The 64,446-nt window shown below is 36.8% G+C and overlaps 3 protein-coding genes and 3 pseudogenes across 3 annotated transcripts; 3 read left to right on the top strand and 3 right to left on the bottom strand.

Moving 5' to 3' along the window:
* Positions 1–1,447: 1,447 nt before the first annotated feature.
* Positions 1,448–3,912, bottom strand: LOC120280965 (annotated as a pseudogene).
* A 14,079-nt stretch (positions 3,913–17,991) lies between these two features.
* On the top strand, positions 17,992–22,901 carry LOC120281192 (la protein 1-like). Its single transcript, XM_039288082.1, is given in 10 exon segments — positions 17,992–18,108; positions 18,212–18,236; positions 18,239–18,289; positions 18,374–18,523; positions 19,495–19,637; positions 20,905–21,053; positions 21,366–21,449; positions 21,544–21,916; positions 22,545–22,549; positions 22,730–22,901. Coding segments are annotated over 10 exon segments (1,203 nt in total). The 5' UTR covers positions 17,992–18,057.
* A 2,539-nt stretch (positions 22,902–25,440) lies between these two features.
* Positions 25,441–26,441, bottom strand: LOC120280697 (auxin-responsive protein IAA7-like). The gene is made up of 4 exons (XM_039287624.1): positions 26,238–26,441; positions 26,033–26,165; positions 25,888–25,951; positions 25,441–25,798 (listed from the first exon to the last, which is right to left on the bottom strand). The coding sequence occupies exons 1-4, from the start codon at positions 26,338–26,340 to the stop codon at positions 25,748–25,750; spliced, it is 351 nt and encodes a 116-aa protein (XP_039143558.1). The 5' UTR covers positions 26,341–26,441; the 3' UTR covers positions 25,441–25,747.
* Positions 26,442–28,217: 1,776 nt separating this feature from the next.
* On the top strand, positions 28,218–29,602 carry LOC120281193 (annotated as a pseudogene).
* Positions 29,603–32,114: 2,512 nt separating this feature from the next.
* Positions 32,115–37,426, bottom strand: LOC120279934 (la protein 1-like). Its single transcript, XM_039286611.1, has 10 exons — positions 37,285–37,426; positions 37,103–37,181; positions 36,866–37,015; positions 35,770–35,912; positions 34,364–34,512; positions 33,971–34,054; positions 33,507–33,876; positions 33,064–33,208; positions 32,596–32,674; positions 32,115–32,431 (listed from the first exon to the last, which is right to left on the bottom strand). Exons 1-10 carry the CDS (start codon positions 37,333–37,335, stop codon positions 32,335–32,337), a joined length of 1,347 nt encoding a protein of 448 aa, XP_039142545.1. The 5' UTR covers positions 37,336–37,426; the 3' UTR covers positions 32,115–32,334.
* Positions 37,427–58,535: 21,109 nt separating this feature from the next.
* On the top strand, positions 58,536–61,020 carry LOC120281194 (annotated as a pseudogene).
* The last annotated feature ends 3,426 nt before the right edge of the window (positions 61,021–64,446 follow it).

The raw sequence follows: 64,446 nt of genomic DNA on the forward strand, positions 1-64,446 counted from the left end.
CAGTTACGTATTGCTCAATTTTGAGGATTAAACCACCAGTGCTGATGATCAAAACATCAAAATCCACAAAAACCGAAAGCATATGTATAGCATAGATGCATCTCAACAAGAAAACACAATGAGAAAAGAAAAGGTGTGAGAGATACGAAGAGGATCACAGAGGCGGCCTTGATGGAGATCAAGGGTTTCAAATTTCATCGGAGATCGCGAAATGGAGACGAAGAACGAGAAAAAGGAAGCAGTAATGGCCATGGGATTCTCGGGAATTTGCACCTTGCAAGCTCACTACTTGGTTTGGCACCTCACCGGTGACGGGTTGACGGCATTTATCAAGTTATCAAAGATTCAGGCTAGGGTTGAAAGATGGGCATGAATCGGGCTAGGATGGGGTCCTAGGGATGATGGGGCGGCTCACAGTCACAGTGAGTCACGGGCTCAGTTCTCTTTGTCAATCGTGAGAATGAGAGAAAATTTTTTTTGTTAAAAAATATTAATATTTTAACTTTACAAAGATATAATGGTAATTATATAATAAATATTATATTATATATATATATATATATATATATGTCACTACTCGATTAGGTTCACGAGCACTCGAGCCAAGTATCTAAATACTCGAACTCGGCTCGCTCGACTACTTGAGCTACTCGAACTCGAGCTCGGCTCGACCATGACCGAATCGAGTTCGAGTTTTCATCGAGTCGAGCCCGAGTAGCTTGCGATTAGAGGTGTATCATTTACACCCATACTCATAACCGGGCCCGCTACAGTGCCGGCCGGTTATGGGTTTCTGGCCCAGCCCGTCGGGTATATTGAATCGGCGGGCTCCCACGGGCCGGTTTCAGGCCGGGCCAAAAGTCGACCCATGCCCCCCTCTATGCACAGCTAGAAAATTTACATGAACTATACTAAGCTAATAAATCTCCCTTACCATATAATTTTAGCAGGTGAAGGGATATGACTTCTTCCATAAGGGACCCATTTAAATAGTATTGTGAATAATGCCTACCCACCCATTACCGTGTGACAATTCACTGTGCTACGCAATAGTTGTCCGAATCTAGTGTTAATCTTCATAATTAATGACTAATATCATTTGCTTCGGAGACGTAGCCTTGATATACAAAAGAAATGCCACCAAGTCTGGCTCTTATCATCTGTAGGATATATGAACCCTTTCTCTATGATATCAAATTGAAATTTCATGCATATAGTTTAGTTTAGCACCCTGTGACATGAAACTGGAAATCATTATCCGGAGGTATTGATTTTTCAATTGCATGTGAAAGACTGTTATTATAGCACAATACTCTCCAAGCAAGTGGTAACCAAGAGAAATAAAAGATAAACAACAGTAAAATAACATCAATTCTGCAGTAAAATGATCCACATAGTTCACACCAAAGCACGCCAAAAAATACTAAACAAATACACCAGTATAAATCTAGAGCTTATCTTCGTATTCGGAGAGCATTGTGATCTCGCCTTTCAAGCCTTTTCGTTTCCGAATTTTGCTCACAAGCTGCCTAGATTAAGAACCAGGCCTATTGGGTCAGGGTACATAATGTCTTAATGATCAAACACAGCCTGGGGTAATGCCTGCTTATATGTTGCAGCCCTCAATGTGCTTGCAGATGACTCAATAACTGATAAGTAAGCCTTGATATTGTAAAGAGGTGTGCCTGGTCTCTAATTCTTCTTTGGTTAAGGACACTATAAATTCCACCAAGTGCTTGCTTAGGTGCCTGAATTTCAACCAAATAAACAAGTTCTAAAAGTCTCGGCTTCGCTGTTAATTGAGGCGCATATATTGCTCATCTCAATGTTGCCATAATCTGGCCAGCACCCCGGTGAATTGCATCAGCATGCAACACTACATCACATACATCAAACATATCGCCCGCATATGTTCCTCCACCAATGCACCTGCTTTAGACGCCCATTGAAATTCTCGATGACAGAATCTTTGATTTCATTGAGGTACTGAGCTCCTTTAAACCTATCAACAACCATGTTTGGGCCTGTGGTTTCATGTCCAAAGCACCATATTTTCAGACCAAGTTCCTTGTCCAATCCAAACTCTTCATATATAATCTTCGAATGTGCTTTTGGATCATCTCTTGAGCCGATATGTCCCTCGTCGATTGCCTTGGCAAGTTCTTGTTCCATAGGCTTTTTAAGTACAGTTTCGCAGAATGAGACCAATGGATCGGAGACTATGATTTCTGCACTTGCCATGAAATCATTCTGCAAATCTTTCAAGCAAATTTCAAGGTGAAGCTCACCTGCTCCGGCAATGACATGCTCACCAGTTTCCTCCATCATGCAAACCGCCATCGGGTCTGATTTAGCTATTCACTTTAAGCCTTCAACAAGCTTTGGGAGATCAGAAGCAACTTTACATTGTACTGCTACTCCAACAACTGGAGAAATAAAAAACTACATTGCTTTTATGGGATGTGCATCAAGTTCATTGTCATTAGTCAAAGTTGCATTCTTAATAATGAAGTGATCAAAGCCAACCATGGCCACTGTGTTTCCACAAGGAACATCCTCAACAGACTCCTGCTTCTTGCCCATCCAAATTACAGTTCTCCGCACACTCTTCACATATAAGTCTTTCTTTTGGCCTGGAACAAAATTTGGTCCCATGATTCTAACTTTCAATCCTGTCGACACATTCCCTGAAAAAACACAACCAAATGCAAAGAACCTTCCTTTATCTGATGTCGGAATCATCTTCAGTATATACAATATAAGAGGACCTTCAAAGTCATAGTTCCTGATGGCATTTGCATATATGTCATCCAGCGGTCCTTCATATAAGTTATGGACCCAATACTTCTGAGCCTTAGAAGATGATGGCAGATGGAATATCAGCATTTCAAGAAGTGCATTACTAGCAGGCAACCAAGTTTGCATTACTCTCTTCATCATTGCCTTCCCTACCAACTCTTTCTCTTCAGATTTCCAGGTAACCCCAAGTTTCTGCAGCATTAGCCACAATTTGTCCTTCTGATCATTCATGCAAAGGCTGATTATTTGCTTGATAGGTTCATAGCAAAGTCAAACAAATCCATGTTTGCATGTCGGTGACCCTGAGCTCTTACTAGTCCACTTTTTGGTGGCATGATCAGAATAGTTTTCATCCCAAAGCCTCTCCATCATCTTACTCTCATCAACTCCAAATTTAGAAGAACACATCTCGGTAAAGTCAGTTAAGGTAAATGCCCAGCCATGCAATCCAGCAGAGAATGCAACAATATCTTTCTCAGGATAAACCTGGACATCACCAAGAAGAGCATACTCATATGTTGCCATAATAACATTTGCATTCTAAATTACCCGCCGAAAAGCCTGATATGCTTCTTCTCCTTCAACTTGAAGCTTTAGAAAACATCTGTCCATTTTATTGACAGTTAAAACAGGCTTGACTCTTTCCACCAATCTCATCAACATGCCCTGGTGAATCAATGAGGTTGATGATATACTCATTCCCTGACTTATTACCCTTGAAGTTCTTCAGAGATTTATCATTCATTTTATAGTACAAAGAAATCCCTGTCGACTCAATTGTGATACCCTGTTCTGCTTTATCTTGCCGGGTATCTGTCATTCTGACATCCCTGGCAACTTCCTCTGAGATAATTCCATCGGCCGCAACATCCAATGTACGTGTGCATGCAAATATTATTAGAAACTTTAATGGAAGCTTAAGTTTCATGTGCCACAACATCTTTAAAGAACAAAACAATATGTTTCACAGTAAATTTCAAATTGAAGTTTGAACAACCTAGTCATTTTTTATTCTTACCATGATCAATCAACATGAGCAATGACAGACACGTTCTGAATATTGTGTTTCAGATCCATGATTTGACATAGCTGCTCCACCATAAACTTCAACATCTTGGCTGGTTCATGTGATTGAAAGAACTAATGGCAAGGTCCACCATATCTTCCTCTGAAGATCAATAGGAACAAGTTGAAATTCAGAGCAATAATAAAGAAATATTACAACTTCAGAATTTTTTTTAAATTAAAACAATAATTGAAGTTCATAGAGGATGGACACAACTTCGAAATTCAAGAGATAGTTCATAACCCCAATATAAACATTATAACAGGGGCGACTCAAGGATAAAGCCAATCAAGCAACTGCTTTAGGCCCCTGCATCATCTAAGTTTAAATCAATATAGTTTTTAAAATCTTATCACAATTTGGTCACTTGAGCATACGACGCTAATGTTGATCACATGTGGTAAATATCAGGTTAGATGCCAGAGCAAAGATACACCACGTAGTATGCTACATATGATCGTCGTTAACGCCGTATGTTTTAATAACCAAATCATAACAAAAAAATATAGATAATGGACCAAATCGTAACCTTTTAAAGCTAGGTGCTTGAAATAAAAATACACAAGAAGATAGAGAACCATTTAGGTTGTTTACTTTTTAAATTGTAATGCATTATTTATACTCCATGTCAAAATGTTCAATACACTCTTGTTTATATTCATTATCATCCATCTTGTGAATCTAAAACATATACTTAAGTACATACTTTTAATATGTAACTTTTTTTTCTTTTGATAATGTGGGCAAGTCAGCATCTTTATACATCTGTATACATCCATTAAATACTTAACTATATTTTGAGGAGTTAAACTTTTAATCTCCCTCATGAAAATTAAACTCGTTAGTCTCGTTAGCCAGTAGTCGTTACTCCCGAGTTATTGCACTGGTAGTTAATGTAGCATACTATATCACAAGTGTGCTTTTTTTTATTGTTGATTAATAATATGACAAATTACCTATTCCAATCCATGATGTATTATATTAACAAATATTTTTTTAAAAATAGAGGCTACCTTATAAATGGCCATGTTGCCATGTTAGCCGCATGAAATACCACATATACCAAAATTAATAATAATAATTAAAAAAACATGTTTTATGTATACTGCCCCATAATAAACAATTTTATTTAAACAAAATCATTGCATTAAGATTTAAAAATAAAAATAAAAATTGATTATCCTTTTTAAATACAGTTAAACATATGAATGAATGGCACATTTATATATTAAAGTTGTTAAGTGCGTTATAGTTAAATAAATTTTTTTTTTGCCCTATCATATACAAGTGCTTTCTTCACTATCTAATGCGTGAAAATTAAAAAAAAAATCCTAAAAATTCAAATTAAATCCATCTTAGCTTGTATCTTTATTTAAAAAAACAACAAAAATCAATCCAAACCGTCCAAAATCATAGCATGCCCAAATTTAATTATTTACTAAATTTTTTTTTTAAAAATACTGATTTAAAGTAGAGAGCAAATAACAGATAATTTTTTTTTAAAAAAAGTTAAATAAACCACTTCAATTAAAATAAGAAAGAAAATAACATGTCGTCACTAGTGATGAAGCAACAATAGAAGAGCAACAAAAAGCAGGAAAGAACAGACCACAGGAAGTGGAAATAAAAGACCAAACACATAGAACAAACAACTGGGAGGACAATGAAGGCCTCTTCAAACATCCTGAATCACCATCTCCAACTAGCCTGTGTTCTGCTCATGCATCACCTTAAAAGGCAGAGCACCTCCTGACTCCTCCACACAAGGACCTAAGAACTCCAGACTGCACTGTATGGCAGAAGATGCATCCTCAAGCTTCCCTCTAGTTCCATCAGCTACTGAAGAGAACCAAGATAAGAGCATGTGGTCAATTTTTAACATTATAGCATAGGCAGACATGATATTAGCATTAAAAATGCAATCATTTCTAGCAATGCAAATGGACCACACAATTACTTTCACAGCAAGATCCCCCACAATCCTACATGCTAGTCTCACTGCCGCTCGCCAGACTCCCCAAGCAGTATGTCTATCTCCAGGGGCATCCGAGAGATGGAACAGACGAACAAAATAATCCCAAACTTGCCTAGCGAAAGAGCACTGAAAGAAGAGATGATCCACCTACTGAATCGCTGAGTGGCACATGACACAAGTCGCAGTGGGAAGTCGATTACATCTTCTTCGTTCAAGGTTTTCCAGAGAGAGGATCTTATTCTTCCACACAAGCCAGTTGAAAATAGTTATCTTCTTCGGGTACGTGTTGTGCCAAAAGAACCCCACCACTGGGCAGTGCAACCCACCATCATTTAGGAAGCTATAAAAGGATTTGACCGTAAAGGCACCATTACCTACAAGCCTCAACCATTTTTTTTATCTCCAATGTCCCTCTCATGTGCCCTCGCCCGATCTCTATAAGAAATAACATCCTCAACCTCTGATAGCGGGGGCCTCAGTTAGCATAAACTCCAAATCGTGGACCGTACCATTAGGATAACGAGTCCTTCTGAACTCTTCTGGCCAGAGAAACATAGGTGCCCGCCTATTTAACCATCGGTCTTTCCAAAAGAGAGTCTCCGTCCCCGAATTAATAACATGTGAGACACATCCTCTTAACGCCAGTAGACAGTTAGTAACCCCTTTCCAAAAACAAAAAAAAGAGATTCTACCCGAATGCTTAGGGAACATGTTCCAACTAGGTACCCCATAATTAAATTGAACTACATCCGCACCACTCCAAGAGGGTTCATTGATGAATTTCCAATACCATTTACCTAGTAAAGCTTGGTTGAAATTGTGAAGATCCAAAATACCCCAACAACCATGTTCACGCGACCGACAAAGTTTTTTCCAGCAGACTAGACAACATCTAGGGTTATCAATGTACGGTCCTGACCACGAAAAATCTCTTTGGATCCTGTTGATCTCTTTGATAACCCAACATGGTAAATGAAACAAGGGCATCCAGTATGTTGGTAACGCAGAGAGAACAGAGTTCACCAGAGTAAGTCGACCCCCTAATGATAAGTGTTGCACTTTCCATGAGGATAACCTTTTTCTAATCTTTTAGATGAGCCCTCCCAATCTTGCCTTCTTGGCCTTCTCTCGGCAATTGGGATACCAAGGTACGTAACTAGAAGCAAGCCCCTCTCACAACTTAGTGTCTCTGCAGCGGTTGGGTTAGGTAACACCCCCAAGCTAGAAGTGTATAAACAAATTTTTGAGAAGTTAGTCGCTAAACCCGACATGCCTTCGAACACATATAAGACGAGTTTCACAATACCCAGATCTTCGAGCCCTCCCATAGTCAAAACCAACAGATCCTCTACGTAGTGCATATTGCATCTGCTACAAAACTTCCCAAGAGGCACACTAATCAGGATTTGAGCCCGCATCTCATTAGAGAACATCGTGCACAGCACGTCCGTAACAAGGACAAACAACAAGGGGTAAAGCGAATCACCTTGACGTAACCCCCTTTGATAATGAACATACCTATTGGTAGAACCATTAATATGGATGCCTTTGAAGAAGACAAGATACAACTGATCCAACCAATCCATCGATCCCCAAAACCCTTGGTTTTTAGAAGGTTGAAAAGGAAATCCCAATCAACCAAATCAAAAGCCTTAGAGAAATCAACTTTCAGATTGTGCACAGGTAACCTGCGCTTGTGAACACTAAAAATCAATTCTTCGACAGTTGCAACGTTATCCAGAATACAACGTCCTTTTTGGAAAGCAGACTGTTCACTGTAGATGAGGGAATTCATGACCTGACTCAACCCCGTCGCCAAAAGCTTAGAGATAATTGTCATAGAGGAATTAATCAGACTGATGGGCCTATAATCCCCCAGGTGCACCGGTGTTTCACTTTAGGAATAAGGGTGATACTAGCCCAGTTGACTTTTTCTAAATTGCCCATTTGCCAAAAGAAATCATCACATAGCAAAAGAAAGTAAGATTTAGTTGTATCCCAGAACTGTTTGAAGAATTGCATCGGGAATCCAACCGACACTGAGGCTTTGTCTCCACCTAAGTCAAACATGGCACTTTTAACTTCCTCTAAGGGGGCGTTCATTTCACCGTAAGTGGGCTGAAGTAGGGGGAAGTGGACTGACTTCCCCACTTTTTATGTTCTTTTCTTCTGAAGTGGGTTTTAACACAAACCCACTTCAGTATATTTTACACTGAAGTGGGGGAAGTAAGCCTCTTATAAAAGCCCACTTCCACCCACTTCCAAAACCTCTCTTGAAGTCATGAAGTGAACCTCTCTCTCCTCCTCTACCATTGTCAGGCCGCATCTTCTCTTTGGTCGGAAAACTTCGCCGGCGGTCAGATCTACACACCGGCACCGGCAATGGCACCGGCAGCGGCAGACGGCTAGATCTCTCCTCTGGCATCGGCAACGGCTAGATCTGAGCTCCGGCAACTTCTTCCCTCCGGCACGGGCAGCAGCTGATCTCTCCTCCGACGATCACACTATTGATCAGGTGTGTTATTCTTCCTTGTTTTTACTAGAACATGCTCGGTGGCCTGATCTTGTCGCCATCACCCCCTTTCTTCATAGCCACGATGGTTCCTGGAAGCTTCTCAGCATTTAGACTTTGATTTTTGAGATTCAACTTGTTTTGTTGTTAGCCAATTTAATTTTAAAAAAAAGTTATGTATTTTAATTAATGTGATCAAAGTGCCACTTTTCCTGAAAGTTTCTTAGCATTTAGACTTTGATTTCTGAGATTTAACTTGTTTTGTTGCAACAGCTGTGATGCAGCTTCTTTAGCCAATTTAATTAAAAAAGAAAAAAAGTTATGTGTTTTAATTAATGTGATCAAAGTGTCACTTTGAGACGCCAAGATGAAAAATATGCCAAAATGGTGTGATATGTTATAATTGGTTTACTTGGTTGTCTAGTTTTTTTCAAAGTGAGGGTCGGCTAGTTTTTTTCTCATTATTTGAATTTTTATAATTGGTTTACTTGGTTGTTGTGAAATGATTACATAGTCCTATATTTTTTGTTATTGGTATTATTTTGTATTCTATCAGATAATTTTGAATCTCTATTTTCATCAATTGCTCCTCATTAGTAAACTTGATGAGTGTTTGACTATTGCTTGCTCAACTCTCATAATGTTTGCATGTAATGCAGTTTTAGTTATGTTCACTTGTTATTTATATTATGGAATTGTCGAAAATGCCTTTAAATTGCCCATTGTTAAGGTTGGTGTTATTTTTATGCACTAAAAATCATATTGTAGAATGATTTTGATTCTTAGGAGGTTGATATCTATCCTAGAAATTGAGTTGTTTTTTGCTTTTCCTATGCCTGGAAGTCCCACTAAAGCTTTAGTTTTCCCTCTCTTACCAAATTTCTGTTACAATTTCATGCCTACACATGGTATTTGTGTGGAAAGATTTACTTATCCAGTCTATGATATGCTAGTTTTTAGTTAATCAAATGCAATTTCTAGTTTGAAGGATGGAATGATCATAGGTGATGGGTGGACCAACAATGCTTTGCCATGATGATTTATATCTGTTGAACAAATGGAATATGCCTATAAGAATGCTTGAGTAAAAATTGAAGAAGTTATTATGGAAGAAGCATTTGAAACGTTATAGATTCAATACTGTATTTCCATGGAAGAAGCATTTGAAACGTTATCATTCTGTAAGATTTTTGTTCTAAATATATTTTTTTCATGTTAATGCTTAATTTTAAATTAATTTGTTGTTCTAAATATATTTTTTGCATGTTAATGTTCAAAATATATGTTTTCTTAAATGGGTCCCTGTTTGGGCTATGGTCTTTGCCCACATTTTATGTTCTGCCTTGGCTGAAACCAATTTGTTTTATGCTTCTATTACTTGCCTAATTTTAGTCATGAAAATTTTCATGTTGATAAATATTGATGAAATATTGATGAATTGACTATATATTAATTTTAATATAATGTATATCATTCTGGATTGAATTAACTGTATATTAAATTCACAATAATTAAATTCACTTTTTAGATGAATCCAATTACTTGATGGAATGTTGTATATCATTTTGTATGCACAAGTATATCCATCTCTTTATTTTTAATTAGTTTTTAATAAATATACTGTAGGTGATGCTGTGGGTTATTATTTTTTAGTGGCACTTTTTAATAAATATGAAACTTATGGTTATATATAAAAATCTTTTTATGTCAATATAGGTTTATAATGGCCAATGACAATCTATCCAAATTAATCCACATTGACATCCCTGTGTTGGTAACCATGGCCGTCATTTTAGTAATGTTGTCTAACCGACAAAGACGACAGATGCCACCTCGAGAACCTTCCTTCGTAAGAGATATTCATCGAAACGCACACATGGCCCGAATATTAGATGGAGGCATGCATAATTGTGTTGGATATATACGAATGTCTAAGGATACTTTCCTCAGACTTTGCACTATATTAAGGAAGCATGGTCACTTGAGGGATACCATCCACGTCGCGGTAGAGGAACAAGTGGCATTTTGTTAACACATAGTCGGGCACCATGCAAAAAACAGGGCAATTAAAATTGATTTTATTAGATCAGGTACGACGGTGAGCAGATATTTTAATGATGTCCTCCAAGCTATTTGCAGCATCCGACATTTGTTTGTGAAACAACCGGGGGCATCAATACACCCTGATATAGAATTCAACCCCAATTTTTATCCCTTTTTCAAGGTGTGATGTATTTCTTTCCCATTAAATTCAAATTAGAAATTATTTTATCCGGTCATCCTAATTAACTTTTAGCTCTCAGGATTGCATTGGATTTGTTGATGGCACTCATATAGATGCAAGGGTAAGTGTAGATCTCATGAGTAAATTTTGGGGTCGCAAGGGCATCACACAAAACGTTCTTGCCGCATGTGATTTGGATCTAAAATTTACCTACGTTCTTACCGGTTGGGAAGGTTCGGCAAATGACTACTTAGTTTTGAAAGATGCATTATCACGACCACCACCATATGGATTGCATATACCTCCAGGTTTAATTGTACAACACATGTTATATTTTTCATATATTCTTTCATAAAATGAACTCAATATCTTTACTATTTAATGCTAGGAAACATGGTTTCATATCTTCTTACCGAAAAGTAAGGTACCATTTACAAGAACAAGCAGGCCGTAGACCCCAAAATGCGAAGGAATTATTCAATCTTCGGCATTCTCAAATTAGAACAAGAATAGAGAGAGCATTTGGGATTTTAAAGAATCGATTTAGGATTTTAGACTCAAGGTCATTCTATCCTTTCAAAACGCAAGTGGACATTGTTCTTCGTTGTTGTGTGCTACATAATTTTGTAAGGGAGGTTGATCCAGATGACATTGTGGCACAAGAACACATACGAGATGAAGATGAAATACTCATAAATGAGAGGCCTAACATCTTAGGTGAACGATGTCAGCGACAAGCTCAATGGATGGAACTCCGTGAGAAAATTAAAGATGTCATGTGGCATGACTATATATCAAGTGGTCGTGTCTTCGGGGAACCATTATGAAAACTCTTATTTTAATGTATCTTTAACATTTGTTTTGTTTCGTGTTGTAGTAAATTTTTGGTGGTAGTGAAACTTTTATGTTCGTATTAAATGGTTTGCTTATTCATTATTTGGTGGATGGATTTTTTCCTCAATTTGGAAATAATGTATATTTTCATTATTGTTGTAGAATGAACAATACTGAAGGTGCACAGAGTGAGAAGCGAAAAGGAACGCCAAACAAAAGATGGACAAAAGAAATGGATAATGTCTTGATACCATTACTTGCAGACTTGGCAAGAAGTGGCTTAAAAGTTGACAAATCCTTCAAACGGCAGGCATTTGTATAAGCAGCTAATGTTGTGAATAGTAGGTTCCCTGCCGTTTGTATGGATGCCAATAATGTGGAGAATCAAATGCGAACTTTAAAACAAAAATATCAAGACATTAAAAAGCTTATGAACCTCAGTGGTGTTGGATGGAATGATACATAGAAGAAGTTGGTGCTAGAAGATGAGACCTATCGTACATATGTGGAGGTATGCTTGTTTTGTTTATTTATTACGTTTGACATGATTAATAATACTATTATTTACTTCATTATCTTTGAATTTTCACAGGGACAACCAAAAGCTAAGGAGTATTTAAACAAACCTATACCCTTTTTTTATGAGCTACATTTGGTTGCTGGAGATGATCACGCTACTGGTGATTATACACGGACCATCTTTGACCAATTTAGTGGTACACCGGGTGAGGATGAGAGTGCACCTCCACTTAATACACCATTAGATGGTGAACCTATAGAAATAGAAAATCAAAGACACGAAGCCCTAAGGTCTTCTATGAATAGGACCACTGCTAGGGCTACCCGTAGAACAAGGACCAATGGTGAAAATGGTTTAGGAGAAATCATTAGAGAAAAGATAGGTGAGTTGGCATCATCAATAGATAGGAATAGAAAAAGGACATGGAAAGAAAAACTTGCCGATGTGTTGTGGGACATGGAAGGTTATAGTGATGATGACATGGAAATGGTCTACAATAAGTTAATTAACAACAAAAAAGAGGCCGAGAACTTCTACTTGAGGAAGCCATCTCTCCAAAAAAGATGGGTAGATAATTTTATTGCTTACATGAGAAACTCTAGCCCTTGAGGAGATCATCACATGCACTAGGTATGTATTTTTGGTTTCTAGTCATACAACAAAACTTGTTTTATTTAAAACCTAAATACTTAATGAGTTCTTTATTGTCTTTGTCATGAATGCATAGGTTGTTCTTTGGAGTGGTGGATGGCATAAGTTGTTCTTTGAAGTGGTGGATGGCAAATTGTTTTGTCGAAGGATGTGAATCTTGAATGAGACAATTAATATTTTGGTTTATATTTGTAAGAATATTGTATGGATTTTATGTTTGACATGCATTGTTATATATATATTTTTTTTGTATGGATTTGGATTATGTACTTGTGAGCTCAAAATATTTCATGTGGTGTTGGTTGCATGTGTTTTTGTATACAATCATGCTTATATTATATTTGTTTTTTGCTTGGTTGTCAAATTTCATAAGTTGTTTTAGGATTGTTTTCTTCATTATCAATATTTTTATGTTTGAGATTTTCATTACTTGGTTAAGCATTATAAATTATTATTTGTGATATGGTATATGTAGGTAGAAATGCATTCTTTGTGGCAACAAAAGAAGTTGATGAAGTCTTGCAAGGAGAAGGGGATTGTGATCATTGTGTACTCTTCAAGAATATGGGGATGTTTGGGGAAACAAAGATTATTTAAAAAAAATAAATTCATATTAAAGTAAATAAAAATTAAAATATTTACACAAGAGAGAACATTATTAAAATTTAATAAATAATGTTTAACATCAAAATATATGAACGTATATAATTATTTGAACTTGTGGGTTTAAAAATTAAAATAAAATATAAAATATAAAACATAAAATTCATTTAAATTTAAAAATATTTGATTTTGTAAAAATATAAAGTTTTAGTGATTTTAATTATAAATGTATTATAATTTTTTTTTTTTTTATACACTTTCCTCACTTTCGTTGAAATGAACATGTTGTGGAAGTAATTGGGGAAGTGACATCATTTACACCGAAATGAACATAGGAAGTGAGAAACTTGGCACTTTCTGCAAAATGAGCACAGGAAGTGGTGGAAGTCATATCACTTCCACCACTTCAGGGAAATGACACTTTCCCTACTTCCCCCACTTCCGCCCAGTTCCCCTGAAAATGAACGCCCTCTAAGGTGAAAGGTCTCTCCAAGATTGTTAGGTCCACCGGCATTTTGTTTTCAAATAGTTTCTGCAAGTCTACTCTGAGTCTACTAGGACGCCTTGATCCAAATTGCTGATTAAAACGTTCAGTGAAAACTTTACCAATGTCACGTGGTTCGATGATAGTGCCTCCCTCCTAATCAATATAAGGAATGAAATTACGATTCTTGCGCCCATTGGCCACCGTATTGAAGAACTTGGTATTTTCATTCCCTTCTTTTAACCATTGAATCCTCGATCTCTGTTTCCGGTAGAGTTCTTCTTCTTTATGTATATCCTTCAATTTGTCAAACAATTCCTGCATCTTCTGCGACTCCACTAAGGTTAGCCGCCTTGATTCCTTGACAATGTCTAAAGCCTCGACATCTTGCGGTAAGGCCAGTGTTTTTAATTTAATCGATCCAAAGCTGAACTTAGCCCACTGTCTTAACTGCGTTCTCACCCCCGCCTCCTTTTTGAAAAGATAAAGGCGCCACAACTAATAGGCTTTAACCCCGTCCACCATTAATGAACAAGATCCTGAAACCCTTAAGCAGTGGACCAAACCAGTTCATAACAGAAAGGCCTCGGGTTAGACATATGCCGACCAACTTCCAGTCAAATCGGCACATGGTCAAACCCAAGCCTAGGAAAACTCATCTGTACCACTCTCGGGAAGTAGGCCAACCATTCATTGTTAACCAAGAAACGATCCTATTTGACCCAAATTGGATCGGCTTGACCATTAGTCCATGTAAATCTCCTACCCACTACAGGGGGCTCAAGTAAGCCTAAATCCTGCATGAAGGCATTGACTCAGCGGATGTCAGACAAATTAAGGTTACTAGAGGGTTTATCCTTCATTGCAAAGATAGCAATGAAGTCCCCACATATAACCCACGGTATTGGAGTTGCACCCTTGCAATTTCTCAACTCTTCCCAGAAGACCTGCTTACGTGCTCGCTCATTAGGACCATACACTATTGTGTAAAGCCACCTGAGGTTATTTTTCTTGCAAAAGAATTCCACTATAATACTGAACTCCCTCGCCTGTGTCAACCTCTCAGAGAGGAGCACACTGTTCCATCCTACAGCGATACCGCCCGCAGATCTATTTGCTGGCACAAAGATGAACTGGTCCAGACGAGAACCACCAACTTCCCTCCAAGTTGTTGACATGAACTTCTCCAGCTTTGTTTCTTGTAAACAACAAACATCGGCGAAGTGCAAATACAAAAAATCCTTAACTAAAAATCATTTAGCTGGCCTACCCAACCCCCTAACTTTCCAATTGATTAAATGCATGGGAAACTAACTAGATCCTATGGGCCTCCGAGGAGGGCACCACCAGCTCTTTGGAGGTAGCAGAGCGAGACTTTTCTAGCATTCGAATATGGTTAATGCAATCATTCACATAATCAAAAAAGGAAATGCCACAAGCATCACAATAACTAGCAATTTAAGCATCAGTCCAATCTAAAATAAATAACAGTTTGGAGCTCGTACCTGTAGCATAGTCGCTCATAGTCCATTTCTTTTTGGTAGACTTCGGTGGCTCTGCCAAGTACCCTGCCTCCTCATTTAATCGCGTTAAAGGTTTTTTCTGTCGTTCACTTTTTCTGGTCCCTATGGACTGCCCAACTACCTGTGAATCAGTTTCTCCATGCATATCTAGCAACAACTCTCTAAGATTCTGTTCAAATTCTGACATTGAGTCATCAGACTCGACATCATCGGGACATCAAAGGATCAGTAATCAGTATCTTCTCCCCTGAGTAACCCATCTGTGTTTGGCGACAAATGATCAGAAGATCGGTTATTATTACCTTCTCCCCTAGTAACCCATATGTGCTGATGATGCCAGCAACAATATCGGGGACATTAGAGGGGACAGATTTGGGAACCAAGGCCCACACCCCTCCCAAGAATTGCCAAATAAATCCAGTTGGGGGTTCCAAGGCATGTACGACAGACATGTCTAGAAAATTCATCCCCTCTAGGGAGGGTGAAAATGACAGTAATCTGTCTCCCTGATGAGCTGAAATCACTGTAGAATCAGTTGTTCCCGCCACTAGGTTCAATCCTATGCCAAGGTCCCTCACTGATCCCTCCACCAAGAAGCAATCCAATGAGGGCCCAATAGAAGAAAAAGGGTCCAACTGATAACTCACATCACTTATTAATAAAGGATTCCCTAAGTCTTAGTCAAAAGAAGGCTGATTAATTTCGCCTAATAGAGAGTTTAGCCCAACAGCCTGAGCAATAGGGTCCACCAGGTTCAAATTAACATCACAACCTTCCTTAACGTGTGCCAGCACCCCTTTATCCATATCAACAAAAGGAACCTTAACCTGATCTCGCGAAGCACTAGAATTCACGTGCACATCCTTATCTTGATCCAGCGACCTCAGAACCTTAACCTAATCCCGTAAAGCACCAGAATCTTCTCCCAGGAGCGAAACCTTAAAATGATCTCTCGTCTCCTTAACGTGTTCCAAAGCAACCTCAAACTTCCCCAACCTACCATCTGTCTTTCCCTTAACGTGGTCTGGTGCCCTCAGTGGACGAGTGTGCCAACGTTCAACACGTCGCCCGTTCTTACTCCCTGCACATCCAGACTGGCACCTTTCAGGAGACCAAGCCACGGATGGCCCAACGGTCCTCTCTGGCGCATTGAAAGGACCACCGGTTTGAAGAGATGGAACCTGCCCGTGGCGACGGAGGGGGGGGACTCTCTTGGGCGCCACTGTGGGAGCATGGTTTGACCATCGCCGTCCGCTCCTTCAAAACAAAAACGGAAGCACCTCGTTCCTTCTCTTAAACTCGCTTGATCCTAGGGTGGGAGCTAAGCTCCACCACTGTCTTCTTTTTAGAATTAGTTGCCATCTCCGACTCCTGTAGAAGCTCTTTCCTAGTCCGTAACTCTGCCATCAGCCTTGCAGCTGCTCCAACGACCTTGTCCACTAATGCAAATCGACCCAATTCCTGGCAATAGACCGAGAGTGTCCCTTTATCCCTCGTGAATAACACCAAGTATTTGTGCATTCCCAGACTGGGTTCTAAATCTAGAGAAAGCGAAACCCCAGCCCTACGTCGCACCAATGCCGAGATGAATTGTTTGTGGGGAAGCTCCTCTTGTGAGAGCACGACTAGCTCACCCATAGGTCGACTCACCTCCGCGATGATGCTCCAAGACCAAGCATGCAAAGGTAAGTTCCAAATTATCATCCATTGACCATCCCCCAAAGCTCAACCTATAGTCCCCAACTCCGCAGACCAAGGAGCCAGTTTAAGAACACAAGGACTGTCCTTGGTCTCCCCCTTGAAGGAGCCCAGCTTACAAAGCTCTTTAACTTCATCCCTGTTGGCGAGGGGGACAAGTAAATCACAGTCGTTAAGAGGGGTTATGGGTCCGGCTAGATCTCGGTTGATGATAGATGGAATGACAGTGAGAAATACTAGCTTCATTGATGAATCCCTCTTCCAATGTCAATACCACCACCCTCGCGAACTCTTCTCTCAACTCTGCTGACTCTGGAGTCAATGATAGCGAGAGAGAGAGAGAGAGAGAGAGAGAGAGAGAGAGAGAGAGGCCCTGTTGAGATTGAGACTCTTCAGGACATCTTGCACCTGCACCATCTCCTGAGCCTCAGGTTGCACCAACGACGCCATTGGTCCCCCTCGCTTAGTACGAACATGCAACTGCTTCTTGTGTGGGCTCCTCCTCGTCTCCACCGAACACCGAGCGCCCATGTGACCCACACAAGCGCATCTTAAACAGACAATTTGGTGACGATACTCCGATATCTTGTGTGAACTCTTGAAGCAGTGACTATAAGGAAAAATCTTTCGGAAAACGCGGTTGCTTAGCCCTTGAAAGTTTGATCTGCTCCGATAAGCTGCTAAGAGTCCTACTCGCCACCCGATTCGCTGAAGGGAAATCACACGAGAAGGAAGAGCTGCCCACTTGAGCATATGTCATCCCCTCCTTCTTCCACAACTCACTACCTGACGATGTAGCTGGCAGCGAGGAAGAGGCCTTACTTGACTTACCACTGTCCCTGTCGCCAGAAACCCCCTAAAAGTTCCTCAAAAGGTTCATCCTAAACTCTAGAGCTTTTTAAATAACAAATGTTAGTTCTATTGTAAAATATGTCTCATATAAATTTTATTGTTCAAAATTTAAAATATGTTGGTATTAAAAAATTTTTAAAATGTAAGAGTGAATTTATAACACAATTCTCACACCTTGTCCAAAAAACCAAAAAATAAAAAAGGGGAAAGAAAACACTGTCCAAGTTGTGATATAAAACCCCTCCGAGAGCTCGCATCAAACCCTAAACCCCGCGTATTTTTGCCTCTCTTCATCCCCTTAATCCGAGCCCCAACAATGGCGGCAGCTTCTCTTGACGCACAGAAGGCCAAGGAAGTTCTACGCCAGGTGAAAAAGCTTCGAACTTTATGCTTTCTAATCTCTATCTATGTCCCGAAAGATATGTTTTTCCGTTCTTTTTGATAATTTTTGTTTTTTCGTTTCATTGTAGGTGGAGTTCTATTTCAGTGATAGCAATCTCCGCGGGACAACTTCTTGAAGAAGGCCGTGCAGGAGAGTGAGGATGGATGTATCCTTCACCCATTTGTGGAAATTTTTTTATTCTATTTTTTGTGATTTTTTTGTGAAGCAATGATCCTTGACTGGATTTTAGTGGTGAGCTTGGCCTTGATCTGCTCGTTTGCACGGATGAGGAATCACCTTGGCTTGGGGAATGTAAAGCCGGAGGAGGTGCCGGAGGAGACTGTGCAAGCCGTTGCTGAGACTTTGAGGAAGTCTGTTGCTTTGAAAGTATCGGAGGATGGTGAGTGTCTAATTATGTTAATTTCAGGCGCTTGTGGTTGTTTTTTTTTTGTTTTTATGTAATTGTAGCAGCAAGTGTGTTATTTTAAGATTGATGGTTTTCAGATTGGCGGAAGAACAACTTGTATGTTGTTTAGTATTTAATTATATGCTGCTGAAGTGTAGTTGCTACAATTTATGTGGTTCTTAGTGGCTGGTGCAATGTTAGGAATAAAACTTGGAGGCAGTCCAATTAGTAGGCGTTGAAAAACAGTGTCTTTATTCATGAATTTTAATCAGAAAGTGCTCTTGTTGAGGTTGATGAAGTATTAACCATAAGGAGCAGGGATTAATTCATGTAGTGAAAATATTTGCTTGATGGTTTTCAGGGCAGGTTTTGCTTGAAGATCTACATCAATAATATCATATGATATTAAAACAATAAGGGCAAAGGAGCCTGGGCATTGAGTTTTTACCTTAAAGATAGTAGATACCCAACCTAATAGTGGCCAACATATTTTGGTTACTGTTGAGAAATCAAAGATATGAACAACTTCTTGTCGATAGATATCACCCGCTCTTCTTGGATCCGAGGGGGAAATGTTCTAATGTTACTTGGTTCTACTTCTGTCTTGGAAAAGCAAAATTAGATGTGCATCTTAGTTGAGCATTGTTATAGCTCCTGTTTTCTAGGTTTGTTGGTCTGATATTATGCCATGTTAGTTTAAGGTGATGATAGCTTTTGTTCTTCTGTCACTTCATATGTGATTGGAAAATAATGGTTGTCAACATGCCTATTTCTATTTGGTGATTAATGAAAGTTGTGGTTGTGAAAAATAACGTGCTTTCCACTTTATTCTATATATGTGTACATATATATATATATATATATATATATATATATATATATATATTGTTATTTGCATGGTCAACGCCTTACCTTGTGACTGAGATACATGCATGTCCTTATAATCATTTTATAACATGTAACAGGGAAGAAGATAGGCAGAAGTACTGAATTGTTGAAGCCAGAAGAGGTCATAGAGCAAGTAGATTCTAGAACAATTGCTGTATCCCCTTTACCTTATGATGTTAAGCTTGAAGATGTTGAGGCTTTCTTTGGAAAACTAGCAAAGGTATTTGATGCTTTTCTCTAAGTGTGCAACTATCACAACAGGATAATAGTGGGAATATGATATTGCTCCTGTACTTAATTTTGATAGCTTGCACTGCAATACTTTTATTGAATTCCTTGTCTCATAAACTGCACCTTGTTTTGACCTTTGCTTTCGGTCGGAGTTGAATTGTGTTTAAATGGGTTTGCAATTCAATTCCAGTATATAGAGTGAGTTTGCAAGTTTCACTACTTCAAAAATAAGTCATTCTTGAATTTGGTAGATGTGATTTATCAATGACTTAATTTTCAAGACAATGCTTTATGGGGACTGTTATCCGTGAGAGTTTCTATGGTATATGTAATCCCTTATTCTTTCTCTTATATTGTTGTCTTTTGACCTTGGGCGATTGATTCTTGGTTTTTATCTTCCAATGTGGGATGGTTATTTTTTATTTGGTATGAATTTAAGTGGGATGGTGATTATTATATCAATAAAAGGATTTTTTTTTTAGAATTTACTAAAAAAGTTAATTGTTTATTGAAGTAATTATTTTTTTGTGAAGTTATCCAACGAGTGTTGTAGATTCAACATGTGGAAGGGTTATCTGAGGACTCATTGTAACACTAGGATGTTTACAAAGTAGGAACTATTGTATCATTTGAAACATCATGACTAGCTTAAAATTCTTGGAAGCTTTTAGTTTGTATCTAAATATAATTTTACTTTAAAAGTTAAAATATTTTTAGGATATCTAATATAGGAATTAAGCAAACAAGGGATCTAGATTTGCACTTGGACTCTTCAATGATTAACTGAAGTTGTGGTTTATTTGACAATTTTTTTGAAATCATCAGCATGGTTAAAAACTTCTATTGAAATGATTAAGTGATGAAGGAATGTGCCAATTCATGTACTTTCTGTTGACTCTTCTTCTTCTTCTTTTTTTTCTGTCAATTTTGCTTTGTTCAAAAAAATTAAACTTCATTTATGGTATTTTTGCTGAGGATCATGGATTAAAATCTAAACTTCTAACATTAATGGAAGTCTGAATTTCACCAATGTTTATGTTACATGAATTATGAAACTAAAAGTTGTTATAGCGTCGATTCCTGTATCTTATGGTTCCCATGTTGGTTCTTTTTGAGGAATATATTATCTGAGTAGCTTAGATGATGACAGGGTTTGTGGCTTTTTCAGTATTCAATGATGTAAGCTGGTTTTAGTTGTGTATGTTTTGCTTGTCATAGATATTTTATGTATGTTTTTTTGTTTGGTGCTCATACAGATAAACAGTGTCAGGCTGCCTCGTCATGTCTCTGAAAAAAAGCATTTCTGTGGCACTGCTTTGGTTGAATTTTCTGTGGAAGAAGATGCCAAGAAGGTTTTAGAGGACAACTTAGTTTATGCTGGCATAGAGCTAGAGATAAAACCCAAGTAAGTTTCCCTTGTAAATGAAGTTACAACTTTTGGTTTTCTCTTACAGCATGATGTGATGCATGTATGTTGGATGATGAATTAACATGTCTTTCATTATTTGACTATTTACTTTAATCTCTAATGCCTTCTTACCTCTTCTGTTGATAATTAATTGATTGTGTACTATATTATCTTTACAAAATGACAGACCTCATAGAGTGCTTTTCCTCATTTCCCCTTTGTAAATAAATAAATAAATTGTCAGCTTAAGGACATTTCTTTTTTTTCAACTACTTTTTACAACTAATTTTATGTTTTCACATGATTCAGAAAGGAATTTGATGCTGTAAGGGAAAAGCAGCAAGAGGAATATGAACAATCAAGGTCTCTTAAGAAGGATGGTTCAGATGGAAGGTAAGTCTGAAATTCTATGTTATATTTTGCCCTTCTCTGTTTTTTTGGCAAAGCAAACTTACATGCTTCTCATGGGGTGATTTTGTGTTGGCAGCTATCCTAAAGGTTTAATTGTTGCATTTAAGTTGAAGAGTATTCCTGGTGAAGGTTCTACTGAAGAAAATTGTCAGGAGAAGGCTAATGAAAGTGTAGAGGTCCCTGAAAGAGAAACTGAGAATGTCACTGCAAGTGCAACAGCTGAGGGTGAACCGATGGCATCTCACTCTTTGGAAGATGCTGAAAAAAATGTAGAAAAAGATGGTAACTTACAGGATTCTGAAAATAAGGCAACAAATGACGCTTCTATGGAAAATGAAGATGAGGTTGGAAAGGAAGAGGACAAGAAGAATTCAACAACTGTTAACAAGGAGAATATTGTGACACGTGAGGATTTAAAGAAATCTTTAATAGATTTGGAACTGTCAAAGGTATTCTTGATTTTATCTTCTTTTCATCATTATCTTTTTGTTGTCTTGAAAAACTACATTCTTTTTATGGTTATGCATGTAAATTGGATCACATTGCTTGTGAATGACTTTTTGGCTGGGACTGCCTCATCATACATAATGATAGTAAAAAGTAAGGGAAAAACAAAAAGAAAGAACAGGATTCTTGGTTATTCAATAAAAGATCTGTTTATTATGGGAACTGTGGACTTTTTTTTTTATGCTATGTTATATCCATTGGATCCACTGATATCCATGATTTTTTGGTTGAAGTTTGTGGACTTCAGAATGGGGGAAGAATCAGGATATATCCGTTTTTGAGATTCTGACTCAGCTGCTAAAAGCCCGTACATACAGTACTAGTTGAAATGACGACTGTGAAGAGTGCACCGTTACTTGAGCACTTACTGGTATGCTCCCTAATATGCTATTAGTAACTTGTATTTATTGTTTGGGATTTATATAAATGTTACCCCTTTCATTTGTGTATTTTTAGGGAGTAGAATAATGATCTTAATAGCATTGTTTTGCAATGACAATTCATATGTAAAATATAAGAATTCTTAATTCTGGTATTGCAAGAGTTTACTGTATGTTGCCCCATATATAGGTAAAGTAAGGCCTTAGAAGAACTCAATTGAAGCCTTGAAACTATCACAGCTCAAATGGATTCGACACATTTGTTCTTTGTACTCTACGAGGGCGGATCTTAAAAACTAGTAGAGAGCTTTAAATGAGTGGTTTTGTGGACCTTATTAGGAGTAAATAAACTTTGCTGAATAATTTGTGCTTCAGGTGGGAGGCTGAGGAATACTGGGACTTGCTCGAAATCAGGAAGAGGTTTAGGGAAACAAAAGGCGGCAGGGAAGGTGTGACTATTACTTCTCGAGCAGTTCCATTTTATTTGACTTTCATGTTTCAACAATCTCAATCAAGGCTAATGCTGAACTCTACCATGTTCAGTTGAGAAAGTAATTATCTGTGATCCAAGAACTTTTTCTTAACTCAAAGCTTTGTTTGCCACAGAGGTGAGGAAATAAAGGAGGTCGACCATTCGATGGCAAGCGCAATAGGCGCATGCTGGATTCACCTGCTTCAAGGCCAAGTAAGGGTTCCTAAAGTCTAAGTCATGATACAACTTTCTGAACTGTGTTTTCCTCCCTGCATGGTGCACCACAAATGTTTTTGGCATTTGTAGTCTGTGTTTGATGCTTGGCAGTGAAATCGCCCTGATTTTTGGATTTAGACAATTTACATGGGCAATTTGATCTTTCTCTTGTTACAGGACAGGGGTTATGTTATATAATTAATTATGCTAAAGCCCTCTCACTGTCAGCTTTTGAGTATGAAAATTTAAGAGTGTTTTCTCATGCTACATATATTTTTTGCATAAATTTATGTTCTATATGAAAATTGTAGAGCTTCTAATATTGACTTCTATATTTGTAGATAATTATCGTGTAGTTAACTTATGTAGAGTGTTTTGAGAATGCTTGCTTGCTTGTATAATTTTTCAGTTTTTGCTGAGTTGGATTCAGTTGAAATACTAAGAATACATCAGTAAAATCCTACTTTCACAGGGTATGGTAAATACTTTTGCTTACAGTTTTAATTTTGTTTGAGTATATGTGCATGATGTTATTGGATAGCCCAAATGCATTTTTTTTTTTTATTTTCTCAAAATTTAATTAGGTATTAAATTTATTTTTCATTTTAATCATATTAACTGATTTTTTAAAAGAAGTAGAAAATAAAAGGGAATATGACTAGTGTTTTCTTTTCTTGATGTTTTCTTATAGAATAGGAAAAGTTTGGTATGCATTTGGTACCCAAAAATAGATACAATTTGGAATCTTTCTTGGTTTGTTTTTTCTCAATGGAATAACTAATCTCTTGGCATCATATGTTTGTCTCTAACCAATTCCTTTTGTTTCTGGTCAAATTTGATCTAGAGAATTTCATATTTCTACCACACAAAAAGTGTCTTTTATTTTTTGGTAGAATTTTTCCATTTATGGCTGAAAATATTTTTTCCTTCTTTTGGCTGGTTGAAAACTTGAAACTCACCCATGGTTGGACCTTGGAGGGTAAAAACCAATAATTTCTAAATTTTTAAAAAAATATATATATAAATTTAGAATTATTTTGATCATTGTTGTCCTTAGATTTCTTTTGCATCTTTATTATTGTTAAGTGAAATGACTCGCAAAACTTTGAAAATAATTTATATAAAAAAGGCTATCAAATTTTTACCATAGTATTGATTTAATTACATATTTTTGAGTAAAAGTTTTCAAATATAATTATAAAAAGAGCAAGATTTTATAGGTTTAGCCTAAAATATGAGAGGAGGCAGTGTTAGAGCCAAAGCAGAAGCTGAAGGCACTAAAACCCACAAAGCTCTGCAAATATTCTTTTGCGTCTTATGATGAAACACTCTCATTCTTTAATCTTTAAAACTTTTTCTGAGTTACATAAAACGCGTCCTTTCTTTTTGCATTTAAATTCATTTACATTTCCATTCATGAAACAAGCTCCTTTTCTTTTCTTTTTAATAAAAACTAACATTATTAGATACAAATCAAACATATTTGGATTTAACTCAATTTAAACGTTTAAGGTGATAGAATGAGAAACTCAATTTTATATACTTAGATTCATGATTTTTAAATTAACCGTATGGCTATATAATGACAATAATAATACACTTTTTAATACGTAATAATCTATGGCAAGTAAACCAAGTGAGCTTTGTTAGAGAAATTGAGATTTTATATATTTAAATCTATATATATTTTTAAATTAACCAATGTATAAGACTATTAGTTATTATTAATTACTCCCTAACAATAAAAACTTTATTTGAAGCAGTGAAAAAAACAGGCATTCATGCACATAAATGGATTAGATGAAAGAAACCACATTTACCTCATAAAATTCTCAAGTATGCCCCTCACTTTGTATTGCAGGCTTGCAGCTTATATAATCTCTGATTTATGAACTTATTTTAAATATTTTTGTAATATAAAGAAATCATTTCTAATTTAGTAGTATAAAGCTATATTTGATAGATTAAGAAGTACATGCCAACATTCTCTCTTTATTTTTATTTTTATTTTTATTTTTTAAACACTCTTAAATCATGTCGGATACTCAGACTTTTTGGGCCCAAAGTTTGGTAAACTGAAACATCAACTGGTTATGTTTGGCTGCCTGCTTCTTTTCACAAACTATGACCATCTAACCATCTTTTGAAAATTTTTATTTCATTCCATTAAACTTAAAGCCCAATTTCTAAACCATGATGTTAGCATGCACTTAGAGATTCTCTTTCAGTATGTTCTCAAAGTGTAAATCACTAATAAAAAGGATAAAGCATCACATGCACATATATTAATATATATATATATATGAGAGAGAGAGAGAGTGAAGAATAGACATGATATATATAAATTATGATAAAGAGTGAGACACTGAAACATTCTTTATGGCTGAAAGATTCTCAATGAAGAACCATCTCACATGCACAAACAGGATTGATCACTTAAAAAAGTACAAATTTATGCTTCTTTAGAGACATAAAACAAATCAAAAGGGATCTGATGCTGGATAATGCTTGCTAGAATCCTGGATTTGAACATTAATCTATTTGCTTGCAAATTTACATGCTGATCTGATGTTCCCTTCCCTCACTAACAACCCCTCAGAAACAAGATAAAGAGATCAAGATTTTAAACTCACAACAACAAAGTGTTAATAAACAACAACCACAACAATAACAACAGCAGCAGCAGCAGCAGCAGAGTGTTCTTCTCATCTTGTGCAGCTTTCAGGTGCTGTTCTTTTCCTGCTCATAACTCCCAACTGAAACAAATAGTATGAACATAATCAATCTAACAACCAAAAACTTTCTTTTAATAATTCCAAGTGTAACTATATGTCTTAGTTCTTACTGATAATCCAGATAGATCAGATGTCTTTAGAACTCTCAACCGTTTTGCTGTTGATACAAACATGCTGCATTTTTCCAAAGAATATATATATCAGATTTATTTCCATATTAATCATGTAATGTTTTCCTAGTTTTTTTAAGCTTACTTCCATGGAACATCATCACCAACAAGCATCCTATCTCCTTCAGTGTCTTCATAAACTAGTGTGTATTCACCACTCCCATCTAATAAACCAGTTAGCACTAGTTTCTCTTCCACTGTTTTCAGATCTCTTTGTGCTGAATGAAAAGAAGTTATTAGTATTCAAGTAAATTTATCAAAGAAAATTTACAATGAATATGAATTTATACCAGAAAGAAGACCTCTGAAAAGGTTGTCTACAGCTAAAGAGAGTTCTTCATAGTTATCATAAGCATTCAAGTCCACTTTTCTTCCAATTGGAATTCCATCCATGTTGATCTTCACAAACAAGCCTTTATTGCTGTTTTCAATCTTGTTTACATCCTCGGTTCCGTCGTTTTGTTGTTCGATAGATGGTTTTGAGGTGCTAGCAAGTTTTTCAGGAAAAAGACCGGATTGGAGTCAGCCTACTATCGGAACATTACCTAGTTCTACAATTCCACAAAAAAGCATAAAATAGAATATCATAATACAGTCTAAATACTAGAAATATATAGTCTGTTTATCTTGTGTTCATGTTTTAATACTAAAAACACAGCAAGTAACACTACAAGATCATATGAGACAGTAAACAGTAAACAGTAAAACATACTGGCTTTTTGAAAATCATGAGTTCTTTCTTTGAGACTCTTGAAAAGTAGTACCTAGTCTGTAGAACTGTTTGCATTCCAGAAAACGACAGATAGAAAAAGTAGAGCTTCTTCTCTTGTTTCTGCTGCTGCTGCTGCTGCTGCTGCTGCTGCTGCTGTTCTTCCTTTCCATTTAATAATCCTGAAAATTTAGAAACAAAATAACAATGAATACTTGTTATATATATAATAAAACATGGTGATTTTCTTTTGTTCTAACCTTCTGGTTTTTGATTGAACTATAGTCATGAATCTTCCTGCAGTTCCAGCACAAGAGTTTGGCATGATCATTATGTTGTTGTTGTAGTAGGGTGTGAGTTAAGTGAGGCAGAGAGTTAGAGCAGAGCTGCTTCTTCCAGCCTCCAGGAAGGCCAAGCCAGAGCTCTGGCCTCTTCTCAGCTTCATCACCAAGTCCATTCACTCTCACCTCTAGTAACTATCCACTCCTCTCTTTTTGAGTATCAAATCCAGAAGCTTAGGCTTCAACTCTTCTTCCATCTCTCTTTGGGCTCAAAACAATGCTAACAAGCTGAGCGAGGCTTTCAAATAGAGACAGATAGAGGATGAGAAGGAATCAAAAACAAAAAGCAAGAGAGGACAATAACAATAACAACAACATAGCAATAATAATATATAATAATAATAAATAATAAATGAGTAAGATCATAAGACCCTTTTGGGACAAAGAAGTCTGGAGAGAGAGAGAGAAAATGAGAACCTTTTAACTTTTGCTTGAACCAAGGCTGGGACGAAGTCATCCAAAAATAGCAAGAACAACAACAACAACAGCAACAGCAAAACAGTGACAGAGACAAAGCAAAAAGATCAGTTCCTTTTGAGTTCCTCAGAAGGCATGAAATCCACTGCTTTGCTCTCCTGTGACTCAAGTCCAAAAGTCCCAAAGTCAAATGGTTTCTGTTTCCCTCGTGCTCTATTTCCCTGATACAACCTCTGTTTGTGAATTATGTATTTTATGAGTCACTTAAAAAGGGAGAAGGAGAGAAAGGACATGGGATGGGAGAGAAAAGAGGAGAGATTCAAGGCAGAGCAAAAGGGAAATAGAGGCATTAGGCACGCAAAGGATTTGTGATGAAATGGAGGAGGCGTGCAAAGAGAGCAGAGTAAACGAAGAAACAGAGTAGAGAGAGACAGATACAGAGACAGAGAGGGGTTGGTTGAGAAAGAGATGGAGTTCTTCCCAGCCTTTGGACAAAGTTAAAGGTTACTACTTTCTCTCTTTTTTTCAGACTTCTTTTGTCTCAAAAGTCTTGTGATCTTATCATTTATTATTTATTATTATTATTATTATTATTATTGCTGTTGTTATAGCATGATTGTCGGCTGCTACTCTTGCTTGTTTTTGAGTCTCCTCATCTCATCTGTCTCCTATTTAAAAGCCCTGCGAGCTTCATTGCTTGTTGTTTTGAGCCTCAAAGAAAGATGGAAGAAGAGTTGAAGCCCTCAAGCTTGGACTTTGATACCAAAAGAGAGGAGTGAGATAGTTACACTAGAGTGTGTGAGATGAATGGACTCAGTGACATTGGGAAGTTGAGGAAGAGGCTGGAGGCTCAGGCTTGAGCCTCCTTGAGGTGAAGATAGCAGCCTCTGCTCCTAACTGCTGCCCACTTTCAACTCCACCCAATAACAACAACAACATCATACTTGCCAAACTCTTGTGCTGGAACTGCAGGAAGATTCATGACTATAGTTCGATCAAAACCAGCAGAGTTCAGGAACAAAACAGAAATATCGACCATGTTTATTATATATATATAACAAGTATTCATTGTTATTTTGTTTCTAAATTTTCAGGTTTATTAGAAAGGAGAAAGGAAAAGAACAGCTGCAGCAGCAGCAGCAGCAACAGCAGAAACAAGAGAAAAGCCTACTTTTTCATCCGCTGTTTCTGGGAATACAAACAGTTCACAGACTAGTACTACTTTCCAAGAGTTCAAAGAAGAACTCATGATTTTCAAAAGCCAGTATGTTTACTGTTTACTGTTTACTGTTCATATGATCTTGTAGTGTTACTTGCTGTGTTTTTAGTATTAAAACATGAACACAAGATAAACAGACTATATATTTCTAGTATTTAGACTGTATTATGATATTCTATTTTGTGCTGTGAATTGTAGAACTAGTAATGTCTCGATAGTAGGCTGGCCTCCAATCAGTCTTTTCCGAAAACTTGCTAGCACCCTCAAAACCATCTATCAGAACAACAAAAACTGACGGAACCGAGGATGTAAACAAGATTGAAAACAGCAATAAAGGCTTGTTTGTGAAGATCAACATGGATGGAATTCCAATTGGAAGAAAAGTGGACTTGAATGCTTATGATAACTATGAAGAACTCTCTTTTAGCTGTGAACAACCTTTTCAAGGTCTTCTTTCTGGTATGAAATTCATATTCATTGTAAAATTTTCTTTGATAAATTTGACTTTTTGAATACTAATAACTCTCTTCATTCAGCACAAAGAGATCTGAAAACAGTGGAAGAGAAACTAGTGCTAACTGGTTTATTAGATGGGAGTGGTGAATACACACTAGTTTATGAAGACACTAGAAGGAGATAGGATGCTTGTTGGTGATGATGTTCCATGGAAGTAAAGCTTTAAAAACTAGGAAAACCATTACATAGATTAATATGGAAATAAATCTGATATATATATTCTTTGGAAAAATGCAGCATGTTTGTATCAACAGCAAAAACGGTTGAGAGTTCTAAAGACATCTGATCTATCTGGATTATCAGTAAGAACTAAGACATATAGTTACACTTGAAATTATTAAAAGAAAGTTTTTGGTTGTTAGATTGATTATGTTCATACTATTTGTTTCAGTTGGGAGTTATGAGCAGGAAAAGAACAGCACCTGAAAGCTGCATAAGATGAGAAGAACACTTGCTGCTGCTGCTGCTGCTGCTGTTATTATTGTGGTTGTTTGTATGTCTAACACTTTGTTGCTTTGTGAGTTTAAAATCTTGAGCTCTTTATATCTTGTTTCTGAGGGTTGATTAGTGAGGGAAGGGACATCAGATCAGCATGTAAATTTGCAAGCAAAATAGATTAATGTTAAAATCCAGGATTCTGGCAAGCATTATCCAGCATCAGATCCTTGTTTATTTGTTTTATGTCTCTAAAGAAGCATAAGTTTGTACTTTTTTAAGTGATCAATCCTGTTTGTGCATGTGAGATGGTTCTTCATTGAGAATCTTTCGTAGCTCATAAAGAATGTTTTCAGTGTGCTCACTCTTTGTCACTTAATTTATATATATCATGTCTATTCTTCACTCTCTCTCTCTCTCATATATATATATATATTAATATATGTGCATGTGATGCTTATCCTTTTTATTAGTGATTTACACTTTGAGAACATACTGAAAGAGAATCTCTAAGTGCATGCTAACATCATGGTTTAGAATTGGTTTAAGTTTAATGGAATGAAATAAAATTTTCAAAGATGGTTAGATGGTCATAGTTTGTGCAAAAGTTTAGCGAGGCAGCCAAAACACATCAGTTGATGCTTTCAGTTTACCAAACTTTGGGCCCCAAAAAGTCTGGAGTATCCGAGCATGATTTAAGAGTGTTTAAAAATAAAAAATAAAAATAAAAATAAAGAGAATGTTGGCATGTGCTTCTTAATCTATCAAATATAGCTTTATACTACTAAATTAGAAATGATTTCTTTATATTACAAAAATATTTAAAATAAGTTCATAAATCAGAGATTATATAAGCTGCAATACAAAGTGAGGGGCATACTTGAAGGTTTTATGAGGTAAATGTGGTTTCTTTCATCTAATCCATTTATGTGCATGAATGCCTGTTTTTTTTTTTCTTTTTTCACTGCTTCAAATTTTTTTTTTTAAAGTTTTTTATTGTTAGGAGTAATTAATAATAACTAATAGTCTTATACATTGGTTAATTTAAAAAAATATATATAGATTTAAATATATAAATCTCAATTTCTCTAACAAAGCTCACTTGGTTTACTTGCCATAGATTATTACGTATTAAAAAAGTGTATTATTGTCATTAATAGCCATACGATTAATTTAAAAATCATGAATCTAAGTATATAAAATTGAGTTTCTCATTCTATCACCTAAAGCGTTTAAATTGAGTTAAATCCAAATATGTTTGATTTGTATCTAATAATACTAGTTTTTTTATTAAAAAGAAAAAGGAAAAAAAAAGCTTATTTCATGAATGGAAATGTAAATGAATTTAAATGCAAAAGAAAGACGCGTTTTATGTAACTCAAAAAAAAGAAAAAAGTTTTAAAGATTAAAGAATGAGAGTGTTTCATCATAAGACGCAAAGAATATTTGCAGAGCTTTGTGGGTTTTAGTGCCTTCAGCTTCTGCTTTTGCCTAACACTGCCTCCTCTCTTTTTTTTTTTTCATATTTTAAGGCTAAACCTATAAAATCTTGCTCTCTTTTATAATTATATTTGAAAACTTTTACTCAAAAATATGTAATTAAATCAATACTATGGTAAAAATTTGATAGCCTTTTTTATATAAATTATTTTCAAAGCTTTGTGAATCATTTCACTTAACAATAATAAAGATGCAAAAGAAATCTAAGGACAACAATGATCAAAATAATTTCTAAATTTATATATATATATATATATATATTTTAAAATTTAGAAATTATTGGTCTTTACCCTCCAAAGTCTAACCATGGGTGAGTTTCAACTTTCAAGTTTTCAACCAGCCAAAAGAAGGAAAAAATATTTTCAGCCATAAATGGAAAAATTCTACCAAACAACAAAAGACAATTTTTTGTGTGGTAGAAACATGAAATTCTCTAGATCAAATTTGACCAGAAACAAAAGGAATTGGTTAGAGACAAACATATGATGCCAAGAGATTAGTTATTCCATTGAGAAAAAACAAACCAAGAAAGATTCCAAATTGTATCTATTTTTGGGTACCAAATGCATACCAAACTTTTCCTATTCTATAAGAAAACATCAAGAAAAGAAAACACTAGTCATATTCCCTTTTATTTTCTACTTCTTTTAAAAAATCAGTTAATATGATTAAAATGAAAAATAAATTTAATACCTAATTAAATTTTGAGAAAATAAAAAAAAAAAATGCATTTGGGCTATCCAATAACATCATGCACATATACTCAAACAAAATTAAAACTGTAAGCAAAAGTATTTACCATACCCTGTGAAAGTAGGATTTACCGATGTATTCTTAGTATTTCAACTGAATCCAATCAGCAAAAACCGGAAAATTATACAAGCAAGCAAGCATTCTCTAAACACTCTACATAAGTTAACGACACGATAATTATCTACAACATAGAAGTCAATATTAGAAGCTCTACAATTTTCATATAGAACATAAATTTATGCAAAAAATATATGTAGCATGAGAAAACACTCTTAAATTTTCATACTCAAAAGCCATAGTGAGCAAGGCTTAATAATTAATTATATAACATAACCCCGTCCTGTAACAAGAGAAAGATCAAATTGCCCATGTAAATTGTCTAAATCCAAAATCGGGCGATTTCACTGCCAAGCATCAAACACAGACTACAAATGCCAAAAACATTTGTGGTGCACCATGCAGGGAGGAAAACACAGTTCAGAAAGTTGTATCATGACTTAGACTTTAGGAACCTTACTTGGCCTTGAAGCAGGTGAATCCGCATGCCTATTGCGCTTGCCATCGAATGGTCGACCTCCCTTATTTCCTCTACCTCTGTGGCAAACAAAGCTTTGAGTTAAGAAAAAAGTTCTTGGATCACAGATAATTACTTTCTCAACTGAACATGGTAGAGTTCAGCATTAGCCTTGATTGAGATTGTTAAACAATTGAAAGAGAATTCATAATAAATGGAACTGCTCAGAGAATAATAGTCACACCTTCCCCTGCCGCCTTTGTTTCCCCTAAACCTTTCCTGATTTCCTCGGAGCAAGTCCCAGTATTCCTTTTCAGCCTCACCTGGGAAGCACAAATTATTCAGCAAAGTTTATTTACCTCAATAAGGTCCACAAAAACCATCATTTAAAGCTCTCTCACTAGTTTTTAAGATCCGTCTCGTATGTGTAGAAGAACAAATGTGCTCTAATCCATTTGAGCTGTGATAGTTTCAAGGCTTCAATTAGAGTTCTTCTAAGGCCTTACTTCACTTATATATGGGGCAACATACAGTAAACTCTTGCAATACCAGAATTAAGAATTCCTTATATTTTACATATGAATTGTCATTGCGAACAATGCTATTAAGATCATTATTCTACTCCTAAAATAACAAATAAAGGGTAAATATTTATATAAATCCCAAACAAAAAAATAAATACAAGTTACTAATAGCATATTAGGGAGCATACCAGTAAGTGCTTCTAAGGTAACGGTGCAATTCTTCACAGTCAAGCCGCTTTCAACTAGTACTGCTGTTGCACGGGCTTTTACAGCTGAGTCAGAATCCTCAAAACGGATATATCCTGATTCTTCCCCCATTCTGAAGTCCACAAACTTCAACCAAAAAATCATGGATATCAGTGGATCCAATGGATATAACATAGCATAAAAAAAGTCCACAGTTCCCATAATAAACAGATCTTTTATTGAATAACCAAAAATCCTGTTCTTTTCTTTGTTTTTTCCCTTACTTTTTTTACTATCATTATGTATGATGAGGCAGTCCCAGCCAAAAAAAGTCATTCACAAGCAATGTGAAAAAAATCCAATTTACATGCATAACCATAAAAAAGAATGTAGTTTTTCAAGACAACAAAAGATAATGATGAAAAGAAGATAAAATCAAGAATACCTTGACAGTTCCAAATCTGTTAAAGATTTCCTTTAAATCCTCACGTGTCACAATATTCTCCTTGTTAACAGTTGTTGAATCCTTCTTGTCCTCTTCCTTTCCAACCTCATCTTCATTTTCCATAGAAGCGTCATTTGTTGCCTTATTTTCAGAATCCTGTAAGTTACCATCTTTTTCTACATTTTTTTCAGCATCTTCCAAAGAGTGAGATGCCATCGGTTCACCCTCAGCTGTTGCACTTGCAGTGACATTCTCAGTTTCTCTTTCAGGGACTACACTTTCATTAGCCTTCTCCTGACAATTTTCTTCAGTAGAACCTTCACCAGGAATACTCTTCAACTTAAATGCAACAATTAAACCTTTAGGATAGCTGCCAACACAAAATCACCCCAAGAGAAGCATGTAAGTTTGCTTTGCCAAAAAAAAAAAGAAGGGCAAAATATAACATAGAATTTCAGACTTACCTTCCATCTGAACCATCCTTCTTAAGAGACCTTGATTGTTCATATTCCTCTTGCTGCTTTTCCCTTACAGCATCAAATTCCTTTCTGAATCATGTGAAAACATAAAATTAGTTGTAAAAAGTAGTTGAAAAAGAAATGTCCTTAAGCTGGCAATTTATTTATTTATTTACAAAGGGGAAATGAGGAAAGGCACTCTATGAGGTCTGTCATTTTGTAAAGATAATATAGTACACAATCAATTAATTATCAACAGAAGAGGTAAGAAGGCATTAGAGATTAACGTAAATAATCAAACAATGAAAGACATGTTATTTCATCATCCAACATACATGCATCACATCATGCTGTAAGAGAAAACCAAAAGTTGTAACTTCATTTACAAGGGAAACTTACTTGGGTTTTATCTCTAGCTCTATGCCAGCATAAACTAAGTTGTCCTCTAAAACCTTCTTGGCATCTTCTTCCACAGAAAATTCAACCAAAGCAGTGCCACAGAAATGCTTTTTTTCAGAGACATGACGAGGCAGCCTGACACTGTTTATCTGTATGAGCACCAAACAAAAACATACATAAATATCTATGACAAGCAAAACATACACAACTAAACCAGCTTACATCATTGAATACGAAAAGCCACAAACCCTGTCATCATCTAAGCTACTCAGATAATATATTCCTCAAAAGAACCAACATGGGAACCATAAGATACAGGAATCGACGTCATAACAACTTTAGTTTCATAATTCATGTAACATAAACATTGGTGAAATTCAGACTTCCATTAATGTTAGAAGTTTAGATTTTAATCCATGATCCTCAGCAAAAATACCATAAATGAAGTTTAATTTTTTTGAACAAAGCAAAATTGACAGAAAAAAAAGAAGAAGAAGAAGAGTCAACAGAAAGTACATGAATTGGCACATTCCTTCATCACTTAATCATTTCAATAGAAGTTTTTAACCATGCTGATGATTTCAAAAAAATTGTCAAATAAACCACAACTTCAGTTAATCATTGAAGAGTCCAAGTGCAAATCTAGATCCCTTGTTTGCTTAATTCCTATATTATATATCCTAAAAATATTTTAATTTTTAAAGTAAAATTATATTTAGATACAAACTAAAAGCTTCCAAGAATTTTAAGCTAGTCATGATGTTTCAAATGATACAATAGTTCCTACTTTGTAAACATCATAGTGTTACAATGAGTCCTCAGATAACCCTTCCACATGTTGAATCTACAACACTCGTTGGATAACTTCACAAAAAAATAATTACTTCAATAAACAATTAACTTTTTTAGTAAATTCTAAAAAAAAATCCTTTTATTGATATAATAATCACCATCCCACTTTAAATTCATAACAAATAAAAAATAACCATCCCACATTGGAAGATAAAAACCAAGAATCAATCGCCCAAGGTCAAAAGACAACAATATAAGAGAAAGAATAAGGGATTACATATACCATAGAAACTCTCACGGATAACAGTCCCCATAAAGCATTGTCTTGAAAATTAAGTCATTGATAAATCACATCTACCAAATTCAAGAATGACTTATTTTTGAAGTAGTGAAACTTGCAAACTCACCTATATACTGAATTGAATTGCACACCCATTTAAACACAATTCAACTCCGACCGAAAGCAAAGGTCAAAACAAGGTGCAGTTTATGAGACAAGGAATTCAATAAAAGTATTGCGGTGCAAGCTATCAAAATTAAGTACAGGAGCAATATCATATTCCCACTATTATCCTGTTGTGATAGTTGCACACTTAGAGAAAAGCATCAAATACCTTTGCTAGTTTTCCAAAGAAAGCCTCAACATCTTCAAGCTTAACATCATAAGGTAAAGGGGATACAGCAATTGTTCTAGAATCTACTTGCTCTATGACCTCTTCTGGCTTCAACAATTCAGTACTTCTGCCTATCTTCTTCCCTGTTACATGTTATAAAATGATTATAAGGACATGCATGTATCTCAGTCACAAGGTAAGGCGTTGACCATGCAAATAACAATATATATATATATGTACACATATATAGAATAAAGTGGAAAGCACGTTATTTTTCACAACCACAACTTTCATTAATCACCAAATAGAAATAGGCATGTTGACAACCATTATTTTCCAATCACATATGAAGTGACAGAAGAACAAAAGCTACCATCACCTTAAACTAACATGGCATAATATCAGACCAACAAACCTAGAAAACAGGAGCTATAACAATGCTCAACTAAGATGCACATCTAATTTTTGCTTTTTTCCAAGACAGAAGTAGAACCAAGTAACATTAGAACATTTCCCCCTCGAATCCAAGAAGAGCGGGTGATATCTATCGACAAGAAGTTGTTCATATCTTTGATTTCTCAACAGTAACCAAAATATGTTGCCCACTATTAGGTTGGGTATCTACTATCTTTAAAGTAAAAAAACTCAATGCCCAGGCTCCTTTGCCCTTATTGTTTTTAATATCATATGATATTATTGATGTAGAATCTTCAAGCAAAACCTGCCCTGAAAACCATCAAGCAAATATTTTTCACTACATGAATTAATCCCTGCTCCTTATGGTTAATACTTCATCAACCTCAACAAGAGCACTTTCTGATTAAAATTCATGAATAAAGACACTGTTTTTCAACGCCTACTAATTGGACTGCCTCCAAGTTTTATTCCTAACATTGCACCAGCCACTAAGAACCACATAAATTGTAGCAACTACACTTCAGCAGCATATAATTAAATACTAAACAACATACAAGTTGTTCTTCCGCCAATCTGAAAAACCATCAATCTTAAAAATAACACACTTGCTGCTACAATTACATAAAAACAAAAAAAAAACAACCACAAGCGCCTGAAATTAACATAATTAGACACTCACCATCCTCCGATACTTTCAAAGCAACAGACTTCCTCAAAGTCTCAGCAACGGCTTGCACAGTCTCCTCCGGCACCTCCTCCGGCTTTACATTCCCCAAGCCAAGGTGATTCCTCATCCGTGCAAACGAGCAGATCAAGGCCAAGCTCACCACTAAAATCCAGTCAAGGATCATTATTGCTTCACAAAAAAATCACAAAAAATAGAATAAAAAAATTTCCACAAATGGGTGAAGGATACATCCATCCTCACTCTCCTGCACGGCCTTCTTCAAGAAGTTGTCCCGCGGGAGATTGCTATCACTGAAATAGAACTCCACCTACAATGAAACGAAAAACAAAAAATTTATCAAAAAAGAACGGAAAACATATCTTTCGGGACATAGATAGAGATTAGAAAGCATAAAGTTCGAAGCTTTTCACCTGGCGTAGAACTTCCTTGGCCTTCTGTGCGTCAAGAGAAGCTGCCGCCATTGTTGGGGCTCGGATTAAGGGGATGAAGAGAGGCAAAAATACGCGGGGTTTAGGGTTTGATGCGTGCTCTCGGAGGGGTTTTATTTCACAACTTGGACAGTGTTTTCTTTCCCCTTTTTTATTTTTTATTTTTGGATTTTTCTTTTCTTTTGGGACAAGGTGTGAGAACTGTGTTATAAATTCACTCTTGTTAAGAATATATATGTTATAAATGTAAAGATAGTAATAAGAATAGAGCTGGGAGTATTCTACAAAAGCCCAAAAACCCCGAAGAATTAAGTTCTTCTTCTTCTTTCTTCTTTTATTTCTCTCTTCTTTCTCTACTATATATCTTCAAAGTATACAAAAATGAGGGGTATTGATAGGGTTACAAGAGTTGAATGAGCGGCCGGGATCGATTCGATCCGAGCGGTCCAAAAATACCCGCAGTTGGTGGAATAGTAACGATGCGGCGTACATTACGATTACCACATGGCTACTGCTACGGTGTTGCGGTACTTCATGATGAAAATGCTACGATGAGGCATCCATTAAAAATATTTGTTTATAACACTCCCCCTTGGATGCCTACGACCAAAGGATATGCCTCGTTAAAACCTTGCCTCGGAAAAACCCATTGGGACAAAAACCTTGGCGAAGGGAAAAAGAGTCTGATCCCTCGAAATAAATAACTTTTTAACTCATATCGGAAAGTACTTACATCCTTAAGTCTTCCATCCCGATTTTGTATATAAGTCTTTGGTGAATGCACTTAGGAAGTGATTTTTGTGAATAGATCGACTGATTCTCATCTGGATTGAATCTTTTGAACTTCTATAACGCCTTCTTTTACGGAGATCGTGAGTGTAGAAAAATTTTTGGTGATATATGTTTTGCGTTTTGTCACCTTTAATATAACCTCCTTGTATTTGAGAAATACAAGCATTGTTGTCTTCATAAATTACTATAGCATTTGTTGTTACTGATGGTAATTTGCAGGATGACTGTATATGCCCTAATCATAGATCGTAACCATTGGTATTCACGACTTGCTTCATGGAGAGCTAGAATTTCGGCATGATTTGATGAAGTAGTCGTAAGAGTTTGTTTTGTGGACGCCATGAGATAGCTGTACCATTGTAGAAAACATGTATCCAGTCCCGAGATCGCCCTTTATGAGGATCGAGACGGATACCCGACGATCAAGCAAAACACGTGAGGGTTGGATGAAGACTCATGTCGATAGAATAAAACCCGGATCCGTAGTTCCTTGTAAAATAACGTAGCACATCTTTTTATTCCTTTCCGGTGTCTTCGTGTCGATGTAGAAGCGTATCTTGCTAGAAGATTTCTCTGCAAAAGCTATATCCGGTCTCGTATTATTTTGCAAGATACATTAATGCACCGATTGCACTTAAATATGGAGTTTCGGACCAAGAATGATCTCTCCTTCTTCGGGTGGGCGAAATGGATCTTTCTCGAACATCAAGAGTTCGGACGACCATTGGGCGTGCTCGATGGATAAAGCCTTCTCCATATTGAATCTCTTCGACGACCTTTCTCAGTATAGGGTTGATTGATGCACAAATATTCCCGAGGATAAGTGCTCGATTTGTATACCTAGAGCGTAATTTGGTCTTTTCCCAAATCTTTCATTTCAAATTCTTTTTCAAATATGATCTTTCGAGTCTGCAATTTCGGGAAGGAGTGCCTACTAAGATTTAAATCATCCACATATCTGCTATCACAACAAAAACCGTTAGTATAACTTTTAATAAACACACATGGACATATACTATCATTTTGGTATCCTTCTTTTATAAGATATTCACTGAGACAGTTATACCACATCCGTCCAGATTGTTTTAACCCATAAAGAGATCTTTGTAATTTAATAGAGTATAAATGATGATTATTTGTACTGTTTGTTTTTCTATATCCTTCGAGGATTTTTCATATATATGTCATTTTCAAGTAATCCATACGGATATCTTTGTGATGACATCCATCAGTTTGCATATCTAATTTATTACTACGCCATGGCAATTAAAAAAATCTAAAAAGTAATTCCATCCATTACAGGGAGTATGTCTCTTCATAATCAATACGGGCGTTTGAGAAAAAAACCTTGAGCAACCAGGTCTTGCTTTGTATCTCATAATTTGATTATTTTCATTTCTTTTTTTCTCACAAACACCCATTTATAACCATTGGTTTTATCCCTTACAGTGTTGGCACTATCATCCAAACACCTCACGTTTTGATAAGGGAATTTAGCTCGACTGGATAGCTTCTTTCCATTTTGCCAATCATTTCTTTGTCGACATTCTTCGATGGATCGTGGCTACTGGATCATTATCGGTGTTATTTCTATATCACGTAGCCATTGCGGATGAATATATCATTTATTTCGGTCTCATGCCGATTCAATCTTTGACCATCATCTACATAGCAAATTGAATTTTTCAACATTTTTCAAAAAAATATCATCCCCCATTTGATTCTTCATTAACTTGTTACGAGGGTTTTTATAATTTCCTCTCCCTTTTCACATGGGAGATCCTTATCTTTATTTTTACCTTCCTTTTTCTAGGAGGTGAATCTTTAGCACTAATTGGTCTTCCACGTTTTTTTGTCGTGGTTTTATTTTTCTACTTGATTTTCTTTCAGATGGATTCTTAGGAATCTCAATTCTTACGAAAAGCATTAGCGGTGGTATATATGATTTGGTTACCATTTTAGTATCGATGAATGCATCGGTATTTCATTTGCAATATTTTTGCAATTTAATGATCCTTTGAACTTCAAGTTCACATTCGTTGATACGAGGATCATATGTATGTAATCGTGATGCATTCCAATCAATTTCTTTTTGGCTCATTTTGGTAATCATTTCTCCCCTAATGCGAGGGAAGGCAGTTCATCAAAATGACAATGCTAAATCTTGCGATAAAATACATCCCACAGTAATGGTTCTAAATATCGTATAATTGAAGGGAATCATAACCAACATATATACCAAGTACTGCGTTGTGGACCCATTTTTGTACGATTTGGTGGTGGTATTGGCACATATCTTGCCTAACGAATATTCTTATATATGAAATATCAGAGCTCTTTTACCCATATAAGTTGGTGTGGTGAATATGAATTACATGCGATGGGTTGGATCCGTATTAAAAGGCTGCGGCATGCAAAAATAGCATGACCCATGCACTTATAGGCGGTTTTACGTCCTTAATAACATTGGATGAGCAATAATCAGAGTCTTTTTAATTAATGACTCCGCTAACCCATTTTGGGTATGTACATGAGCTCTTGGATGCTCAACATGTATTCAACTGCCCGTCTGATAATCATAAAAATGATTTTGATGAAAATTCACCGACATTATCAAGGCGAATTGTCTTTATGGGATAATCTGGAAATTGTGCTTTAAGCGCGATAATTTGTGCCAATAACCTTGCCAAATGCTACGTTCCTTGTAGAGCAGAAGTGAAACATGGGACCATCTAGTCGATGCATCGATTAAAACCATAAAATACCTAAAATGGTCCACATGGCGGATGTATTGGTCCACAAATGTCTCCTTGTATTCTTTCTAAAAATTTAGGGAGATTCACGAGTCACCTTTGTTATAGAAGGTGCGGTTATTAGCTTTCCCATTGAACATCTTTGAACATGCATATTCATTATGTGTTAGGATTTTTATAATCCTTGAGTGGGTATCCATGAGAACTAGTAATAATCCGGTAGCAACATAATAGCCTTTTCGGATGTCCAAGTCTTTCATGCCATATTTAAAAATATCTACGGGTCATTAACCTTCGGGTTAATACCGTATGTGATTCCATCAGCTTTAGTACGTGTAAAATATAATCACGAGGATATACGGAAAGCTTTCAAGTACACGTTTTTGGCATGAAATGACTTGTGTAATATAAAGATATTCTTTTTCCTTCCCTTATCAACCGTTTCTAAATGATATCCATTGAGGGCGATATATCTTTAAAAGCTTAAAAGGTTCCTCCTAGACTTGGGGAATAGAGAGCATTTTTTCATCTGCAAGGATGTTCCATTTTGGCATGACATCAATCTTTGCTTCTCCCGAGAACCTTCAACCCAGTGTCGATGACCCTTGCTATTGTGTGCTATATATGCCCTTTCTTATTGATAAGGATATAAAATATATTTTTTTCTTGTCAAAAATAGTATCGTTGTCCCATGATCGATAATGCATTCATCATCGACCATATTCTAACAAAACAAAAGAAAAACATAATTTAATAAAACATAAAGACATATTACAAAACTAGTCTATAAGAAATCGACATATCTAAATATGTATTTTTCGATTACATTTAAATTATTTATGGAATTATCCTCAATTGGATCAACTATGGGGTTATCGGCAAAAATTTGTCTCGATATCTTTTACCTTTTCTTGTTTTTAAGTGATTCTTGGTAAAGATGGACAAAATGTTTTGGGGTCCTGCAAATTCTGGACCAATGACCTTCCGAGCCCTAGCGATAGCATGTATCTTTCTTTGTCTCTAACCCCATCTTGTGGCTTTTGTTGCTTACATTGATGTACATCAATTCTATTATCGCGTGGTCCGATATTATTTGAGCCCCCACCACGACCAGCGTAGTCCTCGACCACCATAATTTCCTCGTCCACAGCGGTTTTTAAAACTAGCACGCGACCACGCCATCTTCTACGCCCAAAAATTAATTTACAGCGGTGATGTGCTGATCGAGATGGTCGAGATTGATGATTACTGCATCAACAATTCATTGTTTTGCTCCGCGCGAGGAGACAAGAAATTAGTCGGAGAATTTTGTAAAATTCTTTTTCTATATTGTTGTTGTAATATAACATTTTAGAGTACGTGAAATGTTGTAAATATTTTTCTCGAGCATCATTCCCATTCATCATTTGTTTCTCCACGAGGCGAAGTCTTGAAAACAATTTTTAAATAGCTCGGAATTATATTCTTGCACGCTTTTAAAATCTTGAAACCTGAGGCTTGACCAATCATTGCGTGCTTTGGGCAAGTAGACCATTCTGAGATGTTCAAATCTCTCTTTCAGGGATAACCACAATTCCTGTGGATCCTCAATGGTCAAGTATTCATTCTTCAGGCCATCATCAATATGATGCCTTATAAATATTAAGGCCTTCGCCTTATTATCACTAGGCTCATTGTTATTAGCCTCAATAGTTTTACTCAGGTTTCTTGCTTTCAGATGGAGCTTGATATCGAGGCTCCAGGATATATAATTGCTCCCCGAGATTTGAAGGGCCTCAAATTCTCTTTTTGCAATATTTGTCATTTTCTCTTCAAAAATAATAATACTAACATGTAATTAGAATAGAGAGTACAGAATAAAACATAAAAGCATCTATCTGCATTCATGTATACGGTCTCGTTCATGTATGCAGTACTATTCATGTATATGGTACTGTTCATACGCTGCAATTATTGCAGGATTGGGAATTAAAATTTGTTTGAAAGTGATTATAAGTCAAAATGGAAGAAGAAGTAAAGATAAGGGAGAGAAGAAAGTAGGGGGCCGACGAAGAAAGGCGGCGTGGAGAAATCGACAAAAGATGCGGAGGAGGGCCGGCAGGGGAAGAAGGGCAGGCGGCGGAGAAGAGAAAGGGTCGGAGGGATTCGTGGGTGGAGTTTTTTACCGATTCTCGGGATCGAGGGCTTACCATGGCAGACTTGGGGAAGATTATACCAGAAGATTTGGATTTGATAGTAAACCTCATTGTAATAATAATATTATTATTTTTCTTGTTTATTTTAAAAGTAATGGTAATATTAGCCTTAGTGGCTTTTAATCTTGTATATGTTTTTATGTATGCTTCTAAGAAAATCTTATGTATTGTTGACTGAATAAAATGTATGGTTTGGTAGTATTATATTATCTGTCGATCCTTCATGCATTCAGTGTTAGAAATGGATTCCACATATATAACATATATATTAGATGAGTCAAAGAAAATTAAAATCATATGAGCAAATTCGTCTTTCGATAGCGATGTTAAGAATATATATGTTATAAATGTAAAGATAGTAATAAGAATAGAGAGCGAGTATTTATCAAAAACCCAAAAACCACGAAGAATTAAGTTCTTCTTCTTCTTTTCTTCTTTTTATTTCTCTCTTTTTCTTTCTCTTCTCTATATATCTTCAAAGTATACAAAAATGAGGGGGTATTTATAGGGTTACAAGAGTTGAATGAGCAGCGAGGATCGATTCGATCCGAGCGGTCCAAAAACTACCAGTTGGTGGAATAATAGCTGATCGCGGTGACTCTACTGAGTGTTGCGGGTACTTTCTGATGAAATTACTACTGATGAGCATCCATTAAAAATATTTGTTTATAACAACTCTTACATTTTAAAATTTTTTTAATACCAACATATTTTAAATTTTGAACAATAAAATTTATATGAGACATATTTTATAGTAGAACTAACATCTGTTATTTAAAAAGCTCTAGAATTTAGGATGAGCCTCTTGAGGAACTTTTAGGGGGTTTCCGGTGACAGGGACAGTGGTAAGTCAAGTAAGGCCTCTTCCTCGCTGCCAGCTACATCGTCAGGTAGTGAGTTGTGGAAGAAGGAGGGGATGACATACGCTCAAGTGGGCAGCTCTTCTTTCTCGTGTGATTTCCCTTCAGCGAATCGGGTGGCGAGTAGGACTCTTAGCAGCTTATCGGAGCATATCAAACTTTCAAGGGCTAAGCAACCGCGTTCTCCGAAAGATTTTTCCTTATAGTCACTGCTTCAGGAGTTCACACAAGACATCGGAGTATCATCACCGATTATACATTTTAAGATGCGCTTGTGTGGGTCGCGTAGGGCTCGGTGTTCGGTGGAGGCGAGGAGGGAGCCCACACAAGAAACGGTTACATGTTCGTACTAAGCGAGGGGGACCAATGGCGTCGTTGGTGCAACCTGAGGCTCAGGAGATGGTGCAGGTGCAAAGATGTCCTGAAGAGTCTCAATCTCCACAGGGCCTCTCTCTTTCTCTCTCTCTCTCTTTCTCTCTCACTCGCTATCATTGACTCCAGTCGGCGAGTTGAGAGAAAGGAGTTCGCAATGAGTGGTGGTATTGACATTGGAAGAGGGATTCATCAATGAAGCTAGTATTTCTCCATGTCATTCCATCTATCATCAACGAGATCTAGCCGGACCCATAACCCCTCTTACTTGATCGTGATTTACTTGTCCCCCTCCATGCAGGGATGAAGTTAAAGAGCTTTGTGATGGGCTCCTTCGAGGGAGACCAAGGGCAGATCCTTGTGTTCTTAAAGCGGCTCCTGCAGTGCAGGGAGTTGGGGACTATAGGTTGAGCTTTGGGGATGGTCGATGGATGATAATTTGGAACTTACCTTTGCATGCTTGGTCTTGGAGCATTATCGCGGAGGTGAGTCGACCTATGGGTAAGCTGGTCGTGCTCTCACAAGAGGAGCTTCCCCACAAACAATTCATCTCGGCATTGGTGCAACATAGGGCTGGGGTTTCGCTTTCTCTAGATTTAGAACCCAGTCTAGGAATGCACAAATACCTGGTGTTATTCACGAGGGATAAAGGGACACTCTCGGTCTATTGCCAGGAATTGGGTCGATTTGCATTAGTGGACAAGGTCGTTGGAGCAGCTGCAAGGCTGATGGCAGAGTTACGGACTAGGAAAGAGCTTCTACAGGAGTCGAAGATGGCAACTAATTCTAAAAAGAAGACAGTGGTGGAGCTTAGCTCCCACCCTAGGATCAGCGAGTTTAAGAGAAGGAGCGAGGTGCTTCGTTTTGTTTTTGAAGGAGGCGGGCGGCGATGGTCAAAACCATGCTCCCACGATGGCGCCCTAGAGAGTCCCCCTCCGTCGCCACGGGCAGGTTCCATCTCTTCAGACCGGTGGTCCTTTCAATGTGCCAGAGAGGACCGTTGGGCCATCCGTGGCTTTGGTCTCCTGAAAGCTGCCAGTCTGGATATGCAGGGAGTAAAAACGGGCGACGTGTTGAACGTTGGCACACTCGTCCACTGAGGGCACCGGACCACGTTAAGGGAAAGACAGATGGTAGGTTGGGGAAGTTTGAGGTTGCTTTGGAACACGTTAAGGAGACGAGAGATCATTTTAAGGTTTCGCTCCTGAGAGAAGATTCTGGTGCTTCACGGGATTAGGTTAAGGTTCTGAGGTCGCTGGATCAGGATAAGGATGTGCACGTGAATTCTAGTGCTTCGCGAGATTAGGTTAAGGTTCCTTTTGTTGATATGGATAAAGGGGTGCTGGCACACATTAAGGAAGGTTGTGATGTTAATTTGAACCTGGTGGACCCTATTGCTCAGGCTGTTGGGCTAAACTCTCTATTAGGCCAAATTAATCAGCCTTCTTTTGACTAAGACTTAGGGAATCCTTTATTAATAAGTGATGTGAGTTATCAGTTGGACCCTTTTTCTTCTATTGGGCCCTCATTGGATTGCTTCTTGGTGGAGGGATCAGTGAGGGACCTTGGCATAGGATTGAACCTAGTGGCGGGAACAAGCCGATTCTCTGGTGATTTCGACTCATCGAGGGAGGCAGATTCTTGTCATTTTTCACCCTCCTAGAGGGGATGAATTTTCGAGACATGTCTGTCGTACATGCCTTGGAACCCCCAACTGGATTTATTTGGCAATTCTTGGGAGGGGTGTGGGCCTTGGTTCCCAAATCTGTCCCCTCTAATGTCCCCGATGTTGTTGTTGGCATCATCAGCACAGATGGGTTACTAGGGGGAGAAGGTAATAATAACCGATCTTCTGATCATTTGTCGTAAACCACGGATGGGTTACTCGGGGAGAGATCTGATTCTTGATCCTTTGATGTCCGATGATGTCGAGTCGATGACTCGATGTCGAATGTGAGCAGAATCTTAGAGAGTTGTTGCTAGATATGCATGGAGGCGATTCACGGTGGTTAGGGCGGTCCATAGGGACCCGAGAAAAAGTGAGCGAGCGGAAAAAAACCTTTAGCGATTAAATGAGGAGGCGGTGCTTGGCGAGCCACCGAAGTCTACCAAAAAGAAATGGACTATGAGCGACTATACTACAGTGCAGAGCTCAAAGCTTATTTATTTTTAGATTGGGCTGATGCTTAAATTGCTAGTTATTGTGATGCTTGTGGCATTTCCTTTTTTGATTATGTGAATGATTGCATTAACCATATTCGAATGCTAGAAAAGTCTCGCTCTGCTACCTCCAAAGAGCTGGTGGTGCCCTCCTCGGGAGGCCCATGGGATCTAGTTAGTTTCCCATGCATTTAATCAATTGGAAAGTTAGGGGTTGGGTAGGCCAGCTAAATGATTTTTAGTTAAGGATTTTTTGTATTTGCACTTGGCGATGTTTGTTGTTTACAAGAAACAAAATGTCGGAGAAGTTCATGTCAACAACTTGGAGGGAAGTTGGTGGTTCTCGTGCTGGACGAGTTCATCTTTGTGCCGACAAATAGTCTGTGAGGCCTTATCGTTGTAGGATGGAGCAGATGTGCTCCTCGAGAGAGGTTGACACGAGCGAGGGAGTTCGAGTATTATGGTGGAATTCTTTTTCAAGAAGGATAACCTCGGTGGCTTTACACAATGTGTGTATGGTCTAATGAGCGGAGAGCACGTGGCGGTCTTCGGGAAGAGTTGAGAAATTGCAAGGGTGCGACTCCAATACAAGTGGGTTATATGTGGGGACTTCATTGCTATCTTTGCAATGAAGGATAAACCCTCTAGTAACCCTAATTTGTCTGACATCCGCTGAGTCAATGCCTTCATGCGGGATTTGAGACTTACTTGAGCCCCCACATAGTGGGTAGGGAGATTTACTTGGACTAATGGTCAAGCCCGAGTCAATTTGGGTCCAAATAGGATCGTTTCTTGGTTAACAATGAATGGTTGGCCTGCTTCTCGAGAGTGGTACAGATGAGTTTCCCTAGGCTTGGGTTTGACCATGTGCCGATTTGACTGGAAGTTGGTCGGCATATGTCTAACCCGAGCCCTTCTGATTATAGTTGGTTTGGTCCCTTTGCTTAAGGGTTTTCGAGGGATCTTGTTCATTAATGGTGGGCGGGGTTAAAGCCTATTAGTTAGTGGCGCCTTTATCTTTTTTCAAAAAGGAGGCGGGGGGTAGAGAGCAGGATTAAGGCAGGTGGAGCTAAGTTCAGCTTTGGATCGATTAAATTAAAAACACTGGCCTTACTGCAAGATGTCGAGGCTCTAGACATTGTCAAGGAATCAAGGCGGCTAACCTTAGTGGAGTCGCAGAAGATGCAGGAATTGTTTGACAAATTGAAGGATATACATAAAGAAGAAGAACTCTACAGGAAGCGAGATCGAGGATTCAATGGTTAAAGAAGGGAATGAAAATACCAAGTTCTTTGTCACGGGCGGCCAATGGGCGCAGAATCATAATTTCATTCCTTATATTGATTAGGGAGGGGCATTATCATCGAACCACGTGACATTGGTAAAGTTTTTACTGAACGTTTTAATCAGCAATTTGGATCAAGGCGTCCTAGTAGACTCAGAGTAGACTTGCAGAAACTATTTGAAAACAAAATGCCGGTGGACCTAACAATCTTGGAGAGAGACCTTTCACCTTGGGCGTTCATGAGGGAGGCAGGGCGGAGGTGGGGGAAGTAGGGAAGTGTCATTTCTCAGAGTGGTGGAGGTGATACTGACTTCCACCACTTCCTGGCTCATTTCTGACAGTGCCAAGTTTCTCACTTCTGTGTTCAGTTTCCGGATTGTATATGATGTCTACTTCGCCCAATAATTTGCAGCGTGTGACGTCGGCAGGAAAGTGTATAAAATAAAGAATTATAATACATTTTATAATTAAAATCCATAAAACTTATATTTTTACAAAATCAAAGAGTTTTTAAATTTAAATAATTTTATGTTTTATATTTTATTTTAATTTTAAGCACAAGTTCAAATAATTATATACGTTCATTATATTTTTGAGTGTTAACATTATTTATTAAATTTTTAATGTAAATATTTTGATTTTTATTTTACTTTAATATGAGTTTATTTATTTTTAAAATAATCTTTTGTTTCAAAACATCCCCATATTCTTGAAGAGTACACAATGATCACAATCCCTTCTCCTACAGACTTCATCAACTTCTTTTGTTGCTACAAAGAATGCGTGCTTCTATACCATATACATATCACAAATAATAATTTATAATGCCAACAAAGTAATGAAAATCTCAAACATAAAATAATGATAATAGAGAAAACAATCCTGAAAAGCAACATATGAGTGACAGCCAAGCAAAAACAAATATAATATAAGCATGATTGTATACAAAAACACACATGCAACCAACACCACATGAAATATTTTGAGCTCCTGCAGTACATAATCAAATCCACACATATATATATATAACAATGCATGTCAAACATAAAATCCAACACAATATTCTTACAAAAATATAAACCAAAATATTAATTGTCTCATTCAAGATTCACATCCATGACAAAACAATTTTGCCATCACCGCTTCAAAAGACAACATGCCATCACCACTCGAGAACAACCTATGCATTCATGATGCAGGAGACAATAAAGAACTCATTAAGTATTTGGGTTTTTAAATAAAACAGTTTTGTTGTATGACTAGAAACCAAAAATACATACCTAGTGCATGTGATGATCTCCTCAAGGGCTGGAGTTTCTCATGTAAGCAATAAAGTATCTACCCATCTTTTGGAGATGGCTTCCTCGAGTAGAAGTTCTCGGCCTCTTTTTTGTTTGTTAATTAGCTTGTAGACCATTTCATGTCATGTCACTATAACCTTCCATGTCCCACAACACATGGAAAGTTTTTCTTTTCCATGTCTTTTTCTATTCTATCTATTGATGATGCCAGCTCACTATCTTTTCTCTAATGATTTCTCCTAAACCATTTTTACCATTGGTCCTTGTCCTACGGGTAGCCCTAGCAGTGGTTCTATTCATAGAAGACCTTAGGGCTTCATGTCTTTGATTTTCTATTTCCATAGGTTCACCATCTAATGGTGTGATTAGAGGTGGAGTACACTCTCATCCTCACCCGGTGTACCACCAAATTGGTCAAAAGATGGTCGTGCATAATCACCGAGGTGGCGTGATCATCTCCGACAACCAAATGTAGCTCATAAGGGTATAGGCTTGTTTAAATACTCCTTAGCTTTTTGGTTGTCCACTGTGAAAATTCAAAAGATAATAGAAGTAAATAATAGTATTATTAATCATGTCAAGCGTAATAAATAAACAAAACAAGCATACCTCCCACATATATGCTGATAGGTCTCATCTTCTAGCACCAACTTCTTCTATGTATCATTCCATCGCCTACACCCTGGGGTTCATAAGCTTTTTAATGTCTTGATATTTTTGTTTTAAAGTTCGCATTTGATTCTCCACATTATCGGCATCCATGCAAACGGCAGGGAACCTACTATTCACAACATTAGTTGCTTGTGCAAATGCACAATCGTTTGAAGGAGTTTGTCAACTTTTAAGCCACTTCTTGCCAAAGTCGCAAGTAATGGTATCAAGACATTATCCATTTCTTTTGTCCATCTTTTGTGTTTGGCGTTCCTTTTTAAGCTTCTCATACGTGCACCTTCAGATGTTGTTCATTCTACAACAATAATGAAAATAGACATATTCAAATTGAGGAAAAATCCATCCACCAAATAATGAATAAGCAAACCATTTAATCAGAACTTATAAAAGTTTTCACTACCACCAAAATTTACTACAACACGGAAACAAAACAAATGTTAAAGATACATTAAAATAAGAGTTTTCATAATGGTTCCCAAAGAACACGACCACTTGATATATATGTCTATACCACATGTCATCTTTAATTTTTCTCACGGAGTTCCATTGAGCTTTAGTCGTGACACGTCAGTTCACCTAAGATGTTGAGGCCTCTCATTCTAGCAGAGTATTTCATCTTCATCTCTAAGTATGTTCTTGTGCCACAATGTCGATGCGGATCAACCTCCTTACAAAAGTGTAGCACACGCAACAGCGAAGCAAACAATGTCCACTTGCGTTTTGAAAGGATAGAATGACCTTGAGTCTAAAATCCCTAAATCGATTCTTTAAAAATCCCAAATGCTTTCTCTCTATTCTTGTTCTAATTTGAGAATGCGAAGATTGAATAGTCCTTCGCATTTTTGGGGTCCTCTGACCGCTTGTTCTTGTAAGTAATGTACCTTACTTTTCGGGTAAGAAGATATGAAAACCATGTCTCTAGCATTAAATAGTAAAGATATTGAGTTCATTTTATGAAAGAATATATGAAAAATATAACATGTGTTGTACTATTAAACCTTGAGGTATATGCAATCCATATGGTGGTGGTCGTGATAATGCATCTTTCAAAAACTAAGTAGTCATTTGCGAACCTTCCCAGCAGAGTAGGCGTGGTAAATTTTAGATCCAAATCACATGTCGGCACAGAAAGCGTTTTTATGTGATGCCTATGCGACCCCAAAGTTTACTCATGAGATCTACCTACCCTTGCATCTATATGAGTGCCATCCAACAAATCAATGCAATCACGAGAGCTAAAAGATAGATAGGATGGCAGGATAAAATAATTTCTAATTTGATTTAATGGGAAAGAAAAGCCATCACACCTTGAAAGGATAAAAAATTAGGGTTGAATTCTATATCGGGGGTGTGTTGATGCCCCGATTGTTTCACAAACAAATGTCGGATCTTGCAAATAGCTCGAGAGGACATCATTTAAAATATCAGCTCACAGTCACCGATCTAATAAAATCAATTTTGAAATTGCCATGCATGGTGCCCGATTATGTGTTAAAAGTGCCACTTGTTCCTCTAGCGGCGTGGATGGTATCCCTCAAGTGACCATGCTTCCTTAATATAGTGCAAAGTCCGAGGCCATATCCTTGAACATTCAGTATATATCCAAGCACAATGTACTCCATCTCAATATTCGGGCCATGTGTGCGTTTTCGATGAATATCCCTTCTGAAGGAAGGTTCTCGAGGTGGCATCTCAGTCAGTTCTAATCGGTTGAACTACGTTCTGAAAATAATGACCATGGTTACTGCAACACGAGGATGTCAATGTGGATTAATTTGGATAGATTGTCATTGGCCATTATAAACCTATATTGACATAAAAAGATATATATAACCATAAGTTTCATATTTATTAAAAAGTGCCACTAAAAATAACTCAACCCACGGCATCACCCTACGGTATATTTATTAAAAACTAATTAAAAATAAAGAGATGGATATACTTGTGCATACAAAATGATATACAACATTCCATCAAGCAATTGGATTCATCTAAAAAGTGAATTTAATTATTGTGAATTTAATATGCAGTTAATTCAATCCAGAATGATATACATTATATTAAAATTAATATATAGTCAATTCATCAATATTTCATCAATATTTATCAACATGAAAATTTTCATGACTAAAATTAGGCAAGTAATAGAGGCATAAAACAAATTGGTTTCAGCCAAGGCAAAACATAAAATGTGGGCAAAGACCATAGCCCAAACAGGGACCCATTTAAGAAAACATATATTTTGAACATTAACATGCAAAAAATATATTTAGAACAACAAATTAATTTAAAATTAAGCATTAACATGAAAAAAATATATTTAGAACAAAAATCTTACAGAATGATAACGTTTCAAATGCTTCTTCCAGGGAAATACAGTATTGAATCTATAACGTTTCAAATGCTTCTTCCATAATAACTTCTTCAATTTTTACTCAAGCATTCTTATAGGCATATTCCATTTGTTCAGCAGATATAAATCACCATGGCAAAGCATGGTTGGTCCACCCATGACCTATGATCATTCCATCCTTCAAACTAGAAATTGCATTTGATTAACTAAAAACTAGCATACCATAGACTGGATGAGTAAATCTTTCCACACAAATACCATGTGCAGGCATGAAATTGTAACAGAAATTTGGTAAGAGAGGGAAAACTGAAGCTTTAGTGGGACTTCCAGGCATAGGAAAAGCAAAAAACAACTCAATTTCTAGGATAGATATCAACCTCCTAAGAATCAAAATCATTCTACAATATGATTTTTAGTGCATAAAAATAACACCAACCTTAACAATGGGCAATTTAAAGGCATTTTCGACAATTCCATAATATAAATAACAAGTGAACATAACTAAAACTGCATTACATGCAAACATTATGAGAGTTGAGCAAGCAATAGTCAAACACTCATCAAGTTTACTAATGAGGAGCAATTGATGAAAATAGAGATTCAAAATTATCTGACAGAATACAAAATAATACCAATAACCAGAAATATAGGACTATGTAATCATTTCACAACAACCAAGTAAACCAATTATAAAATTCAAATAATGAGAAAAACTAGCCAGCCTCACTGAAAAACTAGACAACCAAGTAAACCAATTATAACATATCACACCATTTTGGCATATTTTCATACTGACGTCTCAAAGTGACACTTTGATCACATTAATTAAAACACATAACTTTTTTTCTTTTTTAATTAAATTGGCTAAAGAAGCTGCATCACAGTTGTTGCAACAAAACAAGTTAAATCTCAGAAATCAAAGTCTAAATGCTGAGAAACTTTCAGGAAAAGTGGCACTTTGATCACATTAATTAAAACACATAACTTTTTTTTAAAATTAAATTGGCTAAAGAAGCTGCATCACAACTGTTGCAACAAAACAAGTTGAATCTCAAAAATCAAAGTCTAAATGCTGAAAAGCTTCCAGGAATCATCGTGGCTATGAAGAAAGGGGGTGATGGCGACAAGATCAGGCCACCGAGCATGTTCTAGTAAAAACAAGGAAGAATAACACACCTGATCAACAATGCGATCGTCGGAGGAGAGATCAGCTGCTGCCCGTACCGGAGGAAAAAAGTTATCGGAGCTCAGATCTAGCCGTTGCCGATGCCAGAGGAGAGATCTAGCCGTCTGCCACTGCCGGTGGGTGCCGATTTGTAGATCTAACCGCCGGCGAAGTTTTCCGACCAAAGAGAAGATGCGGCCTGACAATGGTAGAGGAGGAGAGAGAGGTTCACTTCATGACTTCAAGAGAGGTTTTGGAAGTGGGTGAAGTGGGGCTTTTATAAGAGGCTTACTTCCCCCACTTCAGTGTAAAATATAATGAAGTGGGTTTGTGTTAAAACCCACTTCAGAAGAAAAGAACATAAAAAGTGGGGAAGTCAGTCCACTTCCCCCTACTTCAGCCCACTTACGGTGAAATGAGCACCTTAGAGGAAGTTAAAAAGTGCCATGTTTGACTTAGGGTGGAGACAAAAGCCTCGGGTGTCGGTTGGATTCCCCGATGCAATTCTTCAAAGCAGATTACGGGATACAACTAAATCTTACTTTCTTTTGCTATGTGATGATTTCTTTTGGCAAATGGGCAATTTAGAAAAAGTCAACTGGGCTAGTATCACCCTTATTCCTAAAGTGAAACACCCGGTGCTGAGGGGATTATAGGCCCATCGAGTCCCGATTAATTCCTCTATGACAATTATCTCTAAGCTTTGGCGACGGGGTTGAGTCGGTCATGAATTCCCTCATCTACGAGTGAGCAGATGCACTTTCCAAAAAGGGGACGTTGTATTCTAGATAACGTTGCAACTGTCGAAGAATTGATTTTTAGTGTTCACAAGCGTAGGTTACATGTGCACAATCTGAAAGTTGATTTCTCTAAGGCTTTTGATTTGGTTGATTGGGATTTCCTTTTCGACCTTCTAAAAACCAAGGGTTTTGGGGATCGATGGATTGGTTGGATCAGTTGTATCTTGTCTTCTTCAAAGGCATCCATACTAATTAATTGTTCTCCCAATAGGTATGTTCATTATTAAAGGGGGTTACGTCAAGGTGATCCGCTTTACCCCTTGTTGTTTGTCCTTGTTACGGAAGTGCTGTGCACGATGTTCTCTAATGCGATGCGGGCTCAGATCCTGATTAGTGTGCCTCTTGGGAAGTTTCGTAGCAGATGCAATATGCACTACGTAGAGGATCTGTTGGTTTTGACTATGGGAGGGCTCGAAGATCTGGGTATTGTGAAACTCGTCTTATATGTGTTCGAAGGCATGTCGGGTTTAGCGACTAACTTCTCAAAAATTTGTTTATACACTTCTACCTTGGGGGTGTTACCTAACCCAACCGTTGCAGAGACATTAAGTTGTGAGAGGGGCTTGCTTCTAGTTACGTACCTTGGTATCCCAATTGCCGGGAGAAGGCCAAGAAGGCAAGATTGGGAGGGCTCATCTCAAAGATTAGAAAAAGGTTATCCTCATGGAAAGTGCAACACTTATCATTAGGGGGTCGACTTACTCTGGTGAACTCGGTTCTCTCTGTGTTACCAACATACTGGATGTCCTTGTTTCATTTACCATGTTGGGTCATCAAAGAGATCAACCGGATCCAAAGAGATTTTTTGTGGTCAGGACCGGACATTGATAACCCTAGATGTTGTCTGGTCTGCTGGAAAAACCTTTGTCGGTCGCGTGAACATGGTTGTTGGGGTATTTTGGATCTTCGCAATTTCAACCAAGCTTTACTAGGTAAATGGTACTGGAAATTCATGAATGAACCCTCTTGGAGTGGTGCGGATGTAGTTGATTTAATTATGGGGTACCTAGTTGGAACATGTTCCCTAAGCATTCGGGTAGAATCTCTTTTTTTGTTTTTTTGGAAAGGGTTACTAACGTCTCTCAGCGTTAAGAGGATGTGTCTCACATGTTATTAATTCGGGACGGAGACTCTCTTTTGAAAAGACCGATGGTTAAATAGGAGGCACCTATGTGTTTCTTTGGCCAGAAGAGTTCAGAAGGACTCGTTATCCTAATGGTACGGTCCATGATTTGGAGTTCACCTTAGCGAGGCCCCGCTCTCAGAAGTTGAGGATGTTATTTCTTATAGAGATCAGGCGAGGGCACATGAGAGGGACATTGGAGATAAAAAAAAAAGGTTGAGGCTTGTAGGTAATGGTGCCTTCTGGTCAAATCCTTTTATAGCTTCCTAAATGATGGTGGGTTGCTGCGCCCGGTAGGTGGGGTTCTTTTGGCACAACACGCACCGAAGAAGATAACTATTTTCAACTGGCTTGTGTGGAAGAATAAGATCCTCTCTCTGGAAAACCTTGAACGAAGAAGATGTAATCGGCTTCCCACTGCGACTTGTGTTATGTGCCACTCGGCAATTCAGTAGGTGGATCATCTCTTCTTTCAGTGCTCTTTCGCTAGGCAAGTTTGGGATTATTTTGTTCGTCTGTTCCATCTCTCGGATGCCCCTGGAGATAGACATACTGCTTGGGGAGTCTAGCGAGTGATAGTGAGACTAGCATATAGGATTGTGGGGGATCTTGCTGTGAAAGTAATTATGTGGTCCATTTGCCTTGCTAGAAATGAATGCATTTTTAATGCTAATATCATGTCTGCCTATGCTATAATGTTAAAAATTGACCACATGCTCTTATCTTGGTTCTCTTCAGTAGCTGATGGAACTAGAGGGAAGCTTGATGATGCATCTTCTGCCATACAGTGCAGTCTGGAGTTCTTAGGTCCTTGTGTGGAGGAGTCAGGAGGTGCTCTGCCTTTTAAGGTGATGCATGAGCAGAACACAGGCTAGTTAGAGATGGTGATTCAGGATGTTTGAAGAGGCATTCATTGTCCTCCCAGTTGTTTGTTCTATGCGTTTGGTCTTTTATTTCCACTTCCTATGGTTTGTTCTTTCCTGCTTTTTGTTGCTCTTCTATTATTGCTTCATCACTAGTGACGACATGTTATTTTCTTTCTTATTTTAATTGAAGTGGTTTATTTAACTATTATCTCATATTTGTCTCTACTTTAAATCGTATAAAAAATTTAGTAAATAATTAAATTTGGGCATGCTATGATTTTGGACTGTTTGGATTGATTTTGTTGTTTTTTTTTAAAAAATAAAGATACAAGCTAAGATGGATTTAATTTGAATTTTTAGGAATTTTTTTTTTAAAATTTTCACGCATTAGATAGTGAAGAAAGCACTTGTATATGATAGGGCAAAAAAAAAAAAATTATTTAACTATAACGCACTTAACAACTTTAATATATAAATGTGCCATTCATTCATATGTTTAACTGTATTTAAAAAGGATAATCAATTTTTATTTTTATTTTTAAATCTTAATGCAATGATTTTGTTTAAATAAAATTGTTTATTATGGGGCAGTATACATAAAACATGTTTTTTTTAATTATTATTATTAATTTTCGTATATGTGGTATTTCATGCGGCTAACATGGCAACATGGCCATTTATAAGGTAGCCACTATTTTTAAAAAAATATTTGTTAATATAATACATCATGGATTGGAACAGGTAATTTGTCATATTATTAATCAACAATAAAAAAAAAAACACACTTGTGATATAGTATGCTACATTAACTACCGAGTGCAATAACACGGGAGTAACGACTCATCGACTAACGAGACTAACGAGTTTAATTTTCATGAGGGAGATTAAAAGTTTAACTCCTCAAAATATAGTTAAGTATTTAATGGATGTATACAGATGTATAAAGATGCTGACTTGCCCACATTATCAAAAGAAAAAAAAGTTACATATTAAAAGCATGTACTTAAGTATATGTTTTAGATTCACAAGATGGATGATAATGAATATAAACAAGAGTGTATTGAACATTTTGACATGGAGTATAAATAATGCATTACAATTTAAAAGGTAAACAACTTAAATGGTTCTCTATCTTCTTGTGTGTTTTTATTTCAAGCACTTAGCTTTAAAAGGTTACGATTTGGTCCATTATCTATATTTTTTTGTTATGATTTGGTTATTAAAACATACGGCGTTAACGGCGATCATATGTAGCATACTACGTGGTGTATCTTTGCTCTGGCATCTAACCTGATATTTACCACATGTGATCAACATTAGTGTCGTATGCTCAAGTGACCAAATTGTAACAAAAATTAAAAATAAGAGATCAAATCATAATTTTTTAAAGCTTATATGTATATGCACATGTAAAAATAGGTGACCATGAGATTTTTCACATGAAAAAGTCTAATAAAAATATCTTCAGAAGTTGCTTATATGCATATACATATGTACATACATATGGTCACAATTTTTTAATACAAGACTGGAGGTTGTTCTAGTTTTGATATGTTGATTAGTGATAAACACAAACTTGCTAATTGATTCTAACAATCTGTTTAATTAATTAATTAATGATTTCAAAGCTTTTTAAATTCTTGATTTGAGTATGCTTTAGATTTCTTTAAATTCATTCAGTTTGAATCTTTGGTACTTCAATTTGGTGAATGATACTTATTATTATAATGCAGGGGCGACTCAAGGCTTATAAAGGCCTAAAGCCCTTGCATAAAACTAACCCTAATTAATTAATTAAAAAATTATTAAAAAAAATATTGAAGCTATATTTTTTTGAAATAGATTTGTTTGTTGGGAGAAGAAGATAATTAGTTATGTATTGAAGCTACATTTTTTTTTTTGGAAATAGATTTATTGGTTGGGAGAAAGACATAATTAATTATATATTAAAGTAAAAAAATTAAGAACTTAATTTATTAGTTTTTATTTTAAAAAAGCTAGATGATCGAAGATTTGAAATTGGTGCAGTATTAAATAAAAAGGTTTAAATATTAATTAATTATACAACCAATAATTATTATGATTTCAAGGATAAGATTTTAAAAAAATTTAAAAATTTAAAGTTAATAATGAGGTCACAAATTAAATTTTGAAGTTATTATTTACCCAATATATGGTTATTATTATAACCATAGTGATAAGATTTTAAAAACTATATTGATTTAAACTTAGATGATGCGGTAGGGCAAAAGGCTTTGCTTGATTGGCTTTATCCTTGAGCCGCCCCTGTTATAATGTTTATATTGGGGTTATGAACTATCTCTTGAATTTCAAAGTTGTGTCCATCCTCTATGAACTTCAATCATTGTTTTTAATTTATTCGAAGTTGTAATATTTCTTTATTATTGCTTTGAATTTCAACTTGTTCCTATTGATCTTCACAGGAAGATATGGTGGACCTTGCCATTAGTTCTTTCAATCACATGAACCGTACCCAAGATGTTGAAGTTTATGGTGGAGCGACTACATCCAAATCATGGATCCGAAACACAATATTCGAGCGTATACGTCATTGCTCATGTTGATTGATCATGGTAAGAATAAAAAAATGACTAGGTTGTTCAAACTTCAATTTGAAATTTACTCGTGAAACATATTGTTTTGTTCTTTAAAGATGTTGTGGCACATGAAACTTAAGCTTCCATTGAAGTTTCTAATAATATTTGCATGCACACGTACATTGGATGTTGCAGGCAAGTCTACTCTCACAGACTCTCATGTTGCGGCCGATGAAATTATCTCAGAGGAAGTTGCCAGGGATGTCAGAATGACAGATACCCGGCAAGATAAAAGCGTAACGGGTATCACGAATTGAGTCGACAGGGGATTTCTTTTGTACTATAAAATGAATGATAAATCTCCGAAGAACTTCAAGGGTAATAAGTCGTGGAATGAGTATATCATCAACCTCATTGATTCACCGAGGACATGTTGATGAGATTGGTGGAAAGAGTCAAGCTTTCGCTTTTAATCGTCAATAAAATGGATGAGATGTTTTCTAAAGCTTCAAGTTGAAGGAGAAGAAGCATATCAGGCTTTTCGAGCGGTAATTTAGAATGCAAATGTTATTATGGCAACATATGAGTATGCTCTTCTTGGTGATGTCCGAGTTTATCCTGAGAAAGGTATTGTTGCATTCTCGTCTGGATTGCATGGTCGCATTTACCTTTAACCCGACTTTGCTCGAGATGTGTTCTTCTAAATTTGGAGTTGATGAGAGTAAGATGATGGAGAGGCTTTGGGATGAAAAACTATTCGATCATGCCACCAAAAAGTGGACTAGTAAGAGCTCGTGGTCACCGACATGCAAACATGGATTTGTTTGACTTTTGCTATGAACCTATCAAGCAAATAATCGAGCCTTTTGCATGAATGATCAGAAGGACAAATTGTGGCTAATGCTGCGAAACCGGGGTTACACGGAAATCTGAAGAGAAAGAGTTGGTAGGGAAGGCAATGATGAAGAGAGTAATGCAAACTTGGTTGCCTGCTAGTAATGCACTTCTTGAAATGTTGATATTCCATCTGCCATCATCTTCTAAGGCTCAGAAGTATTGGGTTGATAACTTATATGAAGGACTGCTGGATGACATATATGCAAATGCCATCAGGAACTGTGACTTTGAAGGTCCTCTTATGTTGTATATATTGAAGATGATTCCGGCATCAGATAAAGGAAGGTTCTTTGCATTTGGTTGTGTTTTTTCAGTGAAGGTGTCGACAGGATTGAAAGTTAGAATCATGGGACCAAATTTTGTTCCAGGCCAAAATAAAGACTTATATGTGAAGAGTGTCTGGGAGCTGTAATTTGGATGGGCAAGAAGCGAGGAGTCCGGTGAGGATGTTCCTTGTGGAAACACAGTGGCCATGGTTGGCTTTGATCACTTCATTATTAAGAATGCAACTTTGACTAATGACAATGAACTTGATGCACATCCCATAAAAGCAATGTAGTTTTTTATTTCTCCGAGTTGTTGGAGTAGCGATGACAATGTAAAGTTGCTTCCGATCTCCGCAAAAGCTTGTTGAAGGCTTAAAGTGAATAGCTAAATCAGACCCGATGGCGGTTTGCATGATGGAGGAAACCCGGTGAGCATGTCATTGCCGGAGCAGGTGAGCTTCACCTTGAAATTTGCTTGAAAGATTTGCGAGAATGATTTCATGGCAAGTGCGGAAATCATGAGTCTCCGATCCATTGGTCTCATTCTGCGAAACTGTACTTAAAAAGCCTATGGAACAAGAACTTGCCAAGGCAATCGACGAGGGACATATCGGCTCAAGAGATGATCCAAAAGCACATTCGAAGATTATATATGAAGAGTTTGGATTGGACAAGGAACTTGAGTACTGAAAATATAGTGCTTTGGACATGAAACCACAGCCCAAACATGGTTGTTGATAGGTTTAAAGGAGCTCGAGTACCTCAATGAAATCAAAGATTCCGTCATCGAGAATTTCAATGGGCGTCTAAAAGCAGTGCATTGGTGGAGGAACATATGCGGGCGATATGTTTGATGTATGTGATGTAGTGTTGCATGCGATGCAATTCACTGAGTGTCTGGCTGATTATGGCAACATTGAGATGAGCAATATATGCCTCAATTAACAATGAGTCGAGACTTTTAGAACTTGTTTATTTGGTTGAAATTCGAGCACCTAAGCAAGCACTTGGTGGAATTTATAGTGTCCTTAACCAAAGAAGAATTAGAGACCGAGGGCACACCTCTTTACAATATCAAGGCTTACTTATCGAGTTATTGAGTCATCTCGCGAAAGCACATTGAGGGGCTCGCAACATATAGCGGGCATTACCCGGTCAGTGTTTGATCATTAAGACATTATGTACCCTGACCCTAATAGGCCTGGTTCTTAATCTCAGGCAGCTTGTGAGCAAAAATTCGAAACGAAAAAGGCTTGAAAGGCGAGATCACAATGCTCTCCCATACGAAGATAAGCTCTAGATTTATACTCGGTGTATTTGTTTAGTATTTTTTGGCGTGCTTTTGGTGTGAACTATGTGGATCATTTTTATCTGCATAAATTGATGTTATTTCATCGTTGTTTATCTTTTATTTCTCTTGGTTACCACTTGCTTGGAGAGTATTGTGCTATAATAACAGCTCTTTCACATGCAATTGAAAAATCAATACCTCCGGATAATGATTTCCAGCTTTCGTGTCACAGGTGCTAAACTAAACTATATGCATGAAATTTCAATTTGATATCATAGAGAAAGGGTTCATATATCCTCATGATGATAAGAGCCGGACTTGGTGGCATTTCTTTTTGTATATCAGGCTCGTCTCCGAAGCAAATGATATTAGTCATTAATTATGAAGATTAACACTAGATTCAGACAACTATTACGTAGCACAGTGAATTATCACACGGTAATGGGTGGGTAGGCATTATTCACAATACTATTTAAATGGGTCCCTTATGGAAGAAGTCATATCCCTTCACCTTCTAAAATTATATGGTAAGGGAGATTTATTAGCTTAGTATAGTTCATGTAAATTTTCTAGCTGTGCATAGAGGGGGCATGGGTCGACTTTTTGGCCCGGCCTCGAAACCGCCCGTGGGAGCCTCGCTCGATTCAATAGACCCGCGGTTGGGCTGAGACCCATGAATCGGCCCTGCATCAGAAGGGTCCCGGTTATGAGTAGGGGTGTAAATGATACACCTCTAATCGCAAGCTACTCGGGCTCGACTCGATGAAAACTCGAACTCGACTCGGTCATGGTCGAGCCGAGCTCGAGTTCGAGTAGCTCGAGTAGTCGAGCGAGCCGAGCTCGAGTATTTAGATACTTGGCTCGAGTGCTCGTGAGCCTAATCGAGTAGTGACATATATATTTATAATATAATATTTATTATATAATTACCATTATATCTTTGTAAAGTTAAAAATATTAATATTTTTAACAAAAATTTCTCTCATTCTCACGATTGAGAAGAGAATCGAGCCCGGACTCACTCGTGGACTGTGAGCCGCCCCATCATCCCTAGGACCCCATCCTAGCCCGATTCATGCCCATCTTTCAACCCTAGCCTGAATCTTTGATAACTCGATAAACGCCGTCAACCCGTCACCTGTGAGGTGCCAAACCAAGTAGTGAGCTTGCAAGTTGCAAATTCCCAGGAATCCCATGGCCATTACTCTGATCCTTTTTCTCGTTCTTCGTCTCCATTTCGCATCTCCGATGAAATTTGAAACCCTTGATCTCCATCAATGCCGTCTCTGGTGATCCTCTTCAGATCTCTGTCACCCTTTCTTTTCTCATTGTGTTTTCTTGTTGAGATGCATCTATGCTATACATCTGCTGGTTTTTTGTGGATTTTGATGTTTTGATCATTACTGTGTGGTTTAATCCTCAAAATTGTTTGATGTTTATCATTGGGGATATACTTGTTTTTCATTCTTAGATCAATGAAGTTTTTTATCATCCTGTTTGACATTTGATGCCTTAATTTACCTTTTTTGTATGTATTTTGGTAATTATAAGTCACTTGCATTATATATGCTTGGATTTTTGAGAATTTTGATGTGTTGATCATTCCTAGGTAGCCTGATTGAATCGTTAGGTATTTATTTTGATATTTGTGTTGATTTATGAGATTATAAATTGATCTAGCTGCTTTTTTTTGTGGATTTTGATGTTTTGATCATTACTGTGTAGTTTAATCGTCAAAATTATTTGATATTTATCATTGTGGATATATTTGTTTTTCATTCTTAGATCAATGGATTTTTAGATCATCCTGTTTAACATTTGATGCCTTAATTTACCTTTTCTTTTATGTATTTTGGTAATTATTAGTCACTTGCATTATATATGCGTGGATTTTTGAGAATTTTGATGAGTTGATCATTCCTAGGTAGCTTGATTGAGTCCTCAGGTATTTATTTTGATATTTGTGTTAATTTTTATGAGATTATAAATTGATCTAGATAGAAATAACCGGTAATGTGTTTTAATTTGAGATCGAAAAAGTTTCAGATCAGTCTGCTTGGGATTTGACGTTCTAACACACCTTCTCCATTTTCTTTTGTAATTACAAGTCATTTACTTTATATATGTGCTGATTTTTGTATATTTTGATAGTGGTTGTTGAATTGGTTGCTTGCTCTTGGATTGGTTTGCCTCTTTGCATCTTAGAAGTGAATATAGATCCCAACACTAAGTTTTGGATAATTTTACATTAGATTTGCTGTTCTAATATCACTTTCCATCCATATATTTTTGTAATTATAATTTATTTAATTCCACCATTGATAGCAATGGATCATCAGGAATCTATGGTACTACATATTTACTTTTCAAGAGTGTGTTTGGATTGAGATAAGATGGAGAGGATGGAAAAGGATGGAAGGAAAAGGAGTACACTTTATCAATAATGTTTCCTTCATTTGCCTATACATTTTAATTTCTTCACTCAATTACAAACAAAAATTAATTTTCCTTCATGCTTTCTTTTATCTTCCAATATTTTCCCATGAACCAAACGTTACACACATGAGCTACAATTTTGTTGTATGATAAACAAAGATGGTTTTATATTTGAATAGATATGGTCAATTTATTTGTCTCATTATTCTTACCTGAAAGTTCTCATGCTTAGTTCATTGGACAATCTTTAGCTTGAAATTCTATATGAAAATATCTATCTATTGGATCATAAACAACAAAATCCACAGCTTTTGCCATCCGCTTGAGATGGTTTCTTTGGAAGGTTTTGATCTAAATTTATATATATATATATATTAATAATTTTTTGATTATTATTTTTATTTATTATTATTTTTATTTATTGATTTATTTTGCATTTATTTGTTTTATGTCATCCTGATCATGATTTTTTATTTATTTTGCATTTATTTGATTCAACCATTTTGCTTGTAAATAAAGGTAGTGGCTACGAAATTAACAAGGTATTTTTGGTTTTCAAGGTAGTGCTTTCTATCCTTTGTGGTGGTGCTTTCATGTGCACAAAACAAGTGGAGATTTGCAAAATGTGTTGAGCTTGCCTAATACAATAGGGAGATTTGCACAAAAAGGTCAGTACATCTAGCCATGCTTATTATTTGGTTGTTTATTGTGAGTAGGCACATGTCATCAAGAAGGTTGATTTATTCTTAGTGTGCACAACCACATACAAAGTGTTGTATTTATTTATTTGGCCCAGTTTGTTTTATTGTGATGGGCAGTATGTCATCAAGCACACCAAATTTCTCATCTCTACACCATTGTCAGCGGAACGAGATTCACGTCCAACTGAGTCGGGCCGTGTGGGAAGGTGATCAAATGGGCAAAAGTTTTGATGGTGATGATGGGAGATGCTCGTCAAAAGTTGTAGTCCAGCTGAAAGGGACATGATGTTGATATTCA

Source organism: Dioscorea cayenensis, chromosome 17, assembly GCF_009730915.1.
Source record: "Dioscorea cayenensis subsp. rotundata cultivar TDr96_F1 chromosome 17, TDr96_F1_v2_PseudoChromosome.rev07_lg8_w22 25.fasta, whole genome shotgun sequence".
NCBI classification, from domain to species: domain Eukaryota; kingdom Viridiplantae; phylum Streptophyta; class Magnoliopsida; order Dioscoreales; family Dioscoreaceae; genus Dioscorea; species Dioscorea cayenensis.

Bases quoted from the DNA above. Each gene is read 5' to 3' on its own strand.
- LOC120279934 (XM_039286611.1), bottom strand. From the start codon at position 37,335: ATGGCGGCAGCTTCTCTTGACGCACAGAAGGCCAAGGAAGTTCTACGC. The intron at 37,182-37,284 runs GTGAAAAGCTTC...GTTTCATTGTAG, and splicing joins CCAAGGAAGTTCTACGCCAG to GTGGAGTTCTATTTCAGTGA. The intron at 33,209-33,506 runs GTATTCTTGATT...TTTTGGTTGAAG, and splicing joins ACAGATTTGGAACTGTCAAG to TTTGTGGACTTCAGAATGGG.
- LOC120280697 (XM_039287624.1), bottom strand. From the start codon at position 26,340: ATGGATGGAATTCCAATTGGAAGAAAAGTGGACTTGAATGCTTATGAT. The intron at 25,952-26,032 runs GTAAGCTTAAAA...GGAAAAATGCAG, and splicing joins GGTGATGATGTTCCATGGAA to CATGTTTGTATCAACAGCAA. The intron at 25,799-25,887 runs GTAAGAACTAAG...TATTTGTTTCAG, and splicing joins CTGATCTATCTGGATTATCA to TTGGGAGTTATGAGCAGGAA.